Source organism: Pinus tabuliformis, chromosome 5_2 (genome assembly GCF_031772625.1).
Source record: "Pinus tabuliformis cultivar Carrire ecotype Pingquan chromosome 5_2, CPIR1, whole genome shotgun sequence".
NCBI lineage: Eukaryota > Viridiplantae > Streptophyta > Pinopsida > Pinales > Pinaceae > Pinus > Pinus tabuliformis.
This window is the reverse complement of record NC_142306.1, coordinates 800622876-800694964: the sequence shown is the minus strand read 5'-3', so window position 1 is coordinate 800694964 and position 72089 is coordinate 800622876. Positions and strand designations below refer to the sequence as shown.

Genomic DNA, 72089 nt, shown 5'->3' with positions numbered 1-72089 from the left:
GCCAAGGAATGGATCGCCTAGGATAGGGGATACCGAGGAACTTGGAAGGTGGGTGACTACACGGAAGGGGTGTCCAGATTGCCTGATGGAGTGTGTAGTAGATAAGGGAAGGAAAATAATTGATTTGTTTTGGTCATTAGCATTTCCATATGGAATCATATGCACGTTGGGAGTGTTCCCTTGAACAATGAGTTGATAACTGTTCACAGAGAGGACGTGGAATAGGAATGTAGAGTTGTACATTGGATGCACATTTTATTTTGATAGTGGATTTTGGACTTCCTAGGAAGGAGGTGAATCCTTGTATTACTTTGAGGGTGGAGGTGTGAGCCTCTGGATTCCCTTGATGTGGATGCAAGCATCGTATCCTTTTTTTTTTTGGTCGAGAAAATATTTATATGTGTATATTATTGTAAATAGTGTATCAAGTTGGATTTATAAAGCTCCATAGGCAATATTATTATTTGCAGGTTGAAGTAAAAGTGCATAAGTATATGTGGTGATTATTGTAGATATCATAATGAGTTATGTTATAAAACTCCAGTAAATAGTATCATTGTCATGTTTTCAACATTGGTCATTGTAAATACTACAATGAGATGTGTTATAAAGCTCCATGGCAAGTATGTTTCACTTACAATAGTCTTGTTGGTTTATAGGTGTAATTGAACACCAACGATAGTGTTCCCCCAAGGGGAAGGGTTTTGTAACAACCCTAGTAAAAAATCCATGTAATAAAGTTAATAAAGGAAAAATAAGACAAAGGTCATGGGACACATATTCCAAGCTAAATCGTGGGAAAAAATATCCTAGCGGGTGTTCATTTGGTTTATTATGGCTTAAGGAAATTGGAAAAGGCAGTGCGAAAGCATTTGAAAAGGAAAAAATGTATTTTGGCACATTATTTATGAAAAGAATGGAAAATTAGGAGAAAAGGAAGGTGAAAGGTCATAGGTTGCATGTGAGGATGAAAATGAAGAAATTAGAAGCCTCGTTGATAAAAAGGCTTTTGAGGATCAGATGGTAACCTTTTGTTAGTTCGGTTTTGGAGGTCTCTCTCTCACAGACTCTTGGACACTTAGAATATTCTTAGAGCACTCTGGCATTGGATCAAGGAAAGCAAAGGAAGGAAAAAGAAGGCAAAGGGAAGAAAGGATCAATCAAGGAAGAGTAAGATCAAGCAACTACAATGGGATTACTTGCATGTATCAATTTACATGTGTGATTTTCTTGCTAGATTTGGCATGCATGGTACATGCATGTGAGTATTTGGTTCTCTTGTTGTCATTGGCATGGGTGTTTCCATGTGTGATAGTGATCTTCATCCTTTCCTTGAAATTTTTGGACATCCATGGTGTGATGGTGGTTTCTCTTATTTGGTTGAGTTGGATTTCCAGATGGTATCGAAGCTAAGTGATGTGGTCTCTCAAAAATAAAACAAGGCATAGGAATCCCTAGATCAGAGAAGGTGGGATTACCGTAAAGCCAAATTTTGTGTACATTGGTGGGCATAAGAATCCTCAATCGGTGAATGGCGGGATATGTGGTAAAGCCTAGAGGTGTGTGCCCTCTATTAGGCCTAGGAATCCTCAATCAGTGAATGGTGGGATATATGGCAAAGCCTAGAGGGCAGAGTCTCGATCAGGCATAGGAATCCTCGACTATTGGATGGTGGGATATACAGTAAAACCTAGAGACTGGAGTCTTTATTAGGCCTAGGAATCCTTGACTAGTGAATGGCGAGATATATGGTAAATCCTAGAGACTAGGAGGCATCCAAATTCCTCACGATGTAGGTGGAGAGATCTGAAGGAATCCATGCTTGTTTAGGGCCTAGTGATCTGGTAGGGGTCACCATAAAGCTTGAGGAAACTTGGATTTGTTTTGTTGTTAGTCCCACATTCATGCTTGGAATATGGCACAGGGGTGATTGGTTGAAAGAAATATTTAGTTCACCTTAATCTATGGTCGACAGGTTTGCGGAAGTCCTTGGCTTGGTTGGATTTTGTATATGTTAATAAAAGCTCTTTTCCTCTTGTGTTCTATGTGTAAATGTACTTGTTATTATGTGGATTTAATGTTTTTTATATCATTGATATATCTCTGGTTATTTGTTGGTTATAAGAATGTTTTATGGCAGTGATGATGTATGGATCTCATCATGTTTTTATCAATAAATGAATGAATGATGAATGTATGACCTAATAGATGATAATGTAGCTATTGTGAGATGGAACCAATCCTTCTTGATGAATTTCATATAAGCACCAGACCCATTTGGTCAAATGTGTATCTATGACCTGTAGATTGAATGTTCATGCTATGTTTGACGGAATGTCTGTCATGGCTAGGCCTTGTTAGGTCAATTTCTTGTCGAAGATTTGTATGGAAGGCTTTGTCCTTATGTCACTCATGGTTCTGGAAGGTGTCATTAAGTTTTGGGCAAGAGTAAAGATCCTAGCCTGAAAAAGTGGCTTAAATCTCTCGAACGTAGGCACGGAACTAGGTGAAAAAGACTGCAATCACTCCCTTGTAGGCATCATGCATGCGACTGGAAAGTTTCAATCGAAATCAGGTAGTGTTGTGCCAATGTCTCGAAGATAAGGGCATTGAAAAAAAATGTTTAATTTGGGGTTTGGGCACCCAGAAGGGTAGTTTAGCCCTTGGGACTAATATAGAACCTAATAGAGAAGTCATTAAGGGTTTTGTTTTTTCAATTCCACTTCCTTAAGGTAATATAGGAGGCTGAATCATATCATAGTAAACTCATCACATGTTTACCCCGATAGGCAGGTAACTTGGGTAAATGTGGAAAAAGGGAGTTACAGATTATGCAATTATAGAGCTCTTGTAGACAAGTTTTCCTCTCTCAGGCACGCTAACTGAGTTTCTCATTAATCAAGAAATATTTAAAATTACATCGATTCACTTCAGATCCTTGAAGATAAGATCTAAGGATGAATTTGGGTCAGTTAAACTACAACCACTGCAACAAATAATCTCATTTTAATAAATTACATGGCAATTTTAAATAAATCCTAATCTAACAAACCACACTTTGAAGAACCAACTCCTCTAGTAAATGATTTTGACCTCTCGGTCAATGAGAATTTACGGATGCCCCTACCTCAATGACAATTGTTATTTGATAATTTTCATGGTAACTTCATAACCATATTAGGTAAATGTGAAATGGTAAACAAAGATTTAGAAATGCAAATTAGTTAATATTTGAAATTCCATCTATTGGTATGAAGGACACTACTAGAATATCCCAACATATTTCATCTACTACCATAACATAAATATTTTGATTAAAAAGAATATAAATTCACTAACCTTCAATAGGGAGTACATGTATTGTCTTGTATATATATAAACACACACACACTCCTAAAAGTATAACTATTTTATTTTATCAAGTAGTCAATCATTTTGAGGATTTTATATTAAGTAATTTCATTTTAATTATTAGTAGAAACATACTAGCATATTAGCTTTTTAACTATTATTAATTTCCCTTAGACTTATACAATATTTAATATTTAACTTTATGTTCACACACACACACAGATATATATATATATATAGATATATATATATATATATATATATATATATATATAGATATATATATATATATATATATATATATATATATATATATATATATATATATATATATTATTGGTGAATGGATCTGTTGGTCTTCATATATGAATCATGCAATTCACCCAATTCCACATTAATTGTCAACCCAGGGCTCTATGAGTTATTTCAAGGCTATCATGCAAAGTATATGCAGGCCACATTTTCCCTACCCAGTATTGAACATTCAATTATAAACTTAGCAGTGTGTAACAACAAGCGATAATTGTAACAAAAAATAAGAGGGAGGATATTCAGAGGATTATTAGGCACATCCCTAACTTGGTCATAGAGGAACATAATAAGAATTTAAATAAGTTTGTCTCCATGGAAGAGGTAGCTCAAGCCATAAATTTGATTTTGAATGATAAAGACCCTAGAATGAATGGCTTTACTATTGACTTCTTGAAAGAGTGCAAGGAAATAATCAAAACAAGTATATATGAGGTGGTCGTGGACTCTCAAGTCTTAGAAACCATCCTGAAATATTTAAATTCAACCTTTATCACCCTTATCCCAAAGGAAGAATTGGCTAGCACTCTAGAGAAATTCAGGCCAATAGCCCTATGTAATGTGCTATATAATATCATATCCAATGTAGCAACAAACAATATGAAAATGGTTCTTCCATATCTGATCTCAAAAACATAGTCTGGGATTGTCAAGGGAAGACAAGTCTTGGATAATTTGATTCTTGTGCATGAGATAGCTCACTCATTGAATACCTATAAAAATGTAGGTATGATTATTCAACTAGATTTGTTGAAGACTTATGACAAGATAAGTTGGGATTATATGGAACCAGTACTAAGGGTGTTTGGCTTTGATGATCGATGGATTAGTTTGATTATGGCCTATGTAACATCCCCTAGTTTTTCAATCCTGTTAAATGGAGCCCCGGAAAAACTTTTATTCTTGTCTCGAGGCATACAATAAGGGGAACCGATGTCTCCATTCCTATTTATCATAATGATGGAAGGATTGGGGAGGGAAATCGTTGCTGCAAATACACAAGGCGATGTAAAGGGCCTTACTTTGCATGAGGAAGGTGGTTGAGGGGAAAGTACCCCTAGGGTCCTTTGGGTTAAGACTCTACCAGACTGAAAATTGCTTATTCAAAGAAACACACATACAGCCATTATCCTTACTGTAAGCAAATTCTAATGTTGAGGGTACGTACCTAAGGTCCTACGTTCGAGAAGGCCTTTAGGGTGCAAACCCTTCTTGGAGTTCCCTTCTTCTCCTTTGACCTGTAAAACAAACAAATCAAAGAACACAGCAGTACATGGACAAATATTTATACATAAACCATCTTCATGCTATAAATTTAGTTATAAAAATCTTTAAGTAACTACTTGCATAAGAATTCAAGACAAGAATCTCATAAGCATAAAGAAAGATTGTTTCGGGAACCAAGACGTGTTTCTTTATATAAAGGCAAGTAAAGTACATATAACGGAAAGATTTCACCTGAAACACCTTCAGCAGGCTCCAAGCAAAGCTTCCTCCCGAATTCGTTCCAGCCTCAAGCCTCCAACAAGAGCTCCTTCCAAGTCTTACTCAATGGTGATATAAAGGATGAATGATCACCAATACACATGGAAACAAGGGTTTCCTATGCAGAATGGGGGAAGTGCAAAAATCATCAAGGACTTCAGACCTGGTCTAAGGGAAAAATCTCAGCATAATAATCTTGCTCTCTTTTCTCTCTCCCTTAGGCCTTCCCTTTGATGTCTTTTTATACCATCTCCAAAGTAGTTTTTTAGTTAGGAGTTGGTTGGGAACAGTTGGGCCGCAGGCACTAACAGGTGATCAGCAGGTAAAACCCGCGATCTCCGCCCATAAATAAGGAATTTTTTTTTTTTTAAGTGTTTTAATACATACACGCGGGTTGGGTATACACAGTGTTGGCATTTTGGCTCAAGTATGGCACTATGATATAGGTGTTGTCCTTGATGGCAACTCTCTTTGATGACAGACCTCCGTTCAGTCTACAGAATGAAGAAGAAATCTCATATACGCAGGTTAATTAAGTCCAAGTTGCGTATACACGCTGGTGATATGCACAGTAAGTCGCGTATACGCAGGAGAGCTATATAATAAGTCGCGTATACACGCAGATGAATGAACAGAAAAGTGCGTATATGTCGGGAAGTTTCCTTTTTGGTCCATGGTAGTTAGTCCTCGGTACTTGTGCCCATGTCTTTGGACCAAAGTACCTCGACAGTCGTGTAGATCTCTAGTTTTGAAGTTGATGGTTTTGGATCTCTATGGTTTTGGCTCTTGGTATTGAGCAAGGCCTAAGGCTATATAAGGAGAAGAAGATCATTAGGCAAGATCATCTTTTGAAAAAGCTTGAATATCTGAAAAAGAAAGAGATCTGATATGCAGGTTCTGGGTTGCTTGATCTAAGCCAAGGAGAGATCACATCGGTTGATGGAAGACTAGATCTAAGTATAGATCGGGATCTAATGGTTTGAAATGCACTATCATGATATGGTTGATTATGCGTATTTCTAGATCTGCATACTGTCGCAATGTTATGTTCTGGGTCTAACTGATGTCTGGTACAGCTGCAAATTGAGAGAGTTTATTTTTAGATCTGTACGCAGGTTGGCTTCGGTAAAAGCGCGTGTATACGCGGGTTTTGCTCATTGAAGTAGCGTATATATTTTGAAGCTTGATTTTGGGTTTACAGTTGGGTCTGACTGTTATTGCAGAGTTCTGTAGTCTGCTCTGTGTTCTGGTAACTGGTGATTGACAGGGCTCAGTGGTTCAGCGATTCAAAGTTTGGTTGTTTTATGCTTCAATGATCTATTATGAAAGGTGAATGAATCGTGGTCTTCAGATTGTAATGTTGTGCTTCAGGAATATCCAGTCTGAAAATGTATGAAAAGTGGTACCTGAAAGAAAGAAGATTGTAGGTCAGCACCTACGTACTAGTATCTTGGCTAGTACAAGAGCAAAGGGGGTTGGAGCTCCCTTCCAAGGAAGTTTGGAGAACGAGAGAAGGTTGTATCCTTCTGCAGGTTGTAGCCTGCGTACTGGTATAAGGCTGCACCAGTACAAAAAGATTGTAAACTGAAGTTTCATATTAAAGAAAGATAGAGACAACTTGCAGCAGGTGGTTTTCACCCACATTGGGTTTCCACCTTATATCTTGGTGTTCATGTGTGTGGCTTTTGATCTGTTCTGTTATACTGCACCTGTTTACTGTTAATGTGGTGAATAATGTCCTGATGCACTTAACTGAAGAATAAGCTAACTAAATTATGAGTTTTCCTCTTATACACTGTTTTATTTAGTCACAGTAGCGTGTACACGCTGGTTCACTTAACTGAAGTAGCGTATATGTTTCTGAGCATTGAAAAAGTTTGATTGATCTGATAATACTGATTCACCCCCCCTCTCAGTATTATTTCCAACAATTGGTATCAGAGCAGGTCCTTCAGAGAAGCTTGATCGCTTGAAGGTAGATCATTCATCATGAGCAACTACGAGAAAGAAGCATCAATCAGGCCACCAATTTTTGATGGGACAAATTTCAATTATTGGAAGGTAAGAGTTACTGCATATCTTCAATCTCTTGGTACAAAAGTTTGGAACATTGTAGAAACAGGCTATGCTTTTCCTTCAGCTACTCCTACAGATCCAGCTGAGAAAAGGCAGTATGAAACAAATGCAAAAGCAGTCAGTACTCTATTAGGAAGTATATCCCAAACAGAATTCATGAAGGTCATGCACTTCAAATCAGCAAAAGAGATATGGGACAAAATGATCACTAGCTATGAAGGAGATGAACAGGTAAAACAAGCTAAACTTCAAACTCTCAGGATTCAATATGAGACTCTCAAGATGTATAATGATGAAAGTGTGGCTAATTATTTTCTTTGGGTAGATGAGATTGTTAATTGTATGAAAAATTTGGGTGAAGAAATAAAAGAGACTATAGTAGTTCAAAAGATTCTAAGATCATTATCCCCCAAGTTTGAATCTAAAGTATCTGCAATAGAAGAAAAGGAAAATCTCCGTGTTCTCACTATGTCTCAGCTACATGGAATTCTAACTGCTTATGAAATGAGAAAGGGAGGTCCATCAGACAGAAGGGAAGCTGCTTTTAAGGCATCAGGAAAAGAAGATTACTATGAAGCAAGCCATGTTCCAGAAGAAGAGGAAGAAGAATCAAATTTTGTCAGAAATCTTCAAAGGGGTTTTGGAAGGTTCAGAGGTAAGCTACCTTTCAAATGCTTTGCTTGTGGAAGAGTAGGTCATTATGCTGCAAAATGTCCTTATAAGGATAAAGGAAAAGAACCTGCTAGATGGAACAAGAAATAAAGTGCAAATAAGAAAAGCTACTACACCCATGAAGATAGTGATGGCTTATCAAACAGTGATGAAGATGAACAAGGTAATAAATATAAGCTGTTAATGGCATTTGAAGATGATGATTATGAGGATGCTGTAGATGTGGATAATCTCTATAATGAAATTACTAGACTCAAGAGATGCATAGAAGAAAAGAATGTGATCATTGATACTTTGCAATTTCAAATTGATGAAAAGGAAAAACATCTTGAAAAACTAGAAGGTGAAATTGTTGGTCTCAGAAAAGAAATTGAGAAAACAAAAGCTATTAATCTTAAGTTTGTCAAAGGATCTGAAACTTTGGATGAGATTATCAATGTGCAGCGGTCTCCTCTAAACAAGACAGGTTTGGGCTATAATGGAGAAACCTCTCAAGCATCCACCTCAAAAAGTTATCTTGATGCAGTAAGAAGAAATGAGCAGAAGAACAATGAAGATAATCAGGTAAAGCAGGGACGAATTACAAACAGAAACTATCAGGGACAATCCATCTTAAGGGTGAACAAAAGCTACAACCAGCCACAGGTAAAATCTTCTCAGTTTGGTTCAAGAATAAATGAAAATAGAAATTACAATCAGTTGGCTGGTAGATTCAATAACCGCAGAAGCTTCTTCAATGGACAATGCTTTTCTTGCCATAACTTTGGTCACAAAGCAGCGCAATGTGTTGCATATAAAACAATCATGACTAGAGAAGCTCAAAAACAAAGAAGTATGACAGGGATTACAAAAAGGACCTATAACAACTTTTCGGTTCTTGAAAATGAAGTTGAATGTTCTATTTGCAATAATTTTGGTCATGAAGACTCTGAATGCAGGAGCAGGTTTCAGGAGAAAAAGGAACAAGCCACAAGCACCAAAACATGGAGAATAAAGGAACCTCAAACAGAAAGATGTGGGATAGCATTTTATGCAGAAGGACAGGAAAATCTATGGTACATTGACAGTGGATGTTCGAAACATATGACAGGTGATAAAGAAAAACTTGAATCTTATTCTACCTTAGAAAAGGGAAAGAAAGTTTCTTTTGGAAATGATACTCCTGCAACTATAAAAGGAAAAGGTATTGCTCCTTTGAAAGAAAAGGTCAAGGCTGGAAATGTTTTGTATGTTGATGGATTGAAGCATAATCTACTAAGTGCCAGCCAGATGTGTGATCAAAAAACCGAGGTTATTTTCAGATCGAATGGATGTCTTGTTCGTGATCTTGATACAGGTAAAACAGTTCTCAAAGGCAAAAGAACTCCAAATAATCTGTACATATTTGAAGAAGGACAACAACAATGCTATCTTAGCAAGGATGAAGAGCACTGGTTATGGCATCGAAGGTTGGGACATCTAAGCTTCTCACAAATAAGGAAAGCATGCAAATATCAGGCAGTTCGCGATCTTCCAGATATCAAAATTCCAGACAACACCATATGCAAATCTTGTCAGTTTGGAAAGCAAACCAGAACTAACTTTCCAGAGAAGGAAGGATCAGCTAGCTTGCCTCTTGAGCTAATCCATACAGATGTATGTGGTCCATTTAGGAAAAGGACACCTCGAGGAGAAGAATATCTGATATTATTCATTGATGATTTCTCAAGGTTTGTTTGGTTAGGGCTTATGAAGCACAAAGATGAAGCATTCGAAAAATTCAAATCCTTCAAAGCATTGGTTGAAAATGAATCAGGACACAAAATTAAGTGCCTCAGATCTGACAGAGGTGGGGAGTTCACCTCAAATGAATTTTTCGATTTCTGCGATGAACATGGGATAAGAAGAGAATTCTCTACAGCTAGAACTCCTCAGCAAAATGGGGTTGTGGAAAGAATGAACAGAACTATCCAACAAATGGCTCGTGCTATGCTCGATGAATCAGGTACTCCTGCAACCTTCTGGGGTGAAGCTGCACATGTTGTTGTTATTATTCTTAACAAAACAAATGTCCGAGTAAACAGCACTCAAACACCTCATGAGCTTTGGAGTGGTAAAACTCCTTCCGTGAAGCACTTCAAAATCTTTGGGAGCAAATGTTATATTAAGAATACTGATGAGCAACTTGGCAAACTTGAACCAAGAGCAGATGAGGGCATTCTTCTTGGTTATTCTCCACATAGCAAAGCATACAAGTGCTACAATAAAAGACTTGGCAGAATTGTTGACAGTATTGATGTAGTGGTTGATGAGAAGGGATATATTCCTAGGCAAGTTCATCATGAAGACATTGAAGAAGATGAAGGCTACTCTCAAAGGTGGAATGATGAAGAAGAAGAACCTCAAGAAGAAGAAGAATCTCAAGAAGAACCAGAGGAGCAGACAAGAATAGAAGAGAAGACTCCATCCAGATATGTTCAAAAGAATCATCCAGAAACTCAGATTGTGGGGCAGAAAGAAGCAGGAGTACAAACAAGAAGGACACTTGCAGAAGCTTCAAGCTACTTGGCATTACTCTCCTCCACTGAACCACAAAATGTGAAAGAGGCATGCAAAGATGAATGTTGGGTCAAAGCAATGGATGAAGAACTTGAGCAAATCGAAAAGAACAACACTTGGGAATTAGTTCCTAGACCAAAAGATAAGAATGTGATAGGAACAAAATGGGTCTTCAAGAATAAATTAAATGAAAATGGAGAAGTAATTAGAAACAAGGCCAGACTTGTTTGTAAAGGGTATGCACAGCAAGAAGGAATAGATTTTGAAGAGACCTTTGCTCCTGTGGCAAGACTTGAGGCCATCTGAATGTTCCTTGCTCTCTCAAGCTTTCAAAACTTCAAGGTTTTTCAAATGGACGTGAAATCAGCCTTTCTGAATGGAGACTTAGAAGAAGAAGTATATATTGAGCAGCCAGATGGTTTCATTCTTGGGAATGATCCAAACCTTGTATGCAGATTGAAAAAGGCTCTCTATGGACTCAAACAAGCTCCAAGGGCTTGGTACTATCGGTTGGACAAATATCTTCACCAACAAGGCTTTTCAAAAGGATCAGCAGATAGCAATCTCTATATAAAAGTTGAAAATAACAAATTGCTAATTCTTGTTGTTTATGTAGATGATATTATTTTTGGCAGCAATGAAGAGACTATGAGTCAAAACTTTGCCTTGGTTATGCAGAAAGAATTCGAAATGTCACTACTTGGAGAATTGACATATTTTCTTGGATTGCAAATCCAACAAAATAAAGGAGGTATCTTCTTGTCTCAAACCAAATACCTCAAGCAGATCTTGAAGAAGTATGGCATGGAAGAGTCAAAACCAGTATGTACACCCATGGTTACAGGATGCAGCCTCAGTGCAAATGATGAATCAGCAGCAGTTCACCAACCCACTTATAGATCCATGATTGGGAGTTTGCTTTATTTGACAGGTACTCGACCAGATATTACACATGCAGTAGGAATGGTTGGAAGATTTCAAGCCAACCCAAAGGAAACTCATCTTCAGGCAGTCAAAAGAATCTTCAAATATCTTCAAGGGACCCAAAACTATGGCTTATGGTATCCTAGAAATACAGATCTCACTCTTCATGCTTACACAGATGCAGATTGGGCTGGAAGTGTGGATGATAGGAAAAGCACAAGTGGTGGTGCTTTCTTCATGGGTTCCAGATTAGTATCTTGGTTCAGCAAGAAACAGAGTTCGATTGCCTTATCTACAACTGAAGCAGAATATGTGGCTGCAGCATCTTGTTGCACACAACTTCTTTGGATGATGCAGACCTTGCAGGACTTTCAAATCACTTGCACTCCACCCGTCTCTATCTTATGTGATAATACAAGTGCAATCAGCATTTCAAAGAATCCAGTCATGCACTCAAAGACCAAGCACATACCAATCAAGTACCATTTTCTTCGGGAACAAGTGCTTGAGCAGAAGGTCAAGTTGGAGTATGTTCCTTCTAAGGAACAAGTTGCTGATATTCTCACAAAACCACTGCCCAGGGAAACTTTTGAATATCTCAGACAAAAGCTGGGAGTAGTTGATGCTTCATCCTGCTGTTGAAGTTTGTTTACAGAAAAGTTGGTATACGCAGGTTACGGAAGGGATATCCGCGTATATACGCCGATTTATGCGGGTAAGTCGCGTGTATGTTGGACGCTTGTTGCAGAAAGTATATCCGCGTACATACGCAGTTTCATGCAGGAGAAATCGCGTATATGAAGTTCTGAACAGCAAGGGCAAACTCTGGAGTTCTGAACAACAATGGGTATGTCAGAATTCTTCAGGCACAGTTTCAGGGGGTGCAGCAGGCACAGGTTCAGGGGGAGCAGCTTAAAAGTCTCATAAAGCATTGTTGGCATTCAGATGTTTTGGTTGTTGATTTCAGGAAAAGGAGCTCAGAAAGAAATCCTGGTTGCTGATCTAAAAAGATGTTTACCATATGCTGCTGGTGACTTTCATAAGTCTTGGTCTAGATCTGTTGTCTCTATGTCATGTATCTCTCTTGTGATATCTCTTTTATGGTGTCAAGGTCATGTAACGGCCTATGTTGGTTTCCCCACTATGCCTGGGATGAATGATGTAATATAATTGATTGTTTCTGATGTGTCCCCTCTTGGTAGGGAGTATGGATGTATGTAGTGAGTCTTTTGGTGATAGAAAGGTCCCTTATGGTGTATAAGTCTTGGTTTTTGTTGAAGAACATCTTTTGCAGATCTTGCCTACAGTCAGGGGGAGCATGTTTCAGCACAGCCAAGCAGAGGTATCAGCATGTTCTCAGGGGGAGCACAGCCCTTTGCCCTTGATGACAAAGGGGGAGAATGATTCTAAGGATCTGAAGGTTGCCATCAAGTCCAAAGGGGGAGATTGTTGGCATTTTGGCTCAGGTATGGCGCTATGATACAGGTGTTGTCCTTGATGGCAACTCTCTTTGATGACAGACCTCCATTCAGTCTACAGAATGAAGAAGAAATCTCATATACGCGGGTTAATTAAGTCCAAGTTGCGTATACACGTTGGTGATATGCATAGTAAGTCGCGTATATGCAGGAGAGCTATATAATAAGTCGCGTATACACGCAGATGAATGAACAAAAAAGTGCGTATATGTCGGGAAGTTTCCTTTTTGGTCCATGGTAGTTAGTCCTCGGTACTTGTGCCCATGTCTTTGGACCAAAGTACCTCGACAGTCGTGTAGATCTCTAGTTTTGAAGTTGATGGTTTTGGATCTCTATGGTTTTGGCTCTTGGTATTGAGCAAGGCCTAAGGCTATATAAGGAGAAGAAGATCATTAGGCAAGATCATCTTTTGAAAAAGCTTGAATATCTGAAAAGAAAGAGATCTGATATGCAGGTTCTGGGTTGCTTGATCTAAGCCAAGGAGAGATCACATCGGTTGATGGAAGACTAGATCTAAGTATAGATTGGGATCTAATGGTTTGAAATGCACTATCATGATATGGTTGATTATGCGTATTTCTAGATCTGCATACTGTCGCAATGTTATGTTCTGGGTCTAACTGATGTCTGGTACAGCTGCAAATTGAGAGAGTTTATTTTTAGATCTGTACGCAGGTTGGCTTCGGTAAAAGCGCGTGTATACGCGGGTTTTGCTCATTGAAGTAGCGTATATATTTTGAAGCTTGATTTTGGGTTTACAGTTGGGTCTGACTGTTATTGCAGAGTTCTGTAGTCTGCTCTGTGTTCTGGTAACTGGTGATTGACAGGGTTCAGTGGTTCAGCGATTCAAAGTTTGGTTGTTTTATGCTTCAATGATCTATTATGAAAGGTGAATGAATTGTGGTCTTCAGATTGTAATGTTGTGCTTCAGGAATATCCAGTCTGAAAATGTATGAAAAGTGGTACCTGAAAGAAAGAAGATTGTAGGTCAACACCTACGTACTAGTATCTTGGCTAGTACAAGAGCAAAGGGGGTTGGAGCTCCCTTCCAAGGAAGTTTGGAGAACGAGAGAAGGTTGTAGCCTTCTGCAGGTTGTAGCCTGCGTACTGGTATAAGGCTGCACCAGTACAAAAAGATTGTAAACTGAAGTTTCATATTAAAGAAAGATAGAGACAACTTGCAGCAGGTGGTTTTCACCCACATTGGGTTTCCACCTTATATCTTGGTGTTCATGTGTGTGGCTTTTGATCTGTTCTGTTATACTGCACCTGTTTACTGTTAATGTGGTGAATAATGTCCTGATGCACTTAACTGAAGAATAAGCTAACTAAATTATGAGTTTTCCTCTTATACGCTGTTTTATTTAGTCACAGTAGCGTGTACACGCTGGTTCACTTAACTGAAGTAGCGTATATGTTTCTGAGCATTGAAAAAGTTTGATTGATCTGATAATACTGATTCACCCCCCCCCCCTCTCAGTATTATTTCCAACACACAGACCCGCGTGTACACGCGTTTAACTCCGGGCAATGTCGCGTATAAGGGATAAAACACTGTTTTTTAAATTTTAGGACCAGGTCTGGAAGGAGGGGTTGCCCTAGGCCATGAGTGCAGCATCACAAACCATAAGAGTGAGATTTGGAGCTATAACAAAAGGTCACACAACAACGCATCAACAGTTTGTCGACGATACCATGCTGCACAATATTTCTATAGTAAAGGAGGCCCATTCATTTAAGTCCATCCTGGACAACTTTACCTTGGCCTCAAGTATGGAGATAAATCAGTCTAAGTCCATGGTTTTTTTCTTTAATACTCATATTTCTATCCAAAGGAATTTAACTCCTATCTTAGGTTTCCAAAGAAAATTCCTCCTATCAAATTACCTTGGGGTCCCTCTAATAGTGCAAGCCTTGAAGAATTCCAATTGGAAAAAAGTTATACCAACTCTTAAGGATATGGTTAAAAAATGGATCGTCAAAGCCTTAAAATTGATTGGTTATCTGATTCTGACAAAAGCAGTGCTACAAGCTATTACAAGTTATGTGGTATCTATCCTCCCTTCTCCCAAGAGAGTGTTGCAAAATATCAGGGACATCTAAAGGAACTTCCTATGGCAAGGTGCAGAGGAAAAATGAAAATGGGTGCTAGTGGCCTGGAATACAGTGTGCAAACTGAAAGGTGCACGAGGCAATAGTCTTCAGGTTCCATAGATAACCAATAAATAAAATGGATCAAAATAACGGTAGAGATGGTTAAAATGGGGGTCGACACCATGGGCAAGGCTGTGGAAATAAAAAGATGCACCTAATTTCCATACAAAAAATCTAGTATGGTTATTAGGTTCCATTCAGGGGTCGACAAACTGGAAATTAGCATGTAATAACAAGGATATCATACAACACCATTGCCTTTGGGAAATTAGAAATGGAAAGGAGGCCATGTTTTGGGATGATGCATGGATGCAACAAGTGAAGTTAAGTAGGGAGGAATGACGTCCCTTCCAACTAAGCACGAAAATCTGGGGGAATAGAAAAGTCCACCAATTTTGGGATTAGGGACTAGAAAATAACAAATGGAGGCAATGGAATTTTAATATCTTTTGACAGCCAACCTATAATGAATTAGATATTCAGCAACTAATGAAGGAACTAAGAAAATGAAGAATTTTGTTCAATAATGACCAGGACTAGCTTAGATGGGGGGAAAAAGATGGATGGGAGTTCAATATCAAGAAAGCCAAAGCTTATCTCAGTTCGGGACATACTGGTACAAATGACCCTTCGTGGAGAAAATTATGGGTGGCGCCACATTGGCCAAAAATTAAAATTTTCTTGTGGTTGATTTTATATCAGTAGGTCCTAACCTCAGAAAACCTTATAAAGAGAGGATTTATAGGTTCCTCTTGGTGTTGCCTCTGCAAATATGTAGAAGAGATCCTCAATCATCTACTCAACACATGTAGCTATACGAAGACAATCTGGGACTAATTGAATTCATTATTTCGAAAAACAAACTGGAGTTAGGAAAGCATACAAGAAACAATAAGGAAATGAAAAGTGAAGTATACAAAAAAATAAGGTCTTGAACCTAACCTGGAATTTAATTATGTGTTTCATCCTTTGGGAAATATGGAAGGAGCACAACAGACAAATATTTTGTGATAATAAGCTCTCTATTGACAACCTGGTGGATGGAATCATACATCAGCTAAAGGAAACAATAATTAGCAAAGGAAATTGACCATCAAAGGAACAACCATCCCCCCAGGAAATATGAATTCTAAAGTATTTTGATGTGGAATACCTAAGTGGGCAGGGTCACCGGACAAGAGAGCGCCATATCCAATTGGACTTTGTTGTCTGGTTGGATCCCCCTGAAGCTGAAATTTGATGGGGCATTGAAAGGGAACCTGGGCAAGGTAGGGCCTAGAGGAGTCATGAGGGACTAGATAAGAAAAATATGCACAGTATATTTCATAAACTTGGGCCATGCGTCAAATAATGCAGAAGAATTCCTAGCCCTAAAGCATGGGCTAGAAACAATAATTCGGGAAGGAATGATGAACGTAATTGTCAAAGGTGACTCTGCGTTAGCCATTCAAGCAGCATGTGGGTTATAATGTGGTGCATAGTTAGGAAAAGTAACATGGAATTAGTGCTTGGACCAGTTAATACAACACATTCTGAAACATCTTGAGGTGTTGAAAACTGTGGAGTACACCTTCATTCGACATTCAACAAATGCGTTGGTGGACAGGGTGGAAAATGAAGGGGTAGAGAACTTTCATTCACTAACCAACGTGGTGTGGGAGGAGCTATTAGAGGGCAAGATAAAGGAGAAATGTCAAAGGTTAGCGGAGAGAGATCACTCCACATCAGTAAGGCAGTTTGACAGAGAAGGGGTGGGCCCAAATCAGGACAATGACCCAATGGTTATGAAAATTAATAAACCTTCATTATGGAAAAATAGGTAGAGGTTAATTGGGATATGAGAATGGGTATATGTCTGCAGTACAAGGATATAAAGATGGTTGATGATGGGAAAGAGAGGATTTCCTTTGTAATAGATTGTTAGTCAGATCTACTCATTAATATGAGAGTGTGGTGAGAGGAGTGGGAAGGTATGACATCAAGAGGGGAAGCGTACCGGATTAGGGTCGTGGTGATTATGATCATGTACAGACTACTTGCAAGGGTGAACGAGAGGAATGATACCAGCAAGCACACACGAATGAACAACAACATCGCTGGTAGGTCGGAGTTACCAAAAATGGAGAGGGAAGGTACTCAAATCTCAATGTGTCAAGTCACGTCTTGGGTGCCACCTTTAAATCATAGTCGGGGAGTGGGCTTTGTCGACATAAGGCAGAATGTGGAAAGGTGGTGTAACTATGAGTTGGTGATAGTAATTTCTGTAAGGGAAATTCAGTTATCGAGGAGTTCAATGGGTAAGGGATAGAGTGCTATAGGTAGGCCGAGGGGCAAGCCTCAAGTAGATATTGAGGGCTCTGAGATTAGCAAACGGACACACATGGAGGAAGTGGTGATGGTTGTTGCTAACAATTAACAAGCGATAGTTCCGTAAAAAGGGAAGGACATAATGGAATTCTGGGAGAGTGAGGTCCGAAGACAGTGCAAGTTTGTCTCTAATGGCAGAATAGAGGAGAAAGTAGACTAGATCATTGACACCAGTAAATCTAGAACACGGATGACTGTGTACAACAAGACCCTAGAGACCACTTGGCATGTCAAGAATTTGGTGGGGAAGCTACAAGTGAAGGAAACAAAGGAGATGAACATGAAACAACACAAGACAAAAATCCAATTAAAAGCTATAAACCAATGCCTGAGAGGAATTGAAGAGATTCTAAATGGTATGATTAATATAGAAAAATTGTAGGCTGGTAGAATTGGGGATTTGAACAAGATGTTCTCAATCTACCTGACGTATACCCACAACGTGGATATCTCGCAGGGTGAAGAGATAGGAGGTCCAACCTATTTGAGAATGTATTGAGTTTGGGAAGCTAGCATTGCAGCAGTCGTCCACTTGCGACTCCAGAGGCTATAATGACAACCTTTGTGGCAGACCCAAAATTGGGGTTAGCAGCTCCAAACAAATAGCACTTTGTTTAGGGAATCCTACTGTTAGTTGGTCATGATGTAAACCAATATTTTGTTTAGTTTTATGTTATTTTTCTATACGCGGTATTGTAGTTATTTTATCAAGTTTAGGTCTGAAGATCAAAGTTGTATAATTATTTAGATAGGAACACCTACAAATAGAAGTAGTGGGAAGGGACACTTTTTTGAAATGTATAAGGGATACCAAAGACAGAAAAATATGATGTCATGCCATGTTAAATGTGTGATCAAGAGAATCTTCTTTTATAACTAGTCTGGTTTCCAGTGTGACAGACTAACTACTATTTTGTACTCTACACTTATAATGAATCTCTGCTAACTTTTATATAATGAACCTCTGCTAACTTATATATATATATATATATAGATATATATATATATATATATATATATATATATATATATATATATATATATATATATAATTATAATTATAATTATAATTTTTCTTTTATTTTATTAAAAAAAAAACTATTAAATTCATTAACATTAATGGTATAATAATTATTATTTATTTATTTTTAAATAATTTAAATTTATTTAAAAATAAACTTATGCAACACACTATATTTCTATATTACAATTTTAATAATATTGCGATATCGAATATAAATTCAGCAATTTTTTTTTTTTTATGCAAGTTAATATGTTAATTTATGCTTCAAGTAATTGTTTAATTAACTTGAAATTAATGGATATGATTGAATAAATATAAATCTCAACAAAATGACAGAAAAATGAAAAAGAATATAATAATAAATATTGAATTACATAAGAAAAAGTAGTAAATCAGTGAAAGCTTAAAAAAAATATAAAGATTAAAGAAAATAAAGGATAAAGATCTAGAATGAGTTAAGGAAAAAAATAGTAAAGATTAGAAAAATATATAATAAAAAAATTAGAGGAAAGTAAAGAATGGATAATATATATATATATATATATATATATATATATATATATATATAGAGGGGGTAAAGCTAAAGAATAATGTTGAGGTCAATAAAAGATAAGAATATGGAATAAAGATATAATAAATATAGATTTTAGTATAAAAATGTGGTATTAAAAAGGAATAATTTGAATTTAAAAATATGGAAGTCACGATTTAGGGTTTAATGAAGAGTGGATTGTATAAAAAGAGAGAAAAGAAATTGTATGTTTAGAAAATTGCTTACATATTTTTGTTGAATACAAATGTCAATAAAGATGTTGAGATATTGAAATAATGGTTAAAACAAAATTGATCTAGATCTAAATATGAAAATTAATACATTGGAAGAACATCATAATGAGAGGGTAACACTCTTCCTATAAAATAGAAGTTAGCATAAAGATATATATAGAAATCCAAATTTAAGTTTGAGATAGAAATTAAAATAACAATTTACATGTAGGCTGCATTGATAAAATACTATAAAAAATAACTGTCATCTATTTATACAAACAACGAAATGGACTATGAATCTTGATCAGAAGAATTAGAATTCGGAAAATGCACTATGTTTTGAAAATAGTTTACTAGTGGATTTCGCTAGGCTGCATAGATTAACAACACTACAATAAATATACAAAGAAAGTGAAAAAGGAAATAAAACATCATTTGCAGACATATTTCTACTAAAGCCCATGAGAATATGAACAAAACTTTATTGCTCTAAAAAAAATCTTGATTTCAATATACATGCATTGATTTTAGCATATATTTTTTATGACTTCTAGAGAAATGTATTTTAAAATTGGCATATATATTAAAATCAACACAATAGAATTTGAATAGGAACATAAATACGAATAAAAATTGACATTGAAATTTACATGCATTGAAATCAACATAATGATTTCAATTTACATTTTTCACCATTTCTAAATTAACATATTTACGTCATTGCATTAGACATTGATTTTAGTATACATTTTGTTTATCACTTCTAAATAGATGCATCTAAAAATTAACATAATGTATACTAAAATAAACATATTAGAATTCGAACAGAAACATAAATAGAAATAAAAAGTGACTTTGAAATTAACATGCATTGAAATCAAGAGAATGGTTTCAATTTACATTTTTCATCATTTCTAGATTAATAGATATACATAAATTGGAATCAATACATTAGAAATTGAAATAAAAAATATAAATTATTATTGAAATAGAAATAGAAATAGAAATAGAAATAGACTCAAAAGTTGATATTGAACTTGAGATAAAAATTGAAATAAAAAATAGAAATTGAAATTGAAATTTAAGTTCAAATAAACACATTGATTTATGTGTAAATGCATTTGTTTTAATGTACATTTTTTATTATTTAACATTGTTATTCTATTTCTATTCAAGTTATTCCTTATGTAATTTTTGAAATATTTGTTTGAACAATACTCTTTATGTTTTCAACAAACTTACGAAAACAAGTAAATTTAAAATGATCCTACTAATCTCATACATAACATATTTTTATCATTTATAGATTATGTCATTATACTTAAAATTAAAGAAGATAAACTCACATTTATCATTCTTCACAAAATTGAGAAGGATTCAATATCTTAATCATTTCATTTTGTTATTAGTGAGAGTTTCATCACTAAAAATTATTTTTATTTTTTCACCATTTGGATTCATAATGATGTAAATTTCAAATGATCATGTTCATTTCAAACCTATACATATACACAATGATGATGATCCAAAAATTCTCACAATTGGAACTAGTGTAAATCCAACTCATCTTTGGATTTGTCGTGAGTCTAAAGGGGTTGGATCCCTCAAGGTACAAGCCTCTCCTCATATTTTGCACTCTAAAAGAAGGGTTGGACCTAAAAGGATTTGGTCCTATCAATGCATGAAAAATTGAAAGTTAAGTTGGGTCTACAAGTTGGTTTATATTATTTATAAATTTCATGTTCTTATTTTTAATTCAATTAAAACATTATAATACATATTATTATATACATATATTTATGACATTTTTCTCTGCATGTTTTGTAATTTTTTTTATTTAATCTTTCAATATGATTTGTATATCATAGATTATATAAACAAATCTTATTAAAAATATTTCTTTTGTTAGAAATTTTGACTCAAAAACATCTAAGTAATCACTTGGGGATCACACTTGAGCTGGGCCACACCAACCCTTAGCATGACTGGATTTTGAGCCACAAAGAGTTTCAAACCATGGCCTTTTCACTACATAGTGCCTTAATAGAACACCTTGCCACCATTTATTCTATGCCACATGGACGTTATATGTTTATTTGAAATAAAAGTATGAATTATCATGGATGACACATATGTATAAAAAGAGTTTAATGTAAGTATTCAAATTTTATATGGTTATTAATTAACTTTTTAATATATAGTTTTGAAATATCATAGTTAGAAATATGAATAATCCTTATTAAATATATTTTAATGTTATATGGATGTTATGTTTTTTTTTTTTTATTTGTAATTTTATTAATAAAAAGAAAATTGTAATATAACAAATTGGATGGAGAAAATTTATTGTTTTTATTATTATTATTTTTTTCGATTTGAATACACATCATCATTATTATTATTTAACCCTTCACTAAAACAACATCTCTACCATAATGTATATAATGTAAATGGACACTATATTATTATTATTATTTATTAGATTTAACATTTCATTCATTCAAAATTTCATTACAATATCTTTATATTGAGTTGTAAAATGTTTCTCAATTCAATAATACTCTTTTACTTTGACTAGTAAAATATCTCTTAATCTAATAATAATTTATTATATCAATTAATTAATAATAAGATAAATTAATTCATAATATTAATTAAATAATTATAATAAATTATAATTAACAATATCATATACATATGTTTTTTTCCATATTAAATTTACAATTTAAAAAGGTTTATTTTATTCTTCACTGGAAATTATTAAAAGATAAAGAATAGAACTTGAAGGAAACAATTGTTCAACATGAGGATATAAAAGAAAATAACTAACTATTCAAAAAAAATTATGTTTTTATAAATGTTTCTTTTTAATTTAAAAGAGTAATATTTAGTTTTTTTTTTTCTTTTAGTTAAAATAATAATAAGTAAAATAATATATTATAATCATTTATAATTGAAATGTATTTAATATTTTTTTATTTACAATATGTATGATTATATTTTTTATATTAAATTTATTAGGTCGAGAAATGCCTTATAATTCAGTATGAAGGAAATTGTAAGAAATAGTTATGTAAAGCTTTATATAATATACTATTAGTTTTAAAGTCAATATTAATATTTAAAAAAAATAATATATGATTAAAACTAAAAAATATCTTGAATTAGATTATTCTAAATACTTGGTAAATCTAAATTTAAAATGAATGTAAACTGATCTAATTAATATTTAACTTACAATATCATGTGTATCCTTTTTTATATTCTGATTTAAAAATATTTAAAAAATTATCAAAATTCTTTTATGATAAAGTTAAACCAAATATAAAATTATTTAATAAATTATCAAAATTCTATCCTCACACATTAATAAAATTTAATATGAAAAATATTACTCAATAATCATAAAAACAATCAGAGACCATTCAAAAATATTTCTATATTATTAGTCCCTGCCATCTGGCATCCGGCAGGGACTATAGTAATCGTTTCGGACGGAGATGGCATTAGTTCTTCGTTGCTGCGCCGTGTTATTCACTGATTATCATAAAGTTTCGAAATGCCTTGTGCGAGGATGTGCCGAGGTAACATAGGTTTTATTTGCACCTGAGGTTTTGTCGTCTTATTTGGCCTCTTCCCGAGGCGGAAGAGGCTCGACCATAGCTTAAAAGCAATTTAAGCCCGCTGCATTATCGGTAACCGTCAACGGTTTCGTTTTAATGTTAACATTAATTCGATTCTTCTGCAGGGGTATGCTAAGGTTTGGTAAGGTTTGGTGGGCATGCTAAGGTTTGGTAAGGTTTGGTGTTCCCTGTTACAAGATTGTGCATTGGCAGCTGGTGCATGCCATGGTTCAACAGCTGTTAACTGCTCGCTAGGTGTTGTTTCCTCGGCCCTTGTTTACCTTCAGGCCTGTTCTGATACCCACAAGCTGCATCTAGATATGTACCTGGCTCAGATGCTGCTGATCAAACTTTCACTGCCCGTTTCTTGCAGCCTTTACCCGGAGGCATCCTATCTCGAGCAGGATCCCTCTGCTCTTTGGCGCTCGGGATTCAATTCAAGAACTAGTCACTCACCGTCTGATTCACGCGGATCAGAGCCATCGAGTCGATAATAACAGTTCTTCGGTGTAGCTCTGACCCTACAGCAAGATCACAGCTTGCCGCCGTTAACTATCTATTATTAAGCCCGCTTTTGCGTTGCCGAACTCTTCTTGTATTCGCCATTCATGTAAGATGAAATATTTTTTCCACTGAACTGCTACAATGCAAGCCATGTTAACAATCTGTGGATCTGCTGGCGATGATGGTGGACTTTGTTGGTTCCACACATGGTACGCCTTCTACCAAAGGTATGTATAGACCATCCAAAATCTGCAATTTTCAGTTCACCCTGCGTTTCATAACCTCAAAAATTAGCAGTATTTAAATCCCAGTATAAGCCCAGAATATTCCGACCACATTTAGCACGAAACTTATCCTTTTTGAAGAATGTCTAGACATTCTGGTGTTCATCTGGCAAAAGCAGATACAAAGGTATTTGACGATAAAAGTTGAGTGAATTGTTTCAAAGTGCAATCCAACAATATAATATAAACCATAGCAATTACCTTAAAACCAATCAGCAAATTCTCTGGCTTGATATCCCGGTGTATCACATGCTTTTCATGGCAGAAGAGTAAAGTCCTTGCCAACGATGCAATGTACTGTGTTAAGGCAGAGAAATCAGATTAATGTAGAAACAAAAGAAAATAAATTGATTTGCTGAACTATGGTACAACGTAGTCAAATGCAAGTATTTCGCATTATGTTCTCCACAGAAGTCTGTCTCAGGACTTCTAGCTGGCAAATTTATCCCTGCTAGATCGCCTTTAGGCATGAGACTTACATTCTATGTGGACATGATGGCTTAATGGGTGTTCAGTCCTTGATTGCCATTTGAAATTTGGTGATTATGACATGATAACCGTTAGACAAAACTAACCTTGTATGAAGTAAAAATTTAAAAAACAAACAGGCCTTCAAAGGAGAGAACTTACAGTAGCTGCACGTTTTTCGTTGAAGCACTTACAGCGTTGTAGCTCTTTATACAGCTCACCTCTTGGAGCATGTTCAAGAATAAGATAGACACAATTCTGTAGAAAAGCCAGGATAAGTGTTAGTAAATAATATTTTAATTGTTAGCTCTTTCAAGCTTCATCTGTCCCTAAAGGCTGTTTCAAGTGCTTGTTTGGATTCCCACTTTAACAGGCTAGCAGGAGTTCAAATCTTGCCTGGAACATAATGAATCCGTATAGTGATCCAAAACCAAGATTATGTTCATAAGGCAATTGTCGTGACAAGTGAATTCAACAGTGGAGTACATCAAGCTAGCCATATTCGTGTCTGGTACATTTGAGGCACGGTCAGGGCTACTCCCAGTCCATCCTTTGTGAAAAGCTGTGTGTTTGGCAGCTGAGTTTCTGTGAAGGCACTTGTTCTTTCGTTACATCTCTGGTGGTGAGGCAGTAGGACACGCGTAGCACATGCAAATTCTATATATTACTGTTAACCATCATTTTATTTGTATGTAACCATTGTCGACATAACATAGAAATCATCCTACACAAAACGCTATGTGGGACCTACCATGAGCGCCATGTCTCTCATCATTCCATTTATCAAAACTTTGCCCTCCTTAACCTCTACTTGGTTCATTCCTACTTTTGCCCTCCTTAACCTCGGCTTGGTTCATTCCGACATTTGGCAGTGGATTCCATGTCTCTGCAACTTATTCATATATTGTAGACCTGCCAGGTAATTTACTCTGTAATAATGTAGAAAATGTTTTTAGTTTCTTATTTATTAGTTTCTGGACTGTTTGAACTCAAGGCACTGAATGTCGGGCCAGTGCTGGGGAGGGTAGCTCATAGCTGCGTTTACAGAGGCAGTCTGAGGTTTGGGAAACTGATTGCTGTGAAAAAGGCTGGAGTGTGATGATAACGAATCAGACAAGGCATTCTGCAGAGAGCTTCACATTGCTGGCAGTTTGAAGAATCGTCATGTGGTTCCTTTGTTAGGTTACTGCATTGATCGCCTAGGCCTTTCTCTGGTCTTTCTGCAAGCCCAAAATTTCAATAGATGTTGCAACATCTCCTGAGTTGGCACAATAGGCTTGTGGATGACCTTTTTATTTCTCTGTCATGAAGCTATGTCATTAGGTGACAAGTGGGTATTACTATTGTTATACTCTTTTTTTTATTTGGAGGTCTCTTTAGTATGAGAGCATTTGCATTTATATAATCGGTGCAGTTAAATTTCTACAGCATTGAGTAAATGAAACTGTTGATGGCAAGCTCAAGCAATTATGTTTTTAGCTGGCAATGGAAATTTCTGGTAGGTACAGACTGATGAACTAGCTAGTCTTGAACTTCTGTAGCATGTTAGTGAATTCGTATTGGGTTGTACTATCGTAAACTCTCATTATGTATGCCTGATTTAGTCTCTTTATAACCCCAGCAGTACCACAAGCGCGTAAAGCATCGCTTGCTCGATTTCTTGAAAAGCGAAAAGAAAGGTATTTGGGCATCTGGCATTTTATTTTTTGAACTTGTAGTTCATGCATTTGTCTTTGTTTCTAAAACCATTGTCCTTTGCGTGTTTCTCAATTCCAGAGAAGCTTAAGTCTGAAACTTTTTTACTAATGATTTGAAACTTGTATGAATCCCTTTTCATGAAAAGTTAAAGGGCGTGCTGTGTTTCTGCTGTTTACTCACGGTTATGCTGCTCGATCTTTTCATATTATGCTTACAGTCCTGCACATTTGCAGTTATTTAGATTCACATAAAATTGAGTTTATGTGGGCAAGTAATTGAATATCCATAGATGCTTCTTCCCTTTATTCTGTTCTCAATAGCCAGGGCCATCAAAACTAAGGCTGCTTTGATTTCAGGCTCTTTGTTTGCCCCCAGACGCATCCCCCACTATTTTCAGGGTTTCCTGTAGAAGCTCCATTGGAAAACCCCCTAACCTCATATGCCCAATGCCTTTTCCGAATCTTTAATGGGAAAACTGACTGTAGAAATGAAACATGCCTTTGCCGAATTTTTTCATTTTTGTGTTTGTTTCTTCAGTTGTCTTTCTATGTATATGTCTATTGTGAATGATTCAGGGACACTTCTAAAAACAGGATTTCATGCAGTAACTACTCATTGTTTTTTAATGTCCAATTATAAAAAATGTCAATGCCAAGTTTGCTTCGTTTCCTTCATCAGGAAATTCATCAAGTATTAAGTACACATCCATGCTTGTTAGATGAAGATTTTAGGGATAGCTTATTCTTTACTGGGCTAGTTTTTGGAGGTTTTCTATGAGATCATATTGGTGAATTACTTTTGGTCCCTAAGCTACTTGGCAAGTGTAAAAATTTAAGCCACTTTTACCAAAATTCCGTGCTCTAATATGAAGCATTTCATTTTTTTATATGAACTACTTGCTTTATAGATGTATAGGGTGCATCTGTAGGTGAGACTGAATTCTAATCTCATTTTGTTATTGGTGGATTGAACTGATGGTATTGCCTTACTATATAAGGCCATTGTAATTAGTTACTGTTTTCTCTTTCTTAGGAGGAGAGATGCTTGCCTGGAACAAGCTAGGTATTTTTTCTTATCAGAAACAAAAAATCTAGATTTGAAGTGCCTGTGAACCACATTCGTTTTATTGTCACTGTTTATGAAAACTATATCTTTCTTGTGCTGAAGTTATACTTCCCCACAGTTAGTGATGTTCCACTTCCTCTATTTTCACAGAGGGCAGTGCATATTACACCATCCATGGCAAATGAACTGATTCAGGTAGTGCTTTTGATATTGCCAGAAAGGTTCACAGGTTTTTCTGCCAGCTACGTTTCTGTTTGAGATGTTGCCACTTTGAAGCTTTGTGCTGATTGACATTTTGAACTCTTCCCTGATTCAGATCCTTAAGATAGAAGGAGTTGAGTTTGTTGTTGCACCTTATGAAGCAGATGCTCAACTGGCTTACTTGTCTAGGTTGGAGCCAGAGAAAGGTGGAATAGTAGCTGTTATCAATGAAGACAATGATTTAATGGCAAGAATTATTCACAGGTTATACTTCAAGCTTCATAAGCTCAGTTGGCATTTGCTCAAGATTCATTATTTTAGTAAGGACTGGTATTAAATGTTTTGAACTGCATAACCTCGTTGTCCTTTATTTAGCCGTGCTAAAACCCAATGCACTTTCTTTAAAGTCTAGGTTTCTGACAGTTTGTATCCCTAAGTTCAGCTGATGTGGGACAAAAGTATAACTCGTACTGTTTTGGCGGTTACTCTGCCTTCGTTTTGTAATCTTGGCTCTTGTCTTGATGTTAGAGAATACAGCTAGCTTCATGGTCTTGAGCAAGGCAAGTTAATTAACAAACAAAATGGTGACCGGACTGACTGGCTTAAATGTCTTCTTTGCAGGCATGTGTGTCCTCGCAGGTTGTGACTTTCTTTCATCAGTCCCTGGTATCGGGATCAAATATCATTTCTTCCTGCTTGACATTGATGCTTTCATTAATCAGAGTAATTAACATCTTACAAACATATAGACTTTCACCAAGTTCCTTTGCACTCTGCAGAAAAACAAAGGAAAGTGACAGACTCTATTCTAAACCACCATTTAGCAGGGTCAACCTGCATAACAAAATGACACTTCTAAAAACAGGATTTCATGCGGTAACTACTCATTGTTTTTTAATGTCCAATTATAAAAAATGTCAATGCCAAGTTTGCTTCGTTTCCTTCATCAGGAAATTCATCAAGTATTAAGTACACATCCATGCCTGTTAGATGAAGATTTTAGGGATAGCTTATTCTTTACTGGGCTAGTTTTTGGAGGTTTTCTATGAGATCATATTGGTGAATTACTTTTGGTCCCTAAGCTACTTGGCAACTGTAAAAATTTAGGCCACTTTTACCAAAATTCCGTGCTATAATATGAAGCGTTTCATTTTTTTATATGAACTACTTGCTTTATAGATGTATAGGGTGCATCTGTAGGTGAGACTGAATTCTAATCTCATTTTGTTATTGGTGGATTGAACTGATGGTATTGCCTTACTATATAAGGCCATTGTAATTAGTTACTGTTTTCTCTTTCTTAGGAGGAGAGATGCTTGCCTGGAACAAGCTAGCACCAAATTAGCAGAGGGAGATGTTAAAGGTGCTATTGAACTCTTCCAGGTATTTTTTCTTATCAGAAACAAAAAATCTAGATTTGAAGTGCCTGTGAAGCACATTCGTTTTATTGTCACTGTTTATGAAAACTATATCTTTCTTGTGCTGAAGTTATACTTCCCCACAGTTAGTGATGTTCCGCTCCCTCTATTTTCACAGAGGGCAGTGCATATTACACCATCCATGGCAAATGAACTGATTCAGGTAGTGCTTTTGATATTGCTAGAAAGGTTCACAGGTTTTTCTGCCAGCTACGTTTCTGTTTGAGATGTTGCCACTTTGAAGCTTTGTGTTGATTGACATTTTGAACTCTTCCCTGATTCAGATCCTTAAGACAGAAGGAGTTGAGTTTGTTGTTGCACCTTATGAAGCAGATGCTCAACTGGCTTACTTGTCTAGGTTGGAGCCAGAGAAAGGTGGAATAGTAGCTGTTATCAATGAAGACAGTGATTTAATGGCAAGAATTATTCACAGGTTATACTTCAAGCTTCATAAGCTCAGTTGGCATTTGCTCAAGATTCATTATTTTAGTAAGGACTGGTATTAAATGTTTTGAACTGCATAACCTCGTTGTCCTTTATTTAGCCGTGCTAAAACCCAATGCACTTTCTTTAAAGTCTAGGTTTCTGACAGTTTGTATCCCTAAGTTCAGCTGATGTGGGGCTGATATGTAGTAACTGCTAACGATTGGCAATATCTGCATGCAAGATCTTTTATGTCCTATTAAGGCAACTACATCTATGGTTGAGTTACTTGATGTTAGATCTATCTCTAGTTTGATGTTTTGGAAACATATATGGCTGTGTGTGCACTGAAATTGCTATAATGGAAACCTAATATGGCTTTCTTCTTGTTTAATATCGAGCAATATGGGAAGTATAAAGCACAAGGAAAATTATGAATCTTACTTCCTTTTTAAGTTAGTAGTACTTTGAGCTATTAACATAACCCTTTTTGCAATTCATCCAGTTTGCAACAATCATTTCAGAGAATGCTATAAATAATCTATTTATCGCTGGGGTATGCAGGTTGACCCAGATGAGGTAAATGCCTTAGCACAACTAATGACATGGAAGACTGCTGTAGCTAACATACCATATGGGGGAGCAAAGGGTGGTATTGGTTGCGACCCATGGAGTTTAAGTTTCAGTGAGTTAGAAAGGCTTACTCGTGTCTTTACTCAGAAGATCCATGATTTGATTGGAATCCACATAGATGTTCCAGCACCTGACATGGGAACTAATTCACAGGTCTTTTCCATGATTCCTATTCAAAATAGATTTATTAGCTCCGAGATTTAATACATATTTCTTCAATATCCACTATGCTTACATGGTTGATGTGAACAGACAATGGCCTGGATATTAGACGAGTATTCAAAATTCCACGAATACTCACCTGCAATTGTTACTGGAAAACCTGTTGTAAGTATATAAATCTTTATTCCAAAAGACCTCACCAACCTCTTGAGTGTATAATTTACATAGCTTTTTGATGTTAGAAAGATTCTTTTGTGATGGATAGGATCTAGGTGGATCCCTTGGCAGGAATGCTACAACTGGTAGAGGTGTTATGTTTGCAACAGAAGCTTTATTAGCTGAGTATGGTAAAAGCATCTCAGGTCAACGTTTTGTAATCCAGGTAGATTGTTTTTCTCTTCAGCCTTTACTGTGAATGTAAGTCTAGCCGCATAAAAAAAACACCATCTTGCTTGCCTTTCTTTGAATTTACTAGTTGCACTAATTGCATCAAAGAAACTCATTACCATGCTTTTGCTTTACTCAAAGGATATCTATGGACACTAAATGAAATGAAATTGGCTGCATAAATATGGCAATAACATCAATTCGAGGGGATTGGAACCATTACAGACTGAAATACATTCTTGAACCAAAACCTCTCTGACCTTTTCAGGGTTTTGGAAATGTCGGTTCCTGGGCAGCTGAACTTATCCATGAAAAGGGTGGAAAGATTGTAGCAGTTAGTGACATTTCAGGAGCTATAAAGAACAGCAATGGCCTTGACATTCCAGCTTTAATGAAGCACACAAAGACTAATGGTGTTGTTAAAGGATTTGAAGCAGCAGATTCAATTGATCCCAAAACTCTCTTGCTTGAAGACTGTGACGTGCTCATCCCTGCTGCTTTAGGTGGTGTTCTGAACAGGTCAGTATCCATCCAATTTAAGTTTCACAAGACCATCTGGCATTTGGAAGTTGACAGGGATTTGAAAGTACTTTTTAATTCAATTGACAAAACACTGCATTGCATAGGCTACTTTGTTGAGATTTAGTTTTGATACATATATTCCATAATCACTGTTATTGCAAAGTTGGAGATGCTAATTTAGTAATTTGATTGCTACTGCGTACTGGTCACAGGGAGAATGCTAGTGAAGTAAAGGCCAAATTTATTATAGAGGCAGCCAATCATCCCACAGATCCAGAAGCTGACGAGGTGAATTAGACAATCAGTTGAAGTTGTAGAGGTTTTGGAGTAATTTGACTTCTCTCAGGCTTCTTAAAATTCAGCTCTATTATGTAATATTGGATGCATGACATGCATTTCAGATTCTATACAAGAAGGGTGTTGTAGTACTACCGGACATATATGCAAATTCTGGTGGTGTGACTGTTAGCTATTTTGAGTGGGTTCAGGTATGTATCCTTGAGAAAACTCTTTTTTTGGACTTGATTATACAAACTTCAGTCACAATGTTTTTTCATCTACATATGGTTGACTTGCAAGTTTGCTTGTGTTTATAATTTATTTGTCTGTTATTTGATGATTCTGCTATTGAGGTTGGTGAATTGATGCTTTACAAGATAGGAATAGACTTGTATTTGCTGCCTGAATTATTTTTCAGATCTCTAACAGTGATGTAGGTTGAGTTGGGTACATTGATGTTATACTGAATTGAATACTGACGGTCCATCAAATTTCATGCAATACTGTCTTATATGAATTGATAGACTTGCCAGTTTGCTTTTTTTTTCCCAAGAAAAACATCACAGTTTTTATTCAAAAAGAAAAAGATCAAGTTTCTCATGTGTTTATAGCATGATACAAAAGAAAGTAATTCATGACTGCACTTTGGATATTGTTTCTCTTACTTATGCTGGCATTTAAGACAAAAGAAAATGACTTGTTTCGCTAAGCTACTGCATCAGCGAAGTAATCCCTCTGCAAGCACAACTGACAATAATGGCTTTAAATTACAACCCAAGACATTGAAATTTTGCCAATGAATGAAACTTTGAATGTTTATAGAGAAAATAGTGACCTACAGAAAATGTTTGAGTGTTTAATTTCATCATGAATCTGATTAGCTTTGGGTTAAAATACAGACAATTATAACATTCATTTGTTCTTGATCCTTATTATGTGTTGTTTGCAATGGATGAATACTCTGTCTTAATTGCTTAATGAGGTTTATACTAAACTGCTTTTCTATAGTCTTTTGGATTGGGAGACATTATGTCAGTTACTTATGTGCATCTTGTATGACTCAGGTGTATGACCCTCAAAAGGTGAATTGCATATAACAAGTCTTGGAAGCTAAATGGACTAGATAGAACTATGCGCAGGGACTAACTGCTTCGCAGCCTTCCTTGTTTTAAATTTTAAAACAATTAAATAAATAAATAAAATGTGTTATAGTGATTTACAACATCAGCGATCTATAAAAACGAATCTTGAAATTTGCTTTCGAGTGACGCCTTAATATTGGGATCCTACTCCCATGGGATTGCTCCTTTAATTTCATACCTCCAAATACAATCTTAATGGGATCCTACTCCCATTTCCTGTATTTACTTTCGTTCCTGTATTTACTTTCGAGTGATGTCTTAATGTTGGGATCATCGCATTGGATTGCATCCCACCATTCTCTGGAACCTTCTATTTTCTCCAGATGATTTAACTTATCCCATCCCCCACGCAATCTCTTCAATTGGTGGCATCGGTCCACCCATAAAGACTTGAGCATTGGGGCTAACGGTGACGCCACCTCTCCCGATCCTCTACTTCCACTTGCTGCTCCCACTGGCCCCATCCCCACACTCTCCAACGACTGTAATGTATCAAGTGTCACCGCCTGTAGCTTTGGAAAACCTATTCCCAACTGCAACTCCTCCAACTTATGGCATTCCTCTATCCTTAGTACTCTCAAACTTGGCAACTCCGCCGGGAGCTCTTTCAGCTGGTTACATTCATGTAGCCAAAAGTTTGCGAGCTTTCGGAATTGAATAACCCAACTCGGCAGTCGCTCCACGTTGCAATGCCAAAGAGACAAACTTTCCAGATCTTCCATCGCCTTCATATCCTGCGGAAGGTAATCTTGACTATCAAAGGACAGATATAGTTGTTTCATCTTTGACCAGTTTCCCATAAGCCCCTCCTTTACTGGCGATCTTAATTCTGCAGTGAAAACCCTGAGCCGGCTCAAACTGTGCAGGTCCTTTAAACAAGCATACTTTCTATCAGCATTTGCCTCCTCCTCGAAACGCAATCTAACAGTCCCCAACATCCTCAATCTTTCCAGTGAAACCAATTCGGAGATCCCACGCGGGAGATGCCCCAAACTCAGGCACCAGCTTATGTCAAGGGCCCTCAAACGTTTGAGTTTACTTATACTCTCCGGAAGACACCACAAGTGACCACATTCCCTAACATTCAAGAATTGGAGCTCCTTAAGGTCGCCAATGGATTCATGCAATTCATAGATGTCCTTGCATCCAGATAAATTGAGGCAGGCAAGATATTTCAGATTTCCTATAGAAGGCGGCAGAGACGTTATGCCAGTCCTACTAAGATCGAGGACCCTCAGTGAGGGCACCTGAGAGGGGAAGCTTTCAGGAACTCTTTTAATACCGGGATTCTCGCTCAACAGCAAAACTGTGAGGGACGAACACGCGAAGGTTGTAGGCAGGGAGTGTAGAGCATTCCTCATCAACGACATTCTTGCACAGCCCTCCAAGTCTTCCTGAGAGGGGAAAGGGCTCACGCCCACCCCGGCTTTGAAATGACACCTCTGCTCCTTCTCCGCTATGCGAATCGCCACATCACGAAGCACATCGTGTATTTTAACAGAGAAAGTCCTTCCCACCTCATCATTCGTTACCAGCTCGATCAGAGAACGATCCAGTAGGTGTTTGATATACTCGTGCCCCTTGTCATGCAAATAGCTGTCTCCACTTCCTTTCACCAAACCTTCTGCGATCCACAAGTCTATGATCTCTTGACAACCGATGACTTTGTCTTCGGGATAAGCTGCAAAATAAAGAAAACAGATCTTCAAATTATCTGGTTTCAAAACATCGTAACTCCACTTGAGACGTTGAAATAGCTTGTCGTCCACTCCAGCGTGCAGGTCATAAAACGTCTCATCGACGTTTTTCATGTGAGTTAAAGCATTCTCCCATTCATATAGTTCAGTATGGTGTGCCATAGCAGCAGCGACTACAATTAAGGCGAGCGGCAACCCCTTGCACTCCTTTGCAATGTCCCTGGCAACTTGCTCTATTTCATGTGGAACATTTGCATTCTCAAATGCTCGGCTACGAAACAGCTGCCAACCCTCCTCTTCCAACAGCGGTTCCACTGTTATAATCTCATGCACCTTCATTCTTGCACACACTTGTTTATCCCGAGTGGTGAGCAAAATTTTAAAAGCTGTGTCATTCAACGACACTCCCAGATCTTGAAGCTCATCATTTGTCCACATATCTTCCGCCCACATATCATCCAACAGAATAAGATATTTTTTATTCTTTAAAGAAGAGCGCAGCATTTCTTTTCGCTCTTCGAAATTGGAATTTTCTTGAAAACCTCTTAATTTCAATCTATCAGCAACAGAATTCTGGATACCTAGGATATGGTTTCTGGAAACAGTTACCTTAATGATGAGCTGAAATGAATCCCTTACACGCTGGCTGTCGTTGATGGCGTCAAGCAGCGACGACTTACCAACACCCCCCATACCTTGTATACCAATTCTTCGAATCCTGCTATCTTCATCCGTTAACCATCTCTCCACAAGCTCCATCTGTGTAGATCTCCTTGTGTCTACAACAAAACGGCCAGAACCAGATTCGGGGTTTTGAACTAGTACCTGGGTGCGCGGAGTAGGGTCCCCGTATTCCCCTGTTGGAGGAAAATCAGATTGCCTCTGTAAATGGAGTTCAGCAACACTTGATTTCCAGTCTCTGATACGTCTGCCGATTCTGTAGCGGCAGACGCAGTTAGGACACCAAGTGAGACAGGTTTTGTGTTGCTCATAATCACTGCCAATAGATCCTGAACTTTCTATGGCCTCGCCCGCCCTATCCAGCCAACCCTTCACTATACTTTTAGGGTTCATGTTTACTCGAGCGAGCTCCACATTTATGTCATGCGTTAGATCGTTCAGACGCTGAACTTCGCCTTCCATGTCGCTGATCGCTTGAGGCAAAGAAATGACCAATTTCACCTCTTCAACAACCTTTTTGAAAAGGGTGCCTACATCATTGCCTACAGTATTGGCTGCAGCCCCAGTTCCAATATCCGAGCACCACGCCATTTCCTTCACCACAGTGAGAAGTCTTCAAATCAAATGCGTGAAGATTAAGAATTCTCTTTCCACTGCAAAATCACCAGCAAGATTAGGATTTCTCTTCGCTCAAATCGTGCTGAGCCGCTCAATCCATCCACCACTAAGTAGGCAAGCATGGGTATTAATTTATTTTCTGGTTGTGGTCCATTCGTACTCAAAGCATATCTTTCCTTGTGGGTGGGTGAAGGTGAAATGTATTTGTCCCCTGAAATGGCCCCATCTTGTTTGTTCTCAGAATTCCACTGGAAATTCCAAAGGGTCCCGCTCAGCTGCTTTTCAAGGGGTGGGATGGAGATAAAGGTAGGAAATAGTGAAAAGGGGACCACTTAGATAGTAGTGTGGAATGTGAGCATCTGAGCTTGTGAAGTAGGACCCGCTAGAAACAGTGAAATTTTAAGATCAAAGAAGATGAGCCCATTTTGCAGGATAAATAGTTTGGTTGCAACTTGCTTTTCAACTCTCGAGTCTGAACAGGTGCCTCAGACGTTTGAGTCTCGTCGTTTTGTAGGTGTAAGGCATCCATGACTCTTGTGAACAGGTCCCTCAGACGTTTGAGTCTCGTCGTTTTTTAGGTGCAAGGCACCGATGACTTTTGTGAACAGGTAACTCAGACGTTTGAGTCTCGTCGTTTTGTAGGTGTAAGTCACCGATGACTCGTTTTGATAATTATTTGTGACATTTTTGTGATCTTATTTAATTTTTTATGTTTTTTTCTTATTTTAGTTCATCACGCAATTATCAAGATCCAGGACATCGGATGTAGGCAGATAGCCAAGGGAAAACCTCACTCTAGGGAAAACTCAGTGAAAAATAATAGCATGAAGATTTAGGACATCGGATGTAGGTAGATAGCCAAGGCAAAACCTCACTCTAGGAAAAACCAGTGAAAAATAATAGCATGAAGCTTTTGGAGCATCTTTCCTTGTGGGTGGGTGAAAAGTATTTGTCACGTGAAATGGCCCCATTTGGAGCATCTTTCCTTGTGGGTGGGTGAAAAGTATTTGTCACGTGAAATGGCCCCATTTGGTTTGTTCTCAGAATTCCACTGTTTCGAGGGGGTCATGCTCAACGACTTTTCAATGGTTGTTATTTACACTACATCATTGCCTACGCACGTATATAGGACAGCGCTAAGTTGTTTTTTTATGTTAAGTTGTTTACTCTTTTTATGAACCTTGTTCGTCTAAGCAACTCCATAAAAGGACACCTTCTATGTAATTACTCCTAGTTGTATTCATTTTACTTTTTTCAATATTAAGTTATTAATGACTCATGAAATGAGCTATGAATTACTTTGAGTGAAAGCCATTTATTCTTTTCAAAGTTTCGTTAAACCCTTTATTCCTATGTTAAATGTAAAAATACTTTTGTTTTATTAACAAAAGCTTCTTAATTTGTTTGGGGTTTCATATTATTAAATATGAAACGTAAATATTATTTTCATTGAATTTGTTTAAAGTTATATTATGGTTTTATGTAATTTATAAAGTATATTTTGGTTTCACTAATTTTCATTTATTTTTAATTATTGCATTTTGTATTAATATTTAAATGGATATTGTTGACATTTTATAGAACTTATAAATAGACAAATTAACATAATATACCAGTAATACCTATATCCAATAGAGTAAAATTGCTCATATCTATAGACATCGGGAATTTATAAGTAGACAAATTAACCCAACAAACTAGTAATACCCATACCCAATAGAGTAAAATTTCTCATGTCTATAGACATCAAGATGATCATATACTCAATTGGTCTACAAAGCTCAAAGTTGAAGGGAAAATACAATTCATCAATGACATCAAACCATCTAACCAGGCAATCAATATCCACAAAACATATGTCCAAGTAAAGCACACATAAACCACCAACAAATATCTATAAGGCACACTAGACAATCCATAAGCATATATAAAAAACCAAAAGGTGCCCATCCTAATTGTCACGCGTCATAGTAATGACCATAAGGCTTATGATTTCATTTTCAGTAGACATCGCGTTCTCGCTGCATTGGAATACAAATTGGCTAATGACCCATACTATAAGAATGTTCGTATTGATTCCAACGCACTGGCATCCTTACCAGCAATCCCCACCGATGTCTCCTCCTCCCTTCACCATTCCAATACTACAGAAACCACTGTTCGCCTTCCACTTGAACCACCCCATGAGCTCACCGAAGATTTCACAGACCCATCCGCTGCCCAAACATCATCGTTCGTACCCATCATACCCAATACAAATACATAAATCCAAGAAATCCGCCATCATTTGCATGCTTACAACCACCAATCTGATAATACAATTGAGTGGCCAACAATTGGTTTATCGCCAGTCAATGAATACAACACAGAAGGTCTACTCTCTATGGCTTTCCCCGCCCTTTTCCCGACAGGCGCTGCAATGCCAAATCAGCCAAGAATGAAAGCAGTCCAGTTACATGAATATGCACTTCATCTCATACGTTACTACGATAACAGATTTGGAAGCCACCCACGCTTTCGTTATTACATATATAATCTCATGATGCGGCATCGCAGTCAAGCAACATCGTCGATTTTTGTGAAAAAAAACATCACAGATAACTTTCCAATATCTATTCAAGATCTGAACATTCGATTAGAACAATTTCCAGATGAGCAATTGGCGGAGCAAGTCATGCGATTCGGTAGCTCTTTACGTGGAACAAGGTCATTTTGGCACAAAGCTAAAAATGAACTAATGGACATGATATCTCAACTCGGTTGCCTGACATTCTTCTTCACATTAAGTGCAGCTGATACAAAATGGCCTGATCTTCATGCAGTCATGCCCGGATGTCTTCCTACTGATATTGGAAAACAACAAAAGTGGAGAAATGATAACATTATCTCTAACCCACATTTAACATCACTATATATGCACCATAGATTCACAGCATTTTATGAGATTATCTTAGAGAAACACTTGAATACAAAAGATTACTGGTACAGGTACGCATTCTACCGCATTTTTTTTCCTCCAAGAACTCTAAACAACATTCCTCACCTATTGCAAAATTATCTTACAAAAACGCATACTTGTTAGGTATGAATGGCAACATAGGGGATCTGTGCACATCCATGGTTTCCTTTGGATAGAAAATGCACCTGATATGGAAAATCTCAACTGGGAAGACACAGAAGCAGTCGATATTGCAAGGCAGTTCTTCGACAAATATATTTCCGCTTGGAACCCTCATGCTCCTTCGAATTCAAACCAACCAAATGCTTGGACAAATCCCGAAGACCCTTGCCTGTTGTCCACACCGCAAATCTTCAGAACCAATCCTTTCAGTGACTATGAACAGCTCGTCAATTGTGTTGAACGTCACACAAAATGCTCAGAAATCACGTGCCTAAGAAAAAATGGATCCTCACTCCAATGTCATTATAAAGCACCGTGGGAATTACATCCAAAATCGGCCTTATTCATTGATTCCAATGGCCAAAAAACATACACCCCTGCTCGGAACGACGATCGACTCAATAGCCATAACCCTACCATCCTATCTATTTGGCGTGCAAATGTTGACTGCCAACCAGTACTCTCCATACACGTTGTACAAAAATATATCGCCAAATATGCATCCAAAGCAGAAAAAAAATCTGAAAGCTTCCACGACATGCTACGTAGAATTGTCCTGGCTTCACCCATTGCTGACCTAGTAACATCCGCATTTCGAAAATTTCTTGCAGAAACCCTTGTTGATCGTGACATTGGAGCGCAAGAAACCTGCCATATGCTGCAAAAATTACCGTTAACATTATGTAGTCGGCCATTCATTTCTTTAAATGTAAACCAAAAAATTCTTATGCGCATTCCACAAACAGACACCACCTCCACTACATCCCCGCACTTCATAGATACATATATCTAGCGCCCTTCTACCCTAGAGTCCACATCACTAATAGAGTTGGCAAGATCCTGGTCATATGATCCTCGTCGCAAAACAAACAAATGGAAACAAAGGCCTATAGAAGCAATTGTTCGGGTCATACCACGTTACTCCTCCATACCATCCACAACAAAACCTTGCTACGCTGACTTTTGCAGGGTTGAACTTATGCTATACAAACCTTTTCGCCGTATCGCACAAGATATAGGAGATTCTGCTGCAAAATTCATCGCAAATTGGCAAACATTTCGCCCATTCTACAATCCTTGGCATCAACACCGCACACTATCTAATATTGAATCTGTCACAAATGATACCTCAACTATGAATGAATCCAATCCAACAGACACCATGGAAATAAATGAATGGGAATTACTTTCCCAATTACACCCTACAAATGAGCTTCTCATAAACGACCTTGACATGCTTGGTCTTCATGGCTTTGATGACACCCATAACTGGAATCATACCACTATCCCATTGGATCTACAAAATAATGCAATACAATTCATTGAGAATAGCCGCTCCATCCACCGCATTCTTCAAACACGTCAACATACCCTGCCGACCCTTACTACATTATCTCCAATGCAAATAAAAGCTCTAAATATTATTTTTAATCATTTTGCTAGGAAGGATTATTTACCCGCTCTCAGAATGATAATACAAGGCACTGCTGGTACGGGAAAATCCCTCCTTATTAATTGCATCAAAGATATGCTCATAGGCTTTGCAAGCCTAGAACCTTCACCGATCATGCTCCTCGCCCCTACAGGGGTTGTTGCCTTCAACATACAAGCATCGACAATCCATTCTGCTTTGCACCTTCCTATAAAGGATCTTATGCCGTTAGAAGGTAGTGCTCTTGCAAAATTCCAAGAAGAACTCAGGCATATAAGATACATACTAATCGATGAAATGAGCTTCATTGGGCCAAAGCTTCTCAGCCATATTGATGAACGTCTTCGCGAGGCATTTCCCCACCAAAGAAACACTCCTTTCGGTGGTTGTTCCATAATATTGGTTGGTGATCTCAGTCAGCTACCACCCGTCAAAGACATACCTCTATATGCAGGGACGAGCCACGGAAGCGCACTATGGAACACCTTCAACACAGTCATCACATTAGACACAATATTTCGTCAAAAAGGCGACGACATCGCACAGGTTACTTTCAGGAACATTCTCCAGAACATTAGAGATGCAAATCCAACAATTGACGACTACAACGTACTCATGTCGCGCACAGATTCCTTTTTATCAGAAGAAGAAATATGTTCATTCCATGATTCCATGCATCTATTTCCAACAAATGCTCAAACAATGGTCCATAATAAGCAAATGATGAAATCTCTAAACACTCCTATCGCACGATCCATTGCTGAAGATGACAACACATATTCCAATCTTTCCTCTGAAGATGAGCAACTTGAGCGAATTGTATTGCTATGCAATGGCGAAAAAGTTATGTTGACTTCCAACCTTTGGGTTTCAACCGGTCTTGTTAATGGTTCCCTTGGAAAAATTGTAACCATCTTTTACAAAGAATCAACTGCACCACCACAAATTCCAACATTTGTTGTCGTAGATTTCCCCAAGTACATTGGGCCTCCTTGGGATGAAAGAAACCCTACTCACTTGCTTATTCCAGCAGTAAAAAGAAATGGTCGTGCACAAATTCCACTGAAGATGGCTTGGGCTTTAACCATACATAAATCTCAAGGTATGACACTTCCAAAAGCAACAATTGACATTGGAAAAACAGAACGTCAAGGTCTCACATTCACAGCTATTTCAAGAGTGCCTTCTCTACAAGATCTCCGGATTAACCCCGCATTCAGTTTTGGTCGTTACAGTAAAATGAAGGACAACAAAAACATTGTTCGCAGAAAACACGCAGAAGAAATTCTCCGTTCAATGCCGCCTCCAGATAATCTGCTCCAACCCGTACTTTGACATCACCAAAAGGTTTCCTCCATTTATTTACCTCATTCTATTTCATGACATACTTTTCATATCTTTCAACAACAACAAACTTTAATCAATATTAGTAAATAAGCAAATATTAGAATGTCTCTATATTATCTGTACATCTCATTCTAACCTTTTCTTTCTTTTGCACTAGGCCACATGGGCTCAGAAATAACATACCTGCACAACTACATGTAGATTGGCAAGCAAAAAAACTGCATCTCCAGCTTTGCATTGACCTTCAATGGTGTTCAATATGCCATTATTCACCATGCATCTTCCACTAACAATATATGGATCCCCATAGCAAAGGTAACTTCATTACCATTCATTCCAGATTCATTTTAACACAACTCACCTGCAGAGTATTACTAATAAATTTCTGCAACTGATTTACATATTACTAATTCTAACAAAATATAAATTTTGCAGGTCCATTGCTGCTTCTTCAGGCCTTCGCTGCCTCCACCATGTTTTCGTACAACTTCAAATATGGAATGACAGGCAGAATGTTCTTTAGACTATTATATTCCTTCTTGAACCTCTTTTGTTACAATTCATTGTTTGTATTTTCCATTTCAAACTTGAAAAAGGATGTTTCAAGATCAAATACTATTTTCATTGTTTGTTTCCTCACAACTATTTGTGTTTTCCATTTCAATCTTTAAAAAGGATGTTACAACACACTATTTGTATTTTCCATTTCAAACTTTAAAAAGGATGTTACAATACACTGTTTGTATTTTCCATTTCACACTTAAAAAAAGATGTTTCAACATCAAATACCATTTTGATAGTTCATGTCCTCACAACTATTTGTGTTTCCCGTTTCAAACTTAAAAAGGGATGTTTCGAGGTCAATGCCATTTTGATAGTTTATGTCCTCACAACCATTTCATTGTCAATGGGTTTTAACATATTTTGTTTACAAAATCAATTGACTTTAATGATTATAATACATGTTTTCAATATATCTTCATATCAATTTAATTTTCAATTTGAGTAATGGTTTCTTAAATAACCCTTTCCAAATCAATATGGTTGCCCGGTTGTTGTTCGCATATTGATTTAATTTCCCATTTGAATAATGATTTCTTAAATAGCCCTTTCCAAATCAATATGGTTGCCCGGTTGTTGTTCGCATGGATTCATTCATTTATCTTCACCTTTAACTCCACAATTTTTTTCAACTACAAACAAAGGTCTCTAAACAGGTTCAATGCATATTTATGGTTGCTTGCATTCCACTTCAACGGTTTTAGGCATCGCTCCCTCAAATTAAAGCTCGAATTCATCGACCCTTGCTTCCAAAAAAGCCCGCAAAAGCCTATTCACATTTCAATATTCTTCCACACACTATGCCTTACGGTGTTTCCTTTGCAACGCTAGGTGCAAATGCTAGTTTACACTACATCATTGCCTACGCACGTATATAGGAGAGCGCTAAGTTGTTTTTTTTATGTTAAGTTGTTTACTCTTTTTATGAACCTTGTTCGTCTAAGCAACTCCATAAAAGGACACCTTCTATGTAATTACTCCTAGTTGTATTCATTTTACTTTTTTCAATATTAAGTTATTAATGACTCCATGAAATGAGCTATGAATTACTTTGAGTGAAAGCCATTTATTCTTTTCAAAGTTTCGTTAAACCCTTTATTCCTATGTTAAATGTAAAAATACTTTTGTTTTATTAACAAAAGCTTCTTAATTTTTTTGGGGTTTCATATTATTAAATATGAAACATAAATATTATTTTCATTGAATTTGTTTAAAGTTATATTATGGTTTTATGTAATTTATAAAGTATATTTTGGTTTCACTAATTTTTATTTATTTTTAATTATTGCATTTTGTATTAATATTTAAATGGATATTGTTGACATTTTATAGAACTTATAAATAGACAAATTAACATAATATACCAGTAATACCTATATCCAATAGAGTAAAATTGCTCATATCTATAGACATCGGGAATTTATAAGTAGACAAATTAACCCAACAAACTAGTAATACCCATACCCAATAGAGTAAAATTTCTCATGTCTATAGACATCAAGATGAACATATACTCAATTGGTCTACAAAGCTCAAAGTTGAAGGGAAAATGCAATTCATCAATGACATCAAACCATCTAACCAAGCAATCAATATCCACAAAACATATGTCCAAGTAAAGCACACATAAACCACCAACAAATATCTATAAGGCACACTAGAAAATCCATAAGCATATATAAAAAACCAAAAGGTGCCCAAAATTAGCCATAACCATTTATAAAATACCAGCAGTCGCACAAAACCATCCACAATTTTCCATAAGTCACACAATGCTGGAAGATAATACAACCATCGTTGCAAAACCCAAGAATTACACCAAAATCAAAGCCAATAAGAGACATTAAAATAGCATCAACCAGCAAGACAATAGCTCTATATATGAACCAATGTCCAAGCCATGCAACTATTCCAAACTTTTACGAGCCATAAGGTAGCAAAAATTTGTGATAGAGGACAAAAAGAAGGCACACTGTCACACCAAATAACATTGAATTCATTTCTCCAAGAAGAGTCATAAAAACCATTTTTCCAGTAGCCACAAAAATGATTTTGTCATCATACCATCAATACCCATGGCCACATATGCTATGAAAAAAACAGGCCCTCCAGAGAAACACGATAACAATATTAAGAAATAGTTCGCTCTCATAGTATCCAACATAAGTGAAGCATAATAGTGAATAAGAGATACCATAGCTACATACTCCAGATTGAAAATAAGATACAAACCGCCCTGAAGAAACTATACCTATAGGTACCTAATCATAGCCACACTCTCAATGGGGAGAAGCACATCTTATATGAGGAAGATATTAGACAGTGGATCTTTCTGTTATTTTTAAGAATCTAAATTATAAAACGCTTTTGGATGTTGGCAACAATTTTTGTACGATTTTTGGTATGCATGCATAGTAGATGTTAGCATTCTAATTAAATTAGTGCACCTTTAGACCAACACTCTTACATGTCAATGCATTGGGATGAGCCATGTTGTAGATAATGTCAACTATTTGGAAATATAATGTAACAAACTTCATGGTATTATATATATGAATGAGGTTATGAGTGCTAGGGGTAGGTACATGTTAGGTTGGCTATTGTATGTTTGGATTTTGTATGGAGGAAGAATAAATCAAAGCTTGAAACACCCTGTGGGTATTGTAGGATACATAGGGAGATTGTATCACTTATTCTATGGATTGTAATGGAAATGAGTGTAATGTGATTCCCCCTTCCATTTTTTTATTGTCTCTTATGTGTGAATGATTGAATTCTTTATGATTAAGTTATGGCGTATTTTTTATTTCTTATCATTTACCTCTATTTGTAATGTCTATTAGTACCTCAAATGAGACCTTACCCTTCATTAAGATATTGAAAATATCAATACTAATAGATTACTATCGACTTGATGTTAAAATTTGGGTGTATTCATAATAATGCCACTAATTATTTATGTTGTTAATACATAACATATTTTGGTAGAAAAAGTAAGACTATGGCTCAAAACCCCTCATGGAAAGAGATACAAGATACAATTACCAAAAAGGAGTTTGAGTTTGAAAAGAGGGAACTGGAGAACCTACACATAGATCATAAATAGTGGAAAGAAAGCCATTTTTATTCTATATGAAAAAATGATTGTATAATTTCCATACTATTGTAGGAGTGGATAAAAAGACAAGAAGAAATTAACACAATATGTTGCTCTCAACAATGTGTAATTTGTGATAAAGAAATGGTGGAAAGACTTGAGATATTAGATAACAATTGGACACATGTAATTAATTATTGGCTTCAGCGAGTTAAAGAGGAATGAATATAGAACCTCTTTCAACATTGAAGAGGGATTTTGAGGCTAGACCAAGAGGAAGGCTGTTGGAAGTGACACGATTATGGATTAAGATGTTGATTGTGGAGGCAAGCTTGATGTAGATGGTACTAGACATAATGACAACATAAACACTCACAACAAGGGGCTAGGTGAAAGAGGAAGGGAGATGAAATATAGAGCATAAAGAAAGATGGATTCAAATAAGTAGAAGAAAGTCATTAGTAGAGAGATATTAATGCGGAAATATATTACATGAAGAAATTTGGAAGGCTCAAATGAATAGTTTGAGGAAAATTCGGTAATACATACATGGTCATATCAATAGATTAGGAGATTCAAAGACATAAGATGCACCCCAGTAGTGCACAAAGGAAAGAGAGGGACTAGATGTGTGTCCATGGAGAAGAGAGGAACTAGAAGAATATAACGAGATTAAAGATGATGGAGTAGGAGTAGATGATATCAAATTCTAATGGAAGGTTAGAAATGAATTTTTTTTGGAAGAACATGTGAGATTCCGATGTTGATGATGATTGCACTAAAGGTGAAGATACTTCAACCATTGCCGATGTATTAGTGCAAATGAAAATTGAAGAACTCTCTAGATTTAAGAAAAACTTAAGAGAAAATAATTTGGATTTCCTTTAGAACCAACCCCTACATGTAATCCAATTGTAAAATAAGAAATTTGAATAGATACAAAAGTTAGAAATATAATCTAGTATGGAATAGGAGTAGTAGTAGTAAATAGAGTTGAAACAATAACATTAACTTAAAAAATATTTAATGGTTGAAGATGAAAGGCACTTTTTGTTAGAGTTCCCTGCATACACCCAAATTAGAACTCAATTTCAAATAATTTGTTAGAATATTTACCTTCCTAACCTCCTAAATCATCAAAGCTATGGTAATCTTGGAACTCTTCTCTTAATTCTTTTTTAGCATAGAAATAAGGTTTTAAAGGAATATGAATAATCTCTTACTCTTTTAAGGTCGCATAGACCAATTATGGTCTCAATGGACATTAATAACCCTCATCATCATCATATTATTATGTGTGTGTGGGTGGCAGGGAGAATCATGCAGTGCACCTTGATATTATGGGTTCGTTAAACAACCACTAAGAAATGGTACCAAATCAAATTGACACAATGTCCTCATCTTCCAATAGTTAATCTATTTTTATTTCTATTATGATCTATATATGATTTACCCATCTTAAAATTACTATATATATATATATATATATATATATATATATATATATATATATATATATATATATATATATATATATATAGATAAATATATGTTAACAATTAATGCTTACAATTTGGGTTTGTATAAGTATCAGAAACATCAACTACTTTCTAGAAAAAATAAAAAATAGGTATGCTTTAATAATGTACATGATGTCTAACCAATGTAAAACCATCTTCGAGCACTAAAAGGACCAAATTACACTTTAATATTAAAAAAATGAAAAAAAATACACTTTAGAAATGCACATAATGTCTAATCAATGTAAAACCATCTTCAAGCTTTAGAAGCACTAAAATGGATCAATTTTTTTATAATATTGTTGATATATCTTCTTGTCAAGGAAAAGAGTCAACCTCTCAATGCCACATTTAGGTTCCCTCTGTGTTTTTATAGGGGTGACACTTGTCTTTTTAAATCACTCATATTTTTAAAATATCTCAAAAACATAGAAATATAATCATTTAGCACATTCACATGTGAGTGGGCCTGTGATTTAAATAAAAGAGAATAAATGAATAATTTTAGAAATCATCTTTATCTCATAATTAATTCCATGGTATAGATCCATTCATACATTATGAGGAAAATACATTGAAGCAAATCAATAGACAATAAATAGAAAAATGGTCCATTTAGAGAGCTCTAAAATGATTTGATTTATTCAAGGATCATAAAGAGTCATAGGAGAACATTCATGAGATTTCATTACTCATTTATAAGCCTCAAAATCATAAATGTCACACACTCGTGAAAATAGCTCTATGTGAGAGTCAAAGAAATATTATATAGACTTTAAGTTTTTGAATAAACTAGGTTCCTAAAGCACTTTACAAAATCATGATACTTAAATTTAAAAACAAATGAATTCCTCCCTAAGGGATTGGGAGGGGGGATGAGAACTGGATGAGGGAACTTCAAAGGCTGCTGAGATGGTAGCACAGTCAGGGGGAGTTTTCTCTTTCCATATTTTCTTGGAAATTAATTTTTCAGGGTCAGAGACAAATGGGGCTTTCTACTGGGATGTATCTGAGCGAGTATGAGGCCTTTTAAAATCCACGATTATGAATGATAATGAGGGGGTGTGGAGTCGCCAAGGTGATATGAATGAAATCGTAATAGACTTCGCTCACCTACATGAAAGGTGCTCAATTTGTCATATCTCGAGGAAAAAATCCTTCAATTAGCTCCCCGACAATGGCGCCAAAAGATGTTGTAGCTCCCAGAGACAGCCTTGGATTGCTTACAAGACCAGTGCCTGGGCACATCTAGATTTGTGTGTCTCAAATGATTTACAGGAAACTAGAGACATCACTTATGTTTTATAAATATATATATATATATATAGGAAACGGGTTGGTTCATTTATCCAAATAAATAAAACATGAATTTATGGTACTTCCTCACAAGTTCGGATCTCAGACATATGCATTAACATAGCAGAGGCCGAGTAATTCAAGGGCTTACAGCTTAATAAGGTTTCACAAAATAGATGAGAGAGGACAAATAGAGGGAGAAACTCATTGCAAATTGCATAAGGCTTCAAGAGTTCTACACTTAACACATAGAACTTGAGGCATTAAGGATTTCTATATTTATTTGAGTTACAATCAGAAATAATGGATGAAGGAGGGGTTGAATGTTATGATTCATGTTTTGCAGATTTAAAGATATGATTTCAATAGTCCACAAAGGTATATGCATCAATAGTATTGAGGCAAGTGAATTTGTGATATAACTACAAGCACTTGCATTCACATATCAACACAAATAGATCTATGAGGAAGATTTGTTGGCTTGATGGGGCCTGACCTAGGTTCTCAGTTAATTAGCTAAACAAATCCCTACACTACTGGCCCTTTCGACATCAACCCATGGTGCGCGGACTGAAGTCTCACCTGAAGAAGTATGGGGGGATGCTGGAACCAAGTTTCTACACCCTGGAGATGTCTCAAGGGTCGATTTATTCCAACTAGGAATGGCTTCGCACAAGTCACTTCATGCACTATTCTGACCTGTGATACCTTCACGATCTTTTATAATTGCCTTTGCACAGCCCTTCCCAGGGGCTAAGGTGCTTTTGCGCTGCTAAGGTAGCAATCTGCGCTATTTCCCCAAGTTACACCACAGATCTTACTTATCTTCTTATAACTGTTAGTTAACTTTGTGTAAACAGATACTTTATCTTATATTCACTTAATCAACATAACAGATACTTTGGGTAAACTTCTCTTTATTACTTCTCCAACAGTTGTAGACTCAACTTGCCCTGCACACTCAGCTATAGGGGTCCACACACTCATCTGCGGACTACTAGGCCTCTACACACTCAGCTACAAAGCCTTCTCCTACTCTACGACCCAAAGACTCAACTCTACACTTCAGACAAGACTTAATTCTTCTATTTACTCCATGATTCTTCTTCTTTTTTTCTTTACAACTTAGAGCCTCGCTTATTTATACAATCCCATGGTCTGCGGACCTAGGTAGATCTCTAAAGCCAACATTACATTACAAAAATTAGCGCAGACAACCCTATGACTCATTTACAACTTCACACTCCACGCCCACAAATCGCAGAGTCTTTAGATCGGATTTAGTCAAAATCTGGGCTTTAAACCCCAAAACTTCCCTTGGGGGATCCCACGCCCAACAGGCCCCCAACACAAACATCGTGACTCGTGCTCGAGTCACTCTATTGGGGCAGAGACCTCCGAACTCTGCCTGGACCGCTGCAAGGTCGGCAGCGCATTGAGCGGCTGCCTGCTGTACCTCCTAGACACGCTGTTCAGAGACCGTTGTATCTGAACTGCTTCCCTGCATCTTCTCCTGCGTTCCCTGCATATGCACAAGCTTGGCTTTGATCAAGGCTGTAATGACAAATGCCTCATTGATCCAAGGTTGTACGCGCGCCTTCAAAACTGCTTCCTTATGTCGTGCCGCATCTACCTTCTCTTTGAACGCTTTTTCCTATTGCATCTGAGCAAGACTCTATGTAAGGGCCACCATCTCCACGGTCCCTTTTATGTCATCATACTTTTGCTGCAACTCACACGCCTCTGTTTCTAAGTGTTGTATGTCTGGGTCCTCCTACAGAGTGGTGAGGACCTCAAACAACTCTTCAAATAATTTGGTGCAGTCCTTCACTACACTGTTGATCTCCTCTATTCCCATTGTAATGGCATTGGCGTGTTGTTCCCTCACCTCTGGTGGAGTTAAAGGTTGTGCCTTCAACTACAACTCAGTTATCTGAAGGTTCAGCTCCAGTTGAACCTTAGCCATCTCTTCCTTCGCCTCGCGCACCCCTGCTGCTAGCCTCTGGATGCGCACCTCTGCTGGTGCCTCTGCTGGGATGGCCAACTCAGGGACCATCTAGCAGGCTTCTTCAACCACCTGCACAATCTGTTAGTTCTGCGCCACTACCTCGTCGCACTGCAGGCTCAGTTGTTCCATGTTAATTCATTGTTTGCTCATCACCTGGAGTGCGCGGCTCTCCCTAGCCCGCAGTTCTGCAGTCACTCCATGCTATAGAACATAGAGCATCTCCCGAGCGAGTGTATCCATGTTGATCCCCACTCCCTTCAGCGCAATGACGGTAGGCCTATCGGCCTCATTTTTTGTAACCAGTGCCCCCTTTGGCAATACTGTAGTGTTGGTCGTGCGGGCGTGCAACATTTCCTCAGCCATGGCCGTGCCTACTGTGAGGCTGGTTGACAGAGTACCAGCCTGAGGAGTGCGCACCTACAACTCCTATATCCATGTCCGAAGGGCCCCCAATACCATCTAATTTTTCTCCATGAACTGTTGGAGGGCCTCCGTAGTGACGTTGCACACCATCTCCCCAATATCATGCAGATCCCCCTGAGTGAGGATGTTTGGGTCGAAAGAAGTCTTGGAAGCTTTTGACTTCTTTCGTTGCCCCACCTGCTCTCTTAGGCACTATCGCTTTAGCTATGTGGACGCTGTCTATGGGCCTGCGCCACCTTCCTCTGTTTCAGGCTCCTATTCTAGCGTAGGTGACTTCTGTCCCTCGTGCTCTTTTTTTGCTACCTTCTGTTGTTTTGTTGCTGCCTTCGCGGCGTCCCGTGCCTCCTGTGCTTTGGTTGTTGCTGCTTCGTTCCTTCTCTTCTCTGCCAACTACGCCATCTGTAGTTTTTCCTCCTCTATTTTCCTTTGTGCAGCAGACTTCTCTAATTCCACCGTGGAGCTAGCTAGAGCACGCCACTCCAGCGGCCACGACTCAAGCACGACGAATATGACGTCATCCCTGGCCAGGTTGGGGAGCTCATTCCATTTCTTCACGGGGTCCTTGTACGCCCTGATATATACATGATGGACGTCTGCCTTGAACTCCGTGAAACTCTACAAATTATTGTAGAAAGTGGGAGATAACCGCAGCTTGGGGTTAATCCCCATTCTGATGTTCATCTCCATGAACACCCAGAATATCTTTCTATCCTGATCTTCTGAGCGTCTTTAGTTTCCCACAGTGAAGCGTACATCACTGCCTCCGAAAGATCCTTCGCAATCGTGGGGAACTGGCTATCCTCAGGCAATTCCCAAGCCACCAGCACTATGGATAGCAGAAGCCATGCATAGTGGAAAGTCTTCCCCTGTTCCTATGCCTCGCGGCAATTCTCCAGGAACTCCTTGCACAAGTACTCTGACCAGTTAAACTGGACCCCCTCTGCGCACTGCGCAGCAAGTGCTACCACTGGCACGGGCACCTCATCCGCGCGACACTTCCACATAACCTTTCCATCCAATATCTGTGTCGCAACTCTGACTGCATTATTGTTGATACTGGAGATCGCGTACCCTCTCTTCTTCTTCTCCAGCTTGAATTTTTTCTTCATGGCCTCCGCGATGGCCAAATCATTTCTCTTACCCTTCGAAATATCCGTTGGGTCCTCCCCCTTGCAAGGGAGTCAAGTAATTCTATGAATTAGGTGGTCCATGATGGGGATGGGCTCCTCCAGCCACAAGCACCCATCCTGAACCAGACAAAGCAGTTGTCGAATGACAAAAATAGTTACTGGGCTGCAATGGTAATGTGGCACCGAGAGAAGGTTTAACAACCATGCTTTCTCTACCCCTCGTAACCACTTATGTGGCTCCAACTCTATGACTCCCGTCGCGGTGTTCTTCTTGGGCCGCATGAGCTGCACGGTTGGCAAGTGTGGGAATTTCTCATGGTCTGCGAGATCCCAGTCTTAAAACTTTAGAGACGGCACCCATCCCAAGTGCACTCCTTCAAAAATGATATCATCGGGGAGTAGCGGAGTCTATAGAGAGCTTTTGCTCTCATCTAGGTCTTTAAGCACTGTTGCTTTCCTTTCCACAGAGGAACGTACACGGGAAACCTGGTCAGAGGGTCCGCACCCCAGGTTTCTTCCTCCATTTCTTCGTCCTCCTCCTCATTCACCAGGATTTCCTCAAGGTCTTCCACCTCCTCCTTGGCTTTCAAATTGATCACCTTCCCCTTTTCTTCCATAGTCAATTTAGTTCTCAGTGTTTCTAGGGGACACGCACACCAGTACCATAGGCTGCTTATCTTTCTTGGGTCATGGTGTGAACGACGATTTAGGGATTTCTGCAATTATTTCGGTGCTTTCTGGGGCGTCTCCTAGCATCATGGCCTGCGCGGCCTCTTAAGTGGTCATCTCTCCGATATCCATGGCTTCCTCTGGTGTGGTCATACTGTTGTTCCACAAATCTCTCAACGGTTCAGGTAGGTGCTCAAATAATGCCTTCGACTTCAAAAGATCGAACAAATTAGGGTTCATGAATCTTTGGGCGCGCAATAGCTCAATTCTCAAATGCCCAAGCGTTGTTTTTTGGGCATCCCTTTGCAATTTATAGCTCCTTTTGAATTCTAATTTGACCGTCCCCCCATATTCGGTCCATTAATGCTCCCTTGGCAGTATATTTTCCCAAATCTAGCCCATAAAGTTTGCCTTAAATGCCTGTCGCCTGCTCCATTTGGTCTCAAACTAGGCATCACATCATGAATAGTGACTATAATGGTCACTTTCCAACCAACCTGCGTGGCAACACAGCTACTCTCGCACTGTCACGGACCCTATGACACTTTGCTCCTGCGCGCAGTCCTGACATTGCGTAACTCCCGGGCAGAGTAGTTTATAGTCCCACACCTCCTTTCAACTGCCTGGAGTGCTAAGACTGTGCTTCCTGCGGCTAGTTAGCTGGCCGGGCGACATGTGTATGGCTTCAAACAACTTCTATTTTCTTTCCCTGGGAAGAGTTCACTATTTAACTTCTCAAACTATACCTCACTATCATCTATGGTTTCTTGAATAACATACGGTCCCATCCCATGCAGCAAACTGAGAAACTCTCGACAGTGGTCCCCAAGTCTGTCAATGTAATCAAGCTCGTCCTGCTTTATCACTATGGTTTTTCTATTAAGAAAGTACTATATTCCTTCCTTAAGCTTCTTGACTTCCGTTTCCACCATGGTGCTTTTCTCTCTCAACCAAATTCTTTCATTCATGAGTTCTTGGAGCCTAACATCACCCTGCTAGATCTCCTCATCGAGTCCCAACCATTCGTGTTCGTGCTCTTCTAACGGCGCGAGCCTTTCTTCCAAGGCCCCACGATCCATTTTCCTTGCGAGCACCACTATCTGTGGACTAGACACGATAGACTCCATAGGAATTACGACCTCTACTCTATCAACCAACCGAAAAGGTGTTTGTCCGGGTATGCGAAGGTCCCAACCACTTTGTCATGCATTGCATACCTTGTCAAATGCTTCCGCATGGATAACCTTCTATTGGATTGTCCTTCCCACATACTGTCTATCCAATCTTAAGAGCCAACTGTACATCTGCCCCCCCAACACAAGTTTATTGACCATACCTCTCAGCGCGGAGTTCATGTGCATCTGCGTAGGTTGTTTTCCATATGTCGGCATCCACCTGGCTAGATGGGCGCGTGGATTACCTTGTACATCATGCTTGCCTATTAGTCACATCTTAGGCTTCCCAAAATGCGTGCGCATCATTCTCCTACATTCGCATCAGTCCTCAAAGCTCCCTTTGTGCATACCCCACCACCTCATGGGCGTAGCACGTAGTATCCAATTCAAAGCCTGGAAGCGTTGTTTTTTCGGCACTTCTCTTTCAAATCTATCCAAGAATATATCTACCCCACTTAACCCATCATAAGTAGGCAAGTCCCATACTTTTGTCGATATGCAGTGCAACGACCTTCTCATCATATTACAGTTCAGCGTGGTTACCTCATGTAACCGATTCTGCCAGTGCTCCGTTTTCTCATCAGAATCCGACGTACAAGATATTTCGCACTCCCATGAGATCCGTCCATCCGTGTTGGGATTCACCCAGTCCAGGTTTCACGCTGTTATCTTATATATGCATTCCAAATCATCATCGCTTTCATAGTCGTGCACCGGCTCTGTATAGTGCAATCCTTCAGCAGGGTCCAAAGGTATAACGATCTGTGGTGACTTCTTTTCAAAAATCATTTTGCGCTTCTTTAGATTAATCACCCCGTTAATGTCAGTGGCCCAATCAATTCCTAAGAGCACGGGGTAGGGATTGCTATCATCAACAATCTCTATTACTTCAAATTATGCTAACATTCTCGCTCCCTCAATATCCATAGTGAGTCCCTACAATCTCCCCATAGGTATTATCTTCTTTTGGTTCGCCATTCGCAGCTGAATAGGAGACCATTATAGTGTAGGCCTCCTCATGTGCTCCCATGTTTGCTTCAATAGAACATTCGTGTCCGATCCTAAATCCAGAATTACTTGGTCCATCTCATATTCTCCAATCTACGTGGTTAACCTCATTTCTCTTCCCGTCCTTGTCTTATGCTTTCCAATCTTCCAGACTATGAGCAGTTCTCCTGGCACGGTCCCAACACATCTGTTAATGAGTTCCTATAGTCCCTTTATAGCTTTACTGTCATGCAATAGCTTCATGCATGTTTCCAAGAATGTTGTAAGCATAGATGGGTCCATCTCCGGCTTCGATCTATCTTTTCTTTCTAAAGTGGAGGCATCAACGAAGCTCTTCTTAGCTTCCATGAAGGTTTCCTTAGCATGCTCCAAATCAAACTCTACTTCTTTCGCCAGAGCTTTGCGAACCCAAGTACTATCTTCAAGTTGTTTGCCTTTGTCATCTCCTTTCGTGATTCCACTTCAGAGCACAATGTTCACATTCAGATCTTCCTTGCGTGGCTCAAACCTCATCATCTACAGATCCTGAGTCGGGGGAGGTGGTAGCGCTCCCTTGTCATGTATCCTAGCTATTAGTGTAGGACAATCCTCCATCTCATGATCAAACAAGGTATAGTACAGACATGATGGATGCGTTGGGTTCGTACAATCGCGGGCATAATGTCCCAGCCCTCCGCAGTTGTAGCATATCAGTTGTCCGTGACCTCTTTCAGGTCCTCCTCCACCTCGGCCTGGTTATATCCCTTGAAATCCTATTCGCGCCACTCTTGCATTCTGGTCTAGGGGTCGTGTTTTAGCCTTAACACTGTAGGTGGGAGTTCTATCCATCATTAGCTCATAGCTTCTACAAGTGCACTCATCGTGTCCCACTGATCTACAAAAGTTACAGAACAATTTCTACGAATTTTCTATATACTTTTGTAACAAATGGCAGTTGTCTGTAGTGTGTTTTCCACCTATTTGACAAATCGCGCACCACAAAGCAGGTGCTGTGCTGGGTCCTACTTGTGCTTCTAGTCTTAATGACATCGGTCCTCCTCCCGCAAGGTAATATGGGAATACCGAGCAATGGTCCTTATCGTGACCTTGACCCTTGCATTTTATGCACCACACCTATTCCTGCACTTCTGGTCGCGTTGTCCAGTCCTGTTTCAGACTCTGCATCTCAAGGCATAAGTTTTTCAACTGTGCGTGGATCTGCTGAACTCCCAAGTTAGGATATTGCATCGGGGTCTCATGCAGCCTCATTGCAATCTCTAAGGCCTCTGCCTGAGTGGTTAACTTCTATTGTGATAGTACGCTCCTCAAATGTGGTGTTAGCGACGCTACAAACCATTCACAGTGTTGTCCATCCATCAAATTCATATTAGCTTCATGAATCGTACACTTCAACTTCTGATCTAGCTCCCAAGGAGTCTCGCCTAGTAGCATTGTGATCTCTTTGAATCCAATGATCCACTGTGCCTCTGACTCCGGCCTGCTAAATTCTCTGTTTAGCGTTGTTTGGATATCCACGATTCCCACATTCGAATTGTCATTAGAATGCTTAATATACCACATCAGCGCACGATCCTGCAGGGTGCTAACCAGTGTCGCTTTCTTTATATTATCATCTGTAACTCCTTTTGCTTCCCATACGGCCCTTATCACGAACCAAAACTAGTCCGGATCCTCATTTCCCACTCCTTTGAACACAGGAAACTTTATCGTGCTTGCCATATTGACTTCCGGTGGTGGCGAAGGTGGTACGTGTGAAGATGGAGGTGATGGTGGTGAAGCTGGTGGCAGTGTTTGTGGGGGTGGCATGCACGGAATCCTCTACCTTATCAAATGGATCACATTTCATGCTTTGATAAAGTGTAGCTCTGCCTCGTTGTAGCTAACTGAAGTATCTACCACGAACTCAGTAATGAATCCTCCTATAATCCAATCAAGCCAGTGGTCAACAATGTGCGCGATCTTATCCTTCGATGCTTCCACCCTGCACACCAACTCTGGGGTCCACACAATAGGATTGTCGAGCTTCCACCTTCCTTGGCTATCTACTAGCTTCGCAATCCACTCGTACAACTCAGTAAGGAAAGATGCGAAAAATATTTCATGGATCTCTGTGTTTAGGTAGTAGTCTAACCACTCTTCTTTTCTCAGTCACAAATTCTTGTTCTCCTGTGCCGTGAACTCATGAATCCTCCTATCTAACCAACCTTCAATTTCCTTCTTAGTTAGATTCCAATGATAAGACATTAGACATCTCTATGCAGATTCTGGTCCCGGAAACAGAACCATTTGTTGGCTTGATGGGGCCTGACCCAGGTTCGGAGTTAATTAGCCAAATAAATCCCTACACTACTGGCGCTTTCGGCATCAGACCACGATGCGCGGACTGAAGTCTAACCCGAAGCAGTATGGGGGGATGCTGGAACCAAGTTTCTGCACCCTGGAGATGTCTCAGGGGTTGATTTAGTCCAACTGGGAATGGCTTCGTGTAGGTCACTCCGCACACTATTCTGACCTGCGATACCTTCACGATCTTTTATAATCGCCTTCACACAACCCTACCTAGGGGCTAAGGTGCTTTCGTGTTGCTAAGGCAGTATTCTGCGCTATTTCCCCAAGTCACACCACGGATCTTACTTATCTTCTTATAATTGTTTGTTAACTTCGCGTAAATAGATACTTTATCTTATATTCACTTAATCAACACAATCATATAAGTTCGCACACCATATACACAGTGAAATTGCAATTTATACCCAATACATTCAATAAAAAACAGGAAAAGGATACACAAAATTTATATGAAACTTCTCTTTATTCTTCTCCAACGGTTACAGACTCGACTCACCCTGTGCACTCAGCTACAGGGGTGTGCACACTCATCTGCAGACTACTAGGCCTCTACGCACTAAGCTGCAAAGCCTTCTCCTACTCTACGACCCAAAGACTCGACTCTACACTTTAGACAAGACTCAATTCTTCTATTTACTCCATGATTCTTCTTCTTTTTTCTTTACAACTTAGAGCCTCACTCTATTTATACAATCCCATGGTTTGCGGACCATGGGTAGATCTCTAAAGCTGACATTAAATTACAAAAATGAGGGCGGACAACCCTATGACTCATTTACAACTTCGCGCTCTGCACCCACAAATCACGGAGTCTTTACATCGGATTTAGTCAAAATCTGGGCTTTAACCCCCAAAACTTCCCTTGGGGGATCCTGCGCCCAACAAGCTTGAAACATTTCTAGCAGCTATAATCTACATGAATACAGAGAGTAAAGATGAACATAAAATGAGATTTAACAGAAGGAACACATACTATAATACTTGAAGGGGGAATCACCACCATATCCTTGATATTCTGAAAAATATCTGAGTTACAAAGAAAAATAGTCTAAAAATGGCATTTAGTCTTTTCTATAGAATTTCTGAACCTTTTCTAAGTCTTGATTTCCCCTATTTATCTGGAGATGGGAGAAGGAACATTCATTACAACAAAATATATCTAGTCTAGACTCAGCTGTCGAGTCGACTAGCTGTGTCAGTCATAAATGGCTCTTTGGCCCAAAATATTACAGAATTAAATGCCTCAGGAAAGGAGGCATGTTAAAGTACATCAAATAAATAACCAAAAGATGCAAAATATACAAATATCGTCTTGGCCATCATGTGATCATCTCTGTTGCAGGAGTTGTTCTACTTAAGGCATGGCTTCCTGCGCTGCTTCACCAACCTCTTTCTTTTCTTCCTTTATTGCCTTCGACACTGGCTCCTAGAACCGTGTCATAGTGGCCTTCTTCTGGATTAGCCCATCCTGTGCTTTGAATGCACCACTTGTTCTTCTTAAAACCACAGTTGTCGACCCATCACACCCTTTATACCTCTGTCCTACACTATCTGTGCCCTGATGTAGTGTAACAATGAATTCTCTCTGTCGCGGGCTTTTTACCTCTAAAACAGGCGAAACGTGCACTTTTTGATTTCCCCCTTAGCCCCTCTTTATTATATACCCTTGTGTGACTCTCCTCATATGACCAGGGGCTGGAACTAGGGGCTTACCCCTTTGGGCATGAAGGCTTTCAACCGCTGCTTGGGGGCCTTTTCCTTTGTAACTTGAAACACCTTTGATATCCCCTTACACGGCATCGGTCGATATCCTGGACGTGAAGACCTTATCAAACCGATAGCAATAACTTATCGCATTTGGGGTCATTTTTCTTTGTTACTCAGAATCCTGTATCACGACATTGAATGAACTTTTCCTTAAGTTTCTCCCCTAGGCAGCTGCGATAGCTGATATGCGATATGAATTCATTATTACCACTTGTCACCATGTGAGTGATGACATGTGTCACCCGAAAATGCACCTATAGGACCCTTGAAAACATCAAAACTTCTTGACACATGTCTATCCGTACTACCGCATCACAGTCCATACTGCCACGTCACTAATGACGTTAGTTGCCATGTCAACTCTGAAGACCAATTATATGCTACCATGTGGTCCCCTGGAGGAGAGAGAAAAAGGCTTTCCCGACCCTGTTTTCGCATGCATTTCCTTTGTTAATGAATTTTTGCCCTCCTTGACAACTTTGCATTAAATTGTGAGATCGACGTTTTTCCATGGTTTAGAGTGGTGACCCCGCCGATCGCTGATAATGCAGGATTGAGGGATTTCTCATCACTGCTATGTCATACCACCACGTGGATGAGAGAGAAGGGAGTGGCCCGGTCCTATTTATTCATGAAATTCTTTTGTATTTTTTTTTCGGCCTTTCCTAGAACTTTTACACTGTATCGCAGAATCGACCCCCACACGGTATTTAAAGTGGAAACCCTTTGCTCCACCGATATGCTGATGCACCAATCGTCGATATGCCGATATGTCGATGCACCGAAGCCACATGGAGGAGAGAGAAGGGGTGTCCCTGCCTTGGTTTTACCATGCTTTTCCTTTGTAAATGGATTTTGGCCCTCCCCGGTGATGTCACACCATATCGGCGATTCTCCCCCCTGAAATTCCTTAAGGATGGCGGGGTCACTAAGATATGATTTGTGGGATGCGCGACCTGTAGGATGTGGGATTGTAGGGTCACTGATATGTGTTTTTCCCTCATACTTGGTCATTTTCTTGGTTTTCAAGGCTTTCCAAGTGTGATCTTCAACATGCTCTAACTTCTGATCCAAAAGTCCATTCTTGGACTTCTATATACCGTTGAAAATCTCTTTCTGAGCACTAGGAAATGGAGAGGATTAGATTTTGCTCTAAGTGATCATGTTGCCTAGAAGATGGCTTCAAATTCAATTCTCTTGGGTAACCTTCACCAACTTAAACCCCCAATGTAGTGAGTGACAACACAACCGATGCAAGCAAAGGCAACCTCATCCCCAAGGGTGTGGTACCACTTGAGAATTTTTATGACTTGCAGGACCGCTTTCAGGGACCCTTGAATGCCAAAACCCATAGCTCTACATTAATATGGGAACGGATAAGGATCTAAAGTTTGTAAATCTTGGTACATGTTGTACATCACAAGAGTGGCAAGCTTTAATCCTCCTTTTCAGACAGTACTGTGATGTATTCGCATGGACACACAACGATCTTAAGATATATGACACGTGAATAATATAGCACATGATACCAATCAAGGAATTGGCCAAGCCTTTTCAGCAAAAGCTAAGGAAAGTTCATCCTTCACTTGAGCCCCTCATATAGAAATAATTGACCAAGTTGTTGGATGCTCGGATCATCTTCAAAGTGCGACATTCGACATGGGTTTCCAATTTAGTCCCTGTCAGAAAGAAGTCTGGGGAGGTCCGCCTATGCGTAGATTTCTGAAATGTCAATCATTTCTCGGACAAGGATACATACCCAGTGCCATCCATGGAGCATATACTGCACACAGTATCTATAGCAGAGATGCTTTCTTTTCTTGATGGCTTTACAAGATACAACCATGTTCTGGTAGTAGATCCTGACAGACTTAAAACAACATTCTGTACCAAGTGGGTAGTTTCACTTTCCACAAAATTCCATTTGGGTGGTGAACGCAGGTGAAACATTTCAGTGTACAATGGAAATTGCCTTTCGTGGGCTCATCGGATAGAGCATAGTGGTCTACCTCAATGATGTGATAGTCTTCTCAAGATAGCGGTCAGACCACGTGCGCCATCTTAAGCAATTTTTTTAGCGATGTCGAAAATACGAGATATCCTTGAATCCCAAGAAGAGCATCTTTGTAGTGTCTGAGGGTAACCTTCTTGGACACATCATTGCCAAAAGTAGGATCAAGGTAGATCCAAACAGATTTTAGACCATAACGTATATTTCTCACCCCATGAATAAGGAAGCCATGTAGTCTTTCTTGGGGAAGATCAAATTCCTCAAAAAGTTCATCTATGATGATGCATAGATTGTTAAACCCATTCAAGAGATGATCAAGAAGGGTGCAGTTTATAGTTGGGGAAAGAAGGAAAAGGATGCATTCCCTTGTATCAAGCAAGAAATAGCAGAGGCACTAGTGCTTTACAGCCCAAACTTCAACAAAGATTTCTTACTGTATACTTTTGCTTCCGACACTTCACTCGTTGTGGTGCTCACTCAGAAGGATGAGTTGAACAATGAGAAAGCCATCTCCTTCATGAGTGTGATCCTCCAAGGACTCAAACTCAACTATCCCACCGTGTAAAAACAATCATATGCAGTGTATAAGGCGGTGAAGAATTTTAGACCCTACCTATTGAAAAACCATTGCATTATCTTTGTGTCACACCCAACAGTCAAATCGCTGCTTGTTCAGCAAGAGCTAGGTGAAAAAAAGGTGAACTAGATGACAGGACTGGAAGAGTATGATCTTGACATCAAGCTAGTTCACACCATCAAGGGTTGTGATCTTTGCAGACTAGTAGTGAAATCATTACATGCGCAGGAGGAAGAAGAAGAGCTCGTAGGCTAGGAGCAAGAAATGGAAATGTACAATGTTGAGCGAGACTCTCTCACTTCACAGGGGAACTCTTGGTATCCTGAAGTGCACGAGTAACTTGAGCACGACATTGTGCCATCTCATTTTTCTATGTGGCAGAAGAGGGCACTTTGACTCAAAACTCTATATTACCATCCGGTGCATGGGGTGCTATACAGAAAGCACCATAATGGTATCTTGCTCAGGTGCCTGGAGGCACAAGATTCAGAAAATGTGTTACGTGATCTCCATTACGGACCAACCAGGGGACACTTCGTGGGTAACAGAACAATGCACAAGGTTATTCGATCCAATTTCTACTAGCCTACATTATTCAAGGATCCACACGCTTATGCCTGCAGGTGTCAAGTTTGTTAGGGATGAGCCAATAGAAACTGAAGGTCAGTAGCTCCATTGCAACCTGTTATAATGGAAGAACCATTCCAAGAATGGGGCTTGGATATCATTGGGGTTATTTTCTAACATTCATCAAAGAAACACCACTATATTTTGACTACTACATATTACTTCACGCGGTGGATAGAAGCAGTTCTGCTAAAACAATTGAACGATCAGGAAGTCATCAGCTTCCTACAACAAAACATCATTTCCAAGTTTGGCGTTCCTACATCCCTTGTTTTTTACAATGAAACATACTTTTCTTCATTAAAGCTTTATGAATTTTCATTGGAAAATGGTATTGTTTTGATGCATTCTGTTAATTACTACTCATGGGGAAATGGTCTTGCCAAATCTACAAACAAGAACCTCATTCGCATTATCAAAAAGACCATTTACTCTGAACAATGAAATTGTCACTCTACTCTAGAGAATTCTTTATGGGATGACTGAGTCACACCTAATCCTTTTGTGAATATCTCCCCCTACTTCCTGGTATATGGAAAGGAAGCCATCTTCCAGCTGAACATTTACTTGTCTTCTCTCTAGTTGTCCCAAGAATCCCAAGGCAAGCCATGTCTTTTAGTTCAACATAGGATAGACACATTGCACAAGTTACAAGAAGAAAGGATGAAAGCAAAATAAAAGTTTACACTCCACCATAACCATATCAAGAGATGGTTCAATAGAAAGTCTATAGGGAGCACTAGCTTCAATGTGGGTGACTTGGTCTGAAAGTGGGACAAAGCCCATGAGGACAAAGGCAAGAACACAAAGTTTCAATCCCTATGGATTGGTCCTTTCATAGTCCACGAGGATCTTGGCCAACACACATATCATCTTCAATCACATGACAGGAAGATTGACTCTCTCCTTGTCAATGGCCAAGACTTAAAATGTTATTTTCAACGAGATCCAGAGCCGCGCCCTGCACTATGTACATAGTCTTTTCATTGCTTGTTGTGTTTTTTGTTTTGTTTTCTTTTGTTTTCTGTTGTTTTTCTTATGTAAATAAGTGTTGTTCCTCACTGCATTATGGCTTCTGGAAGTGTATGTGGCTGAAGTGCAAAGAGTCTTGTGACACTGCAGTGCTTGGCTAGTCCTGTGTCCATCTTCCCTGAGTTTGGTTGTAAATTTTGGCCGATGAAGTCTTGACGGAAAATAAAATCCATATGTAAGGAGAGTTTTGGTAAAATCATGAACCTGTGTCCAAACTGGGAAACCTCATGCCTATACTCAGTTTTCTGCTTTGGTGTTTTCAAGCTTATCCAACTAGTAGAAACGGAGAAGGGGAAAATCTAAACAAGCAAACCTGAATCAGAGGCATTTATATGCTTCTCTAAAGGAACAACCACTCCTGCCCTCAATAAGCTGGGATCCCTCTTCTAGCCCAAAAATAAACAAGTGCCTATGCATAGTTCTTTTTAAAAAATAACAAAATCGAAAGAAGGGAAAGGCTTCCTACATAGAGAGGTGAAGCAGGTAACTCCACTAGTGTACTGTCTAGGCTCCCTGGAAGTGGAGAAATTATTGTGTTCCTATGTGACTCAGCCAGGGTAATGTCCAGGCCTACTAGCAGTGGAGCAACACCAGAGATGAATAACTATACTATGAAAATATTAAGCTCGCGAGCCAAACTACTCTTCCCGGTTCGAAACACTGTGATCTAGTTGAACCTTATGTTTTGTTCAACTAAGAAGGTACAAGGTGAACTGAGTATGTCCATGGTGTAAGTGGGGAAGCTAAATTAATTATCACGATCATTCAATACTCCCCGAAGGACCAAGGCCCTGCACTAAAAATGAACCAAAACATAGAATTTAGTATTCAACTAGTGTGTTGCCAAGTGTTGTAGCGGCTGCAACACCCTCCAAAATTTTGGCTTTCACTCAACTTTTAAAGCCTTTCTTGGTTTTTCTTTGATGGTTGCAAACACTCGAGCTCATCCTGTGAGCTCTTGTAGAGTCTTTTTCACCCTTTTTCCTATTTGACCGACTCTCATCTTTTGGCATGTTGATTGCTTGATCATGCTTGTGGTCCTATTTTGGTGATTTCAAAAGATTGTCTTTATTGTGTTTGAGTTTTCCTAGCTATGTAAACATGACTCGTACTCATACACAAAGTTTTAAGCACTGTCACGCAAGTGTCGTCATGGTCATGCAAAGGCCTAACCCAAGTGTCACACTTGTCGCTTTTAGCTCTAGGCAGTCTCACAGAGCAAAATGATTTCTTATTGCCCCGGTGGTCAATTTTGTCATGTTTTCAAGGTATGATATGTTTGTGATCACAATGTCGATTCTTCACAGGTACACTTGCTTCCCACACTTAGCCATTTTCCAGAAAATCCTTATGACTGGACAAGCCCCCTCTCATCAGACCCCAACTAGGCTGCACTAAGAAATCTCAGCCCTCACTGTTGTTGCTCTTCTACCTAGAATTGCATAGTGCTTGAGGTTTTCCTCCAAGATAGTTGCAATACGCAATCCTAGAAGTGAGAAGCTTGCCTTCCTTCCAGACTTGCATAGAAACTGCCTCAAAGCCCAACCTGAACTACGCTCTTTGCAAGATCAGTCATCAGTCCTCCTCCCTGCCTATTGGAACCTTGCAATGCACAGAGACCTGAGCCTACTTTACCTCCCAAAAATGTGCAAATATGTCCTCCCAGTGTCCTCCCTCATCTGAGACTCACTACTCCTAGAAACTGCGCAGAACTATCCCCTTTGGTCCTTTTGCTTCCCTATCTTGCCTTCCCTTAGGAAACTATGTAGAGGCACCTCCCAGGATCCCACCTTGTAGCTGCCACTGGTTACATCAACTGCGGAATACTGACTCCCAATGGCCATTGCGTAGTTTTTCTCGATAGTGAAGACTATGCCCTGGAGTTCCTCATCCAAGCTTGAGCTACACTTTACGCAGCCTCCCTCGCTGTCACCTGGAAATACATAGTGCATAGTGTTGTGCTCTACAACAACCCCCCATTTCATACAAATTTTATTCTCAAAAACTATAATATGAAATGGGTCCCTTTTTATTTAAATTGGTATCAACTTATTATTATTCAAAAAGGTCTGAAACAAAATAAAAAAATTATAAAACCTTTTTGATAAACCAATTAATCAGTCTTATAACATATAAATGAGTAATCTTTTATCATTGCGATAAAGCAATCGCAAGATCGCATATTGCAATGAAAAGGGAGGCATGACTTAAAAGACCCATCGATTTTCTCTGACGCGACAATGCACAAAAGGCTATCGGATATCGTCAATGACAAGCTATCATAACAAAAGCCCCTTTTCACTCCGATGCGATGCGATATCGCTATCGGCGATCGAAGATGTACCATTCATGCTTTTCAAAGCCCTCAGTTAAAACTCCCGATGCGAATTGGCGATATCGCTATCGGCAATCGGGGACTCCGAAAGTGTTATAGACATTTTTGGGCCCTACAACCCCAAGCATGAAATGTCCATAAACCAAGGGCTCCTAAGTCCCTCAAAGTGTTGTTCTAACCCCTAAAAGAACAAGGTCAACAGATTACAGCTTCTCCCAGAAGTTCTCCATGAAAAACTGCTCAGAATTGGTCAAAACAGGATCATTTCAGCTGCTCCACTGGCTAAGTGTGTTGCATCTCACCTAAATACACTGTGTGGGTGCGTTGCATTTCAAAAATCCCTTTTGTGGGGTGCGATGGGTGAGAAATGACAAATGGCAGTGTCATTCCGCGAGGTGGAGAGGCAATGGAAGCTTCCAGAATCTTCTCCTGTGACACTTGCCTCACTGAATTTGACCAAGGATGAGTAAGAGACCATCAATCTCCAAGTGGAAGCAAGAACTATCAGAGGGAGGACACTAATCAAATCACAAGTTGACTCATCCCCCTTACAGATATCTATCTATGGATCCCTCATCCCAGAGATCCAGAGGCTGGAATTTTGCATATTGTAAGGAATTGTTGTTGGTTTCTTGAGACAAACATCATATTGTTGGGTGATCTAAGCTTTGTTTGAGGTGAAGAGGGGCTTCTTTGCTGGGAGGTTGATTCTGGGTCAGAACAACTGGTTGTAACTCCTCTTGGCTCTTTTCTTGTTTATCAATAAAAGCTATTCAAGTTTTCCTCCATGCTTTTGTGTCATTGATGCTTGCTACATTTGTATGGTCAATTTACATCTGAACCTAGATTGTTTATGATTATAGATCCATGTCTTTGTATAGTGCTATGCTTCTGTGATCTTACAGGTACTCCGTGAAGCTGGGCGTGCAAGGGAGCAGGTAGCTGAAGACTATCAAAGAAGAGAGGAATCAAATCAGGAGATTAGCACAAGAGAGAGGTTGGTCTTTCTGTTCCTTTCTATCTATAATTCATAAAGAAAAAACGAAAGTAGCTTTTCTCTGTTTGTTTCTAAGGCAGCTGTCACACCTTAGTGGGATAGAGCAGTTCTATATAGACACTTTTCCCTGTAACAAAATGGCGACTCCACTGGGGAGATAATTAGTTTGTTTGTTTATCATTCTTTGTTGTCTATTTCATAAACTTACAGGTAGCATTCGAACTGAATTTTCCATAGAAAATGCAAAGTAGATAACTGCTACTTCAATCCAATCTACTGGATCTGTTTATGATTTAAACAACTGATTCACAAACTATCTGATTGCCCTTGTGATAGCTCTTAGATCCTCCTTAGATCTACCCCTGATTGCTGCATTACTAATTGCTTTTTGCTCGGCCAAAACCCAAGAACTGAACTGCAAACTGTGACCCGGAACCCGAACAGAGTCTCGTTTCTGGCCCAACGCAGGTACTGTTTAGAGAATCTGAATTTCAGCGCACTTCCCGAGTGGACAAGCTGCGCTGCATTTCAAATTCTCTGTGTTGCAGGTGCGCTGATCAGACTAGTTCTGTGCAGTTTTGGTTTCTGTGATTCATTCTTTCCAGTTCTATTCCTGAATTTTGCTGCCTGTGATCAGTATATGTCTGTTTGAAACCCCTTTTCCTTGCTGTTATTCTGCCTCCTTTGTACAAAAGAACTGTAGATGTTTTTGTGTGTTTGTTGAGTCATTTACAGTTCTCCTTTGCAAAAGTAGCATAATCGTACTATCTTCCTTTGATTTGAAACTGTCGCAAGTGTCTATTTCAATCGTAAGAAAGAGTTTGATTTCTGTTGATGGTCGATTATCCTGTTACTATTGCCTTTGGTCTGAATTTGTAATTTTCTAGTGTCGAGAACAAGTATTCAGTTCAAAATCGTAAAGTGTTGTGATCGTCTCCATTTTTTGATTTCGAAAAGAAACTTGTTGATATTTGTCACTTGAAAAGAAATTCAGATTTGTGCATCAACTTTCTTTTTAGCATTCATATACTAAGAAAGTCGAAAACAAATACATGCATGTGCATTTGCATATAGACAGAGGTTGGTCTTTCTATTCCTCTCTATCTATAATTCATAAAGGAAAATCGAAAGTAGCTTTTCTCTGTTTGTTTCTAAGGCAGCTGTCACACTTTAGTGGGATAGAGCAGTTCTATATAGACACTTTTCCCTGTAACAGAAAGGAACCAATATAACAACTTAAGCTTTCTCCCGATAGCCGATTACGATAAAGCTAAAAGTGTGGATTTCAAAAAGGATTGATAAAGCCGGGATATTATGGTTAATTAGTATTAAAGGCCTTATCTTCCCGATAGCGATTCACTTACGCTCAACCACCAAAACATCAAAGCCACACTTGAATGAATCATTCGGCCAATAAACAATATGATGAGCATTTAAAGGATTGACAGGTTTAAACGGCCATTTAATGAGATAGTCAGTCTAAAATCTCTTCACAGATTGTATCCGCAGCCACCTTAAGTTAATCCTCCATCATGCTTTCATTAATATATCTCGTTCATATTTGGTTTGCTCCACCAATTCTCCCCATTACGTTCATTTTCACTCCTGTGCAGAGCTCTTCCGAAGAAGTAAATTCAAGCAGAATGGGGAAGAAGTCTAAGAAGACCGCAACAGCTTCCGCTTCACCAGCCACAGGACAACCCACCACCGATCCAGGAACAAACAGAAAAGGACTGATATCCGACACTACATGTCTAGGACTCGGCAAAACTACTTGGCTAAGCACCTATAATTTAATTGAGGCCGAAGGACCGGAGGAAACAGCAGTGCAAGCCAAAGCAGACACGACTCGGAAATCTGACGCTACTCTAAAAGATTTAGCTGACTCTTTCCTTCATCGGATAGCAGCTCGGGAACAAATTCTCCCATATACAGATGTAGTGAGATGGGCAATTGAAGAAATCCCAATCACGAACAGAACATTTTGCACCATGGATGGGAGAATCTTCAGTTCATTTCAACCTGATGATTTGAGGCAAATGTACCATTTGCCTGTACCGGAGAAGAAGTACAACAAGGCGTTCTTGGAGAAATTCATAAATGAGAACGAAATTGAATCTGAACCCATTTGGGATTGGAGGAAAAACCCAGCAAAACACAAGCATGAGTCTTTGGGTAAGTACTATGTTGATTCTTTGTGTTCTCCTTATTATTATGCCGGGATAATGATGTGTAGATTGTGGGGGTTGCATGATTCCGCAAACTTCACTATAGAAATGGTTCCTTTGATGGAGGCAGCATGTAATAGTGAAATAATGGATTGGGAAACTATACTGTCTGATAAGCTAGCAACCGCAGTCCTTGAGTTTAGAAGCAAATCCCGCATTACTGAAAGGTTTATTCCCCCATTCTACTATAGTGCCTATATCTTGGACACCCTGTGTTTTAATTCTGAATTTCCTGTGCTCGGATGGAGATGGACTCCACAAGACCCCATGCCCATTCATATATACCATCAAAAGTTATGGAAAGCTCACTATAAGCACCATTTATATCAAGTTTGCAACGGTTTTATGTTACCCATTCACTATTCTATTTTTTATAAACCTGCTCCTAAGATTTCCTACCAAGCAGGGGTTGACTTGACATCCATAGGAAGATGGTTCAGAGAAGAAAAATTCACCTATGTAAGAGTTTTCAGCAGCCAATCCAAACCTCATGTCCTCCCTTTGTACATACCAGATAAACTGTTAGCCAGGGAGGTAGCCTATCAAATTACATTCGAAGGAGTTACATAGACTCTGAAGAGTAAAAAGAAGCAGGTTTGGCCTCCTTTTCCTTTAAGATGCGGTGTCTACGCTCTGCATGACTTTAAACATGCAAAGAAAGAAGCTGATAAAATTAAGGCACTAAGTCTAGCAACTCTTCCTAATAGGCGATTTGATCCAAACAAAGTCGCCTACAATGTACTTGAACAGGCAAAATTAACTAAATTTGATCATAAAGAAGATATGTTCAATGACCTGTTCTCCTCAGCCGAGTCAATATCCCAAGTTAAATCGCTGGCCAGAATGGAATATCAGGATGATGGGTTAGTTGAATTTAACAGACTTAGATAACAGAGGTTGCAAACTCTGCCTCTAAATATATTAGCAACGACCCCAACGACAGAATCAAGTGAGCCTGAACAGCGACTCACTAAGGAACCTCCTGCTACATCAAAAGAGCAGGAGGAAGTGCATGCAAAAGAGCAAGAGGAAACCCAGACAAAAGAGCAAGAGGAAACCCAGACAAAAGAGTAGGAACAGAGCAGCACGGAGGTGAATGTAGATGCCCAGATTGACCCGAAATTGCTCCAGGAATGGCAGTAATTCGACTCAATCATCAGCAATCTTGAGTGCTCGAAGGAAGCCGAAACATCAAAAGCGGCTGACACACAGGAGACAACATCTAAACAGGTTCCAAGTGGAACCAACAGCCTACCCAATTCTACAGGAATAGAGATAATTCCTAAGGATCCCTCCGATCAGATTGTTTTGCAAGTAGAAGAAATTCCTCCCTTAGATGTCTTTTACAGCCCAAAGCACAAGGTTGTAGTAAAACAACAGAGGAAAAGGAGAAGGACTGATCAACCTTCCCTACTCCCTGAACAAACAGTGACGGGAAACATGGTTTGGAAGGAGGAGTTTGATCCCTCTGATGACCTAACAAAACTGTCCCAATATGCTGGAGCCTATTCGGCAGCCACCATAGACAAGGCATCAGAGGTGAGTAATCTATTAAAAGGAAAAGACCAGGAAATCATTTTGCTACAAGCACAACTATCGGAGGCACAGCAGAAGGCAGAACAAGCAGAACGACAATTGTTTACACAGCAACAAATAAATAATCAATTGAATAAACAATTGCAGGAAGAGAAACAGAGAATTGATTCGAGTGCAGTTCAAAAGCAGAAAGAGCTGTCGGAAGCATTGGAAAAACTAAAAGCAATGAATGAACAAATGCTGAAGTCGAAAGATGAGCAAATTGCTCAACTATCAGCCCAAATAGAGAAAACCAAGAATCTTCCACAACCAGCTGAATTCAGAGTAGAGGCATTACAGATAAACAAGGCATTAGTGACATAGATAAAGCTGTTATGTCAACAAATCGCCCAAGCAGAACCTTTATGTGACTTAACAGCATCAATAGGTGATAACTTGGAGCAGGCCGATGAGACCTTGACTAATTTTCTTGAGTGGCAAGACACTGTTGAGGGACAGGCAGCTAATTTTCCAAAAATCCTAGAATCTCATAAAGAGATATTATTTATGGAATGCAGTCACAGTTAATGAAAGCAGAGAGAGCAGTTTCAAGATGCAAATTAACCACAAGTAATTTGGTTGAATTGATTAATGATACTCTCTACTTATCTAACATGATTTCTCTATGTACCCCAGGTAAATTGATATCGGCTAAAACATTGGAGCAGTCATGCTATCAAGAGCTAGAGAAAAATGGGAGCTTAATCGTAGGAATTAACAGTTTGACATGGGACACCTATTGGTTGTTCTTAGTCAAACCATACAGCCAGAGAGCCGCCCTCAAGTGCCTCACAGATGCAATTGGGTGTATCATTCCCGATATACAAGATGCCACCTATGCTGCCCAACTCAATTCTCGTCTCAATCGACCACTAGAAGTTGAACCAATGCTTGCAATATGCCAGCTCAGGTCTAAAGGCAAACAGCCTAAGTGATGAATCATTGCTGCCGACTGCCAGATTGCCGTGACGAAGATATTCAGAATCAAGTTGTACCAATTAAATAAGATTTTAGTTTCATAGTTAGTTAGTTTTAATCAAGTATTTATAGACCCTTTCATGTATTTAGAAAGGGTCGTAAGTTTTTGTATATGACTTAAACCTGAAGTTGCACTACTGTACTTCAGGAATATTCTTTTATAAAGACTGGGCCAATTATTCCAATTTTGATAACGAAGCTTTTATGTGAATGTGCACTACTGCCTTTGTTTAAAAGTGTTTCTACGTCGAAAGAAGGAATCCAAATAGTGATTGATATTGGGAGTGATTTGTAGCTCATATGGTACTATTATCTATGTCGAAGTTCATTCCTTTTATGTGAATTGTTGTTTGATCGCTCTTGCTATTATCAGATATATGCATGTGTTTTAACAACATTCTTTATACTTTCCACTACTGGATGTTTACAACATGCTTTTCTTTTAATCATACATGTATCGGTAATATAAAAAGATAGGTGTAACAATGTGTTAATCACTTTGTTCAACTATTTGAACAAAGTAATCATTAAGTAAAGGAATATCTATGTTTATTGCTTAGAGTCATCTATATGCCTATCAATGAACAAAGATTGTCAAACGTTGCACTTCAAAGAATAGAAGCCTCCCGGGATAGAATAGTTATTTATATTTTTGCTGATAGATTAGGTCAGCCATTCATTATCATTTATTAGAAATCAATCACTCATCCATCCCCTTTTATTCATTATTGTGAAACTGGTCCCATTATATCCAGTCGAAGCCACCATTCCAAACGGAAAAGGAGCTGTATTAAGGTCCGAACCAGGTGGTTATCCCCCAATGTTGATACAACGATTTTCGGGGCATCAACATTTTTGGCGCTAGAAGGAGGGCATGAACTATGAATGGTGATCAAATCCAAATCTATAGACCATTCTCAGAGTAACTCTCCCTCCACATCACCTCGTACTTCCCAATTGCATGCTGGTTCTCCAGTATCCAAGCAAGAAGAAGAGGAATCAACTACCACTGCCCTCACCCACAATACTCCAGAACGATTAAGTCCCGAGTCCCCTGAAGTTCAGTTACTCATCCAGAAACTTCAAGGCTTCTCGATAACACCACAGAAATCTGAAGTATCTCAAAGCAGTGAGACTTCGCAGTTCAATTTACCTCATCCCCTCACTAGACTTCAGAGCGGAAAGCTCGGTATTGAACCTATTGAGTTCCCTTTACCTAAAAGGAAAAGGGCCAAGAAGAATACTGAAGGATCTGACAATGAAACACTTTCATCCACATCCTCCATCTCATCTTCTCCTGTGTGAAGTCAACCATCCACCCCTTCATTACACATTGTTGTTCATCAGGGATTAGGAACTTCAACATCTCAACTTGCGCAATCCTCAATAACAACTCCTTCCCAAACATCTGGAATTTCAACAGTAGTATCATCTACTATTGGTGTTACAATGGTAGATCCATGGACCAGGCTTGGGGCGGTCAATATGCCTGCACCATTACATGCATTACCTGATGCTCCTGAAAAATGGCTACCCAAGTTTAACCCAGATGATGGAACACAAGCTGAGGAACATATTAATAACTTCATGTTATCAGTTAATATCAAAGGAGTAACTAAGGAAGATGTTGTAGTTAGGCTCTTCCCTTATACTTTGCAAGGATCAACAGGATCCTGGTATTTTTCCTTGCCATCTGGTTCCATTACCAGTTGGACCACTTGCCAAGAACAGTTTCTCACTAAGTATGGAGATGATAGATCTTTAGCTACATTAATAAATGATCTCTCCAATCTTAGGATAGAGCATAGGGAACCAATTAAAGAATTCAATGCGCGATTCAATAAACTCTTGAATAAAATCCCAACGGCCTCCAAA

General features: G+C 38.7%; 2 protein-coding genes and 2 long non-coding RNA genes across 4 annotated transcripts; 2 read left to right on the top strand and 2 right to left on the bottom strand.

Annotated features, from left to right (window-relative positions):
* Positions 1-23469: 23469 nt before the first annotated feature.
* Positions 23470-24332, bottom strand: LOC149161733 (uncharacterized). The gene is made up of 3 exons (XR_016261514.1): positions 24188-24332; positions 23759-23854; positions 23470-23541 (listed from the first exon to the last, which is right to left on the bottom strand). It is a non-coding gene; the product is annotated as an uncharacterized LOC149161733 (long non-coding RNA).
* A 3469-nt stretch (positions 24333-27801) lies between these two features.
* LOC149161732 (uncharacterized) lies at positions 27802-28822 on the top strand. The gene is made up of 3 exons (XR_016261513.1): positions 27802-28372; positions 28526-28570; positions 28692-28822. It is a non-coding gene; the product is annotated as an uncharacterized LOC149161732 (long non-coding RNA).
* Positions 28823-29162: 340 nt separating this feature from the next.
* Positions 29163-31250, top strand: LOC149161731 (glutamate dehydrogenase 1-like). The gene is made up of 8 exons (XM_089434984.1): positions 29163-29168; positions 29395-29616; positions 29716-29790; positions 29891-30007; positions 30281-30531; positions 30747-30822; positions 30936-31022; positions 31167-31250. The coding sequence occupies exons 1-8, from the start codon at positions 29163-29165 to the stop codon at positions 31248-31250; spliced, it is 918 nt and encodes a 305-aa protein (XP_089291110.1).
* Positions 31251-32005: 755 nt separating this feature from the next.
* On the bottom strand, positions 32006-35069 carry LOC149161730 (putative disease resistance protein At4g10780). Its single transcript, XM_089435560.1, has one exon. It carries the CDS (start codon positions 34922-34924, stop codon positions 32159-32161), a length of 2766 nt encoding a protein of 921 aa, XP_089291686.1. The 5' UTR covers positions 34925-35069; the 3' UTR covers positions 32006-32158.
* Positions 35070-72089: the final 37020 nt, after the last annotated feature.

Bases quoted from the DNA above. Each gene is read 5' to 3' on its own strand.
- LOC149161730 (XM_089435560.1), bottom strand. From the start codon at position 34,924: ATGGCGTGGTGCTCGGATATTGGAACTGGGGCTGCAGCCAATACTGTA.
- LOC149161731 (XM_089434984.1), top strand. The intron at 29,617-29,715 runs GTCTTTTCCATG...TGATGTGAACAG, and splicing joins ACATGGGAACTAATTCACAG to ACAATGGCCTGGATATTAGA. The intron at 30,823-30,935 runs GTGAATTAGACA...CATGCATTTCAG, and splicing joins CAGATCCAGAAGCTGACGAG to ATTCTATACAAGAAGGGTGT.